The sequence below is a fragment of the Brachypodium distachyon genome, chromosome 3 (genome assembly GCF_000005505.3).
Source record: "Brachypodium distachyon strain Bd21 chromosome 3, Brachypodium_distachyon_v3.0, whole genome shotgun sequence".
NCBI lineage: Eukaryota > Viridiplantae > Streptophyta > Magnoliopsida > Poales > Poaceae > Brachypodium > Brachypodium distachyon.
The window spans coordinates 45,263,772-45,329,878 of NC_016133.3; the positions used below are offsets into that span (position 1 = coordinate 45,263,772).

Here is a 66,107-nt window from a genome sequence, read left to right on the forward strand (position 1 = left end):
CTTGTGTGTCGGTTAGGGTTTATTATAATGACTTTTATTAATAACAAAACTATTTTATTTCTAAAAAACGTGTGTGCTTGTAAGTAATTTATTTTATTTTTGGCAAAAAAAGCAAGTATTTTCTTTTACGGTTGCATTTTCTAGTAGTAAGAAAATATCAAAATATATGGACTGCACATGCAACATTAATTGCAATGAATATTTGTAAATGCAGTAAGATCATACTGAGGCAAGTGATTATGAAATACATAAAAAGAATTAATTTCATATTTATAGCATAGTATCTCGTAAGATCATATAAACATGAGGAAATTAAATGCTGCTACCATTTGGCAACCCGTACGTGCCGGTGCCGTTTCCTTCCTAAAAAGAAAATAAAAAATAAAATAAAAAATTCTATGCCAGGGTCACCCACACCGAGCATTGACCGCGAAAAGTCCACTCCTCAGTCCTTCCGCAGCAGCAGCAGAGGCAAACGCCGGAACGCGTCACTTGGCAAGAAACCAAAAGGGAACCGATGGAACGCTATGGCGATACGTCACCAATCCCCTTCACAAAAAACAATAAAAAAGGAAAGAAATCCCCAGCGATTAATAACAGGACGGGAGGAGAAGGAGCGAGAGATAAGAGTCGTCGCAGCAGCAAGAGGCAACAGGAACAAAGCAAAGGTGGTAGATGTGAGCCACCCTCTTTGTATCCCTCGCCAACTTCTCTTACCAACTTCTTTTTTCCTCCCCTCGTCTCTCGGCCCTCTGTCGTCCTCTCCGTCTTTCGGCTGCTTTCTCCTGCTGCCGCCGCCGCCGCCGGCCGACGACGCCGGTACGTACACGCGCCATCGTCCTTGCTCCCGTCTATCCAACGTCGTTCTGCATTCGTTCTGGCCGCCCACGGGCGCCCCCTTCGTGGTTCTTCTTTGAATTACAGGCCGTGTTTATGTGTAGTAGGATTGGACGGGGCTCTCTTGTTTCCGCCCGTTCGTGGGTACGGCGATGCCTGGCTTGTGCTCTAGTATAATTCTGTGTTCTGTGTTCTTGCCGGTTGAGTTCTTGTGACGGGTTTGGATTGGAAGGTGGCGGTGGTTGGGGACGTGTCTGGTGGGGGGCCGGAGACTTGTGGACAAAATTCTCGTGTTCTTCAGGGGTTCTTTGGTTTCGTCGATTCATTTCTGGGGTCGTTGGGCGAGGCCTCTGGCCACCCGCTCTGCTTCTATTTGCGATTGACTGGTCTGTTATGGTTTTCTCGTCGGGTTGATGGTGCTAGGCGTAATCAGGAACCGCGGCATGAGGATCAGGTAGAATTGCATTGATTGATGTAATGATAGTTGTGGCTAATTTTTTTTTGTTTTGAGAGTAAGTATTGGGTTTGCAGTTCTCGGTTTGATAATAGGTTCTGCAATTCTCTTTATCTGTACTTTCATTTCAAGTCGAAATTCAGGCTAAGGTAATATGCGATCAATTATGATTGTTTTTATTTGTACGTTTTCACTGTTAGGAAATTCTGTAATTCTTGGATGCCAGATGTTTAGCAGGATTCTGTAGGCCCTAGAGTCAAGTGTGCTTGGTCAGTTATGGTAACTGCTGCAGTGACATCGGTTTCTACTTTGAGTGGTTTCTGAGCTTTAAAGCTTGTGCCTCCACGTGAGGGGATCATAGGAGTGGAACTTCTGTCAGATAACACAGTCGATTGGAGGTCGTGTTGGAAAATTGGTCAATTGGCATCATTCTTATTGGAGTTTTCTCCTCACAAGTCTCCATTTCTGTGCGTTTCAGAATGCTCCAGTTGAAGTTGTGTGCTTTGTGAAAGTGGGTATTTGATTTGAGGACCGGTGTTTTCTGTGCTGAGGGATTGAAGATAACTCGTATGAGTTTCTTAATTATTGTTCTTACCATGACAATATTTTCAATAGTACGACGATTGGGCCCTATAGGTTCAGTTTTATTTATTAGTAGCTTATGATACTAGCTAAGAGATGAGTGTGGTCTTCTGCACCACATGTGTCTGAGGTGACTAAGCGATCTATTATTATGATGGTAGAGTGCTTACCAGATGCATGATGGAGTGAGCTACTCGATGGAACAGATTTGACACATGATTATTGTTTCAGCAACTTGGCTGATAAGATTTCGCTACTCCATTTCTGGGCACCGTGGCTGTTTTTCTGTCTGACTGGAGTCACCTGTTTTTCTTCTTTGAGATAAACCTTATTATTTCTTGAAGGATCTGAATTTCATTGCTCACTGTGTGTGTACTACATGTATTTTTACGTGACGTCTATGGAGGTATTGAACAAATAATCAATTATCAGCATGTTTCTTTTTTGAACATGTATGATATTATTATTTATGAGAAAGAAATAATTATGCCCATCAGTTAGTACAATAAATCAAATTTGTAAATATAGCATAGCGTGTCCTTACACCGCACATCTTGCTTTCTCAAAGTTTACATTTTTAACTTAATACTGTTTGCTTAACCAATTATGTACTAGCGACTTCAATTTGTCTAGCATATCCTCATATTTGTGACCCTATTGCAGGTGGCAGTTCAAGTATGGTTAGTTTGAGGAGACGTCGACTATTGGGGCTTTGTTCTGGTAAGATGAATTCATTGTAATACCTTGAAAATCTTGCTGATAGGTTGTAAAGAATTTTCTAATGATTTATTTTGTGAAAATGTGTAAATATTTTCAGTTTTATGTATATGCGCGAGCAAACTGTATCTTTTGGTCATACTGATCAGTTTCATTCCCGCCTGCTCTTGAAATTAAACCTTTTGGTATATCCTATGTGGCATAGTGTTCTAGATGCAAAAGAAAGCAAAACATGTAATAGTATGCATCCTGCAGATTATAAATATATTGTACATCGGGTAGCATGCTCTAATTTGTTTTTTAGTACATAAAGTACTCCTATGAAACATACTTAATTATCAAAGGGTATTGTAATTCCTCACATACATGTAGTAGGTTGCTCCAGGGCTGTTAGTAGGATAGTTTTTTTTTTTTGGCAGAAGTCCTGTTAGTAGGATTGAGTAGTTCTAGACACTGAAGACGGTGGTACGAGTAGTCAATGGGCGATCAAATGTTTGGGGAGCATGGAGTGGGGAGTTTAGTTGCGAATTAGTTTCTGCCGGTACAAAGTAGGGTTTTTACGGTATCCCGGTACTCTATAGGTAAAGGAGGGAGTACCGACCAAAGCTAACCATCCATTTAAAAGGTACTTTTGATTATTTTTGTCTTGTTAATGCAAGTTCACATTTGGATTAGATGTATTCCCCTCCTGAGTTTCCGATCAAGTACACACTGCCGTGTGCGTCCCTGATCATGCACAAACCGCGTCCTTTCTCCTCTCTCCATCACAATATCACATGTGCTGCCATATCTGCACCCACAGAAACTAGGCGCATTTGTTGCCGGCGAGGCCTCCCAGCTGGCCCTCGTGGTGCTCAAATCCTGAGCCAGACCGTGCTGCATGCCTGCGTGCTCGTCAGTTTGCCTGTGCACTTCCAGTTCTCTAGCATCTGGCAATTAGCAATTACGTGCTTGTTCATCACACCGGTGGAGCCCAACATGGTATTGGAGATTAATTAGGGTTTACCATGGAACGGATTATATTCTTTTTTTAATGTATTTCTGTGTTCACACTCAAACGAGCAAGATTTCGTGATTCTTTTCTTTTAACAATAATATTTCCTAGTCTATTCCAAAGTTGTTGTTTTTATGATCAAACACTAGATTATACTAGGATTACGGTTCCCTAACATCAAGTTGCTCGGTTTTTGGAAGTACTCCCTAAGACCTGTAGTAGAGTACCACGTAAGACTAACTGTTAGATTGGAGAAAATGAACGACCCATGTTTGTTCCGGGGCACCGTAAAAGAGCTCGTACAAAGAATGTCAGTTAGAAACAATTTTGGTGGGAACTGGTAATACTGACCTTTTGCTACCATAATTAGGAAGGGACATGTTTGGTTCCATGTTTACACGGTGGCAATGGAACTAGATTAAATGTTTCACTGTTAACAGGTATGCTTATCGTAATATTTCCAAAACTGAATGTGGAAATTGACAAGGAAAAGCTTAGCATTCTGTTTCGTAGTTCTCTGGTGATGTATGCAAGTGTTCCTTTTGGGTTAAAAAATATCAACTTTGTTTAAATAGTAAATTGAACTATGCACCTTGTTCGTGTAAAAGTGGCAGCTTGCACTTTTTGTACGCAAAAACTCCTCCGACCATATATTACAGAAATTGAACACGGTACTACAGGTTTAACTATGGATGTCCATTCTGTCAAATGGGGCTCACCCGAGTACCTTAGTGATCTAGCGAATGTTAGGGACCTTTTAGGATTGGGGCATATGCTAGCTCGCTTATTTGTTGAAAGTTGTGGCAAGTCTGATCTAGCTAATTTGTTCAATTTTTTTGCGTGTCCGAGCTAGCTTATTTGTCCATGGTGTTGCGAGCAGTTGACTTTTCACAAGGGTGTCTCTGACCTACCTTGCTACTGCATAAGGAAGCAGCCAATCCATCTGGCCTTCCATTTGACTGGCTGCTTATGCCCTCATAGGTCACGTTCTGCATGCCTTGGGACAATGTGGAATCATTTACAGTACATAACAAGCTATAGATCAATGAACTCAGCATGTCTGTTATATTTTCACCAGTTACATCAGTTGAGCTTTTGTTTCAGGCAAAGATTCAGTTGATCTTCCTAAGCCCGTTGAGAATGAAAAACATGTGGAAGCTGCACACTCAAATGTAAATCCGTTGAGTGTGCACCCACTGCCCTTGGTAAGTTTAACACCTGGGTGTTCGTTGTATTTTTTAAAGATGATGAGCTGCTATAGTGGCACATTAGTAGTCGCTTCCTGTGCTATCTCCTTACTTATGTTCTGTTCATATCTTGATTTATTTTTTAGTGGTTTCAATTCTATTAAATATTTTTGTTTGCAATCTTTTCTTAATAAAAAACTTTTTCGTCGTAGACCGAGGCTTCTGATGTACTCCCAGAATCTTCAAATGGTTCTGACTCTTTGAAGGAAGAGAAAAACCAATACTATCCAGGTTCGTATTATTATTGCATATTTTTCCTTTATGCGTATAAAGTTTGCAATATGAGTATTAAGCTGATGATGATGATGATGATGATATTGTTGCTTTCTCCTTGTCAAAAAAGACATTTTACAGTCTAACTAAATTTCTTAGCTTCAGGAGAAAGCATACTCATGTTTGACTTTCTTTGTCTAATATTGGTTGAATATTAGAAGTTATATCTGCTTAGTTACTTGACTGTGTGACTTGGGAAGCTTTACTCTAAATTATTCGCCCACCATGATTTATGTTTTAAGAAACCACATTCATCCTTGCTAATGAATCCACAGCGTTTTCATTGGACATCAGAGAATACAGTACAGCTGATCAGTACATTATTTACTCGTTTTATCTTGTGATTTTAGGCAAGGAGATTAAGCGCAGAAAACGACATAGAAGAAAGCAGTATGTGGACCAAGAGCCATGTATAAAGAGAGGGGTCTATTTCAAAAACATGAAATGGCAAGCTGCTATAAAAGTTGACAAGAAACAAATTCACTTGGGAACTGTTGGAACACAGGATGAAGCAGCCCGGCTATATGATAGGTATTAGCTGGATTATGTTTTACTGTACATATGCATGATTATGTTATTTGCATCAACATACTTATTTATGATTATGAGTTTATGACAGTTCCATCTTACTTCTGTAAAGAGTGTCTACTGGTACTATTGATTTTATTTCAACATGGATACCTTTTCCAATACAATCTAATATCATTAGCATGAATATGCATGTCATGGGTGGTAATCAGAGCAAGATATTTTAGGATTACCTTGTACAAACTACTCCCTCTGTTCCAAAATGTAGGGCGTATAACTTTTATTGATTTTCAAACTTTCTAAGTTTGACCAACCTTATAACAAAAGATATCAACATCCACACTGTCAAATGAAGATCATTAGACACATTGTGAAATATAATTTCATAGTATGTTGGTTTGGCACTGTATGCTGATATTTTTTGCTAGAAGTTTCGTCAAATTTTAGGAAGTTTAACAATCAACAAAAGTTATACGCCGTACATTTTGGAACGGAGGGAGTAATATACTTTCTATATAACATATGTTTAGTTGTATCGAATGGAATGTTTTATTAGTATAATGGTTAGACAGCATTAATATGGTAGATCGTAACTATCCAGTGCCCAAGGTGAACCCCACTTTATGTTTGTTTGGCATTCTGGCATGCAGGCACTATAAGTTTGTCTACAGAAAAGCAGGCTGACTTAGAAGAATGTATGCATAATGTTTTCAATGCTTGCCTGATGCTTTTGACAACAAGAAGCTTGATTATGAACGCTAGGAAAGCTCCCTAAATATTTTTGTCCTTGCGCTGGAGTTGCAAGTACTAGTCTCAATTATTACAATGCTTTGTAGGAAAACCCATTTTTTTATTTAGAAAATAGGTAGGAAACCTAATAGCAGCCATGTCTCCTCTGACTTCAGCACTCTTGATTCTTAATTTTGTTCTAGTGGTATGTTTAGACCAAATGAGCCTAAGACAAGATTTCTCTGTGCAGGGCTGCTTTTATGTGTGGAAGGGAGCCAAATTTTGAACTTTCTGAGGAAGAGAAGAGCGAACTGGAGAAGTACACATGGGATGACTTCTTGGCAATGACGCGCAACACCATAAACAGCAAAAGTAAGACGCAATATGAAGTGGTTTGGCAATCATTACTTGTTGGCGACATGACTTTAATTGCATATAGCATAATTCGTGTTTCTTTTTCTTTCTCTAGAACAAAGAAAGGTTGGGTCACTGAGGCGTAACAAGGGGGACCTGTTCATAGGAGATACTGAGATGGTCAATGGTGGTGGGTCTTCGCATTCTGATGATGGAGATGTTGAGACATCAGCATCCTAGATCGCCGCCAGGTCATGAACACCCAAAAAAAACAAATTTAAATTCATGTGCATAAGGCCCCCTGGTGGTCTGATAAAGGTTAGATAATCATGCCATCTCAAATAAAAATTGGAGATGGTCAATTATAGGAACAAATTCCGCTGAGCAGTCATGAACACCCATCGGAGAACTGTGTATATCTTTCGATAGGTTTACCTCAAATTTACTTCATATGATGTTGCCCATGATGTAACTGGTTCGCCGTATGTTCTATCCTACATAAATTCAGTACTGCAATTGCCTTGGTTCAGTTGAATATTACATTCCCTTTCCGATATCTTTTCTTTTATTGAGGAACTGACGCATATATTTGTATTGCGTGTCATTGGAATTTTTAGCATTGCAATGACGGCAATAACGCGCGCGACCCCGCGACCGCGAACTAGCACGCTAGCGCGACGGCTATAGCCTCCGTTCTGAATTGCATGCGTGCATTCAAATCATGAATGAGTCAGTGTCTCATAATTTTTTTTGGAAAACAATCCCAACTTCCAGCTCAACAGCGCTACAAATATTTTCATTTTTCTCTTTTGTACATAATTTGTATTACTCCCTTGGATCCATATTAGTTGTCTTTGACTTAGTACTAATTCAGCGACAATAATATGATTCGGAGGGAGTGATATATATGAAGTAGGATACTCTTACACCATTTTACGTAAAAAGTAAGAAATAAATTTGTCCATGGATTTTGTTGATTAGGTTTTGTAATGCAAGCAACTATTGTTGAGTTAATAATGCTAAGAAAGTACCCGAATGTTGCTACGGTATAAGCAAATTATGCATATGACAAATGTTCGATTGCCAATAGGCACTTGGATCTTCTCAAACCACGGCAGAAAAGGAACAATAACGACATCAGTTGGCTATTGGCTTCAATGGCTGGCTTTACCTGTGGCTCTGTCCTACTCTACAACGCTCTCCACTTTTTCTTGTTGCACTTGGCGCTTGGCCGACACGATAAATTGTTCGAGATCATAGAATAACAATGTCATTATATGCACTGTATCTATTATTTGTTGAGTTTGTTTGCATGCCTATTAACTCTAGATAAAATATACATCATATTTGTTTGTGTTTGCACATGAATGCAGTAAAACATACTAATTTGTTAGCTTACTCGTCACTGTCCATCAAATTTAACTTGAAATGACCTTCAAACTGACAAATAATCGTCCTTGGCTTGTCGTGTTCCTCTCATCCCCCCTTCTCCGATGACTTCCATGCACATACTATATCTCCGTCTTTCATGTTGCGAATCTCCTTCCACAACCCAACATATGCACCCCGCCCATACAAGAAGACAAGGTGTTGCTTATCCTCCCTTTATATATATATCTGCCAAGCTCTCGGTTCTTCCTCTTCATGTGAAAGGACCAAGCGAATCTACTAGAGGGGGGATGAATAGGCGATTATCAAATCTCTACCAAACTATAATTATTTTAAGGAATGAACCAGTGAATTAAGCAGGATGGAGCTAAACATTAATGAAGCAAGTTAAGCAAAATTAGTGAAGTAAAAGTGGAGCAAGTAAAGAAGTCAGCACGCAACGAATATTTGTTCCCAGAGTTTAAATCATTGTCACGACTCTACGCCTTCATCGGAGAAGTTTGGTTACAAAAGACCACAAACCATATCCACCTTGTTATCCTTGAGCCTAGGACACAAAGTCCATGGCTCAATCACTCCGGGTAGAGCTGCTCCTTCGAAGGTAATCTCCAACCTTCACAAACCTTTTGAGGCGACTCCACAATCTTAGGAGGCTACCAAGCGACTCCTAGCCGTCTAGGGATGCCAATCCCATCAAGAGTAAGAAGTCTCAAAAGCTTGGCTAGGAATGCGACTCTTGCTTCAATCTCAACTATGGTTCAATCTCTCTCTCTCTCTCTCTGAATTGAAGAAAGCAGTCTTTTGAGCAGCAAGGAGGGGTTAATTGACTACCGCGCTGACCAAAAATCATACTCCCTCCGTCCAACAAAAGATGTCTCAAGTTTTTCAAAATTTGGATGTATCTATATATGACTTAGTGCATAGATGCATTCAAATTTGGTCAAAGTTGAGACATGCATCTTTTGTTGGAAAGAGGGAGTATCATAGATTGGAACAGAAGGGTTAATGTACACAATTTCTTAGTACAATAAGGAGTAGTTGCAAGGTGAATAATTTTGTGATGGAATTATGATTTAGAATAGACCATTGTATGACTTCAGTTCGTGTAAATTTCTCCTTTTTTGTGTGTAAGATGGTAACAATTATGACACATAATTTCTAATATTTCTTGTGCAACCAATGTACCGGACTGTTCTTATTAATCGAGACGTGCATTGCAAGTGCAAAGTTATTACTATTATTAAAAGCATGAGTCATGCAACATCCAAAAGATCTCAGCAATCCTCCAATACTCCATGTCGTTTTAATGATATAGGAGTATGATATATAACATGTTTTAATTATCCACTACTGCCCAACGATCCTGACCCATTAATTATGGAAACCCAATTCATTTCATATTAATCCCATTAGTTTTACATCACGATTAGTTTGGAAATTTTTCAATCAATTATGTAGACCCTCGGTTAATTACAACTCAATCCCCCTAATTTAAAATTATTCTAGTTGTTTGGAAATTTTCTCACGGATAGTTTTTGATGTATTAGTTGACACATGCAACACAATTCTTAATTTTACAAAATCCAACATCACATACCGTTTCAATGATTATGATGTCGTACAACATGTTTAGTTACGTACTGATGACATTGATATACCTAGGCCTGGACATTTTACTCGTTACTCGGAGAGTAGCTTGACTCGTTTGATACTCGGCTCGTTAGGCGAGTAAAGTATCTCCTGAAACTCGCTAACCCTAACGAGCTTAACGAGTCGAACTAATGAGTCTCGCGAGCATGCTCGTTATCTGGCAAAGCGGCGAACTGCGATGTGATCGATCGAACAAACCCAACTGCTCGTTACTTCGTTATCATATACCCAACGGCCCTTACATCAATTATAAAAATCCAACTAATTACAAATTAATCCCATTAGTTTCACTCGCTGCTAATGTAAATGGTTTTCTATAAATTATAGAAACTCTCGTTTAATTAAAAATCAATCCATTAGTCTCATGTCACTGCTCACTACTAATCTAAAAGGTTTTCGATCAATTGTATAGTAACGCTCAATTATATATCGACACCACTAATTTAAAATTACACAAAACATATGGATGCTTTTCTGTGACAATATTTACTATCACTTACTGTAATTTACATTCGTGACCACCAAACAAAATCTAGTTTGTGGTTTTGAAAAATATGGCCTCCAAATGTAATATAATTAGCAAATTCCTCATGTACATACAATTAGCACAAGATTTTCCAAAAATCAGGGTCCAGTAAAGATGGATAAAATGTCCAGAAGGAGAATGGCATATTCCTTTAATGAAAACTTATGCTAGGTTAAAGAAAGTACATACGCAACAAGGACATTTTTTTTCATTTATTGGTTGACACATGCTTTAGATTTGCATTGTAATAGCGATTTAAAAATACTCTGTACTTTCTCCGTCCAATAAAGGATGTATCAACTTTAAGTAAATTTGAATGCATCTATACAGTAAGCCATGTCTATACATCCACATTTTGACAAATTTGAGACATTTTTTGTTGAAAGGAGGGAGTACTAAATCAGCTACTCCCTCCGTCCAACAAAGGATGTCTCAACTTTAACTAAATTTGAATGCATCTATATATACTAAATCACATCTGGATACATCCAAAATATTAACAAACTTGAGACATTTTTGTTGGACGCAGGAAATACACTTATTATAAATGGAGAGAGTATTACTTAATGAATTTTTAATTATACCTGACGTGCCCGGTTCAGGATATGCAGCCCATTTCTCACAGACAAAAGACCAAAATAACCATCGGGTTAAAAAGAAGTGAAAAAGAAAATGGTGTAAAAAAAAAGAAAAAGAAAAGCCACGCGGAAAACCACAGAAAGCAAAGAAACGAAAAGACGGTAGCTTCTGCAAGGAGGCCGAGATAGAAGGAGATCCTCCTCCCGCTCCCACCATCTTTCCTTTCCCATATTCCCATACCCAGCTAGCGAGCAGCCGAGCACCTATCCTCCTCCCAGCGACCACCGCGCGCTCTCTTCCGCCGCACCTTCAGGGCCTCAGGCTTCAAACCACACACATGCGGCCGCTGTGGGTCGCCGCCTGGGCGTGCGCGCTGGTGCTGGCGTGGTGCGCGCGGCCGGCGGGCGCGGCGTGGTGCATCGCGCGGAGCGGCGCGTCGGAGAAGACGCTGCAGCGGGCGCTGGACTACGCGTGCAGCCCCGCGGGCAGCGCCGACTGCGCCCCCATCATGCCCAGCGGGCTCTGCTACCTCCCAAACACCCTCGCCGCGCACGCCTCCTACGCCTTCAACTCCGTCTTCCAGCGCGCCCGCGAGGCCCCCGGCGCCTGCGACTTCGCCGGCACCGCCACCGTCACGCTCACCGACCCCAGTCAGTAACTACACTAGTTTTCTTCCTTCCTTCCTTCCTTCGCTATCACTGCTCCGTCGGTCGATTCTCGTTTCTTTTCGTCGTGATTATGTTTCCCGCTGTGTCTAGCACTGTGTGCCTGTGTCTGATGCTTCTTCTTTTCTTTTCTTGCGTGCTTTTGCTTTTTCCGCTTGGTCTCGGAGTCGGAGCGTCTCTTTTGCTTTGTGCATTCGGTTCTGGAGTACTACTATCGATGCCACTATTTACTAAATAGTTGCATGCTTTTCTTTTTTGAACCTTTGAGATTGCCCTTTGTTGCGGAATCCTAGTAAGGTAGCTTGAAAAACTATTGGTGGAAAGAATTATCCAAATAACTGGAGCAATTTTAAATTGAGGGTTTCTATAATTGACTGTGATTTGTAATAATCTAGGGCATCCATGATTGATTGACCAAATTAGTGGTGATTTGAAATTAAATGGATTGATTTGTAATCAATTGGATTTCCATAGATGGGAGGTTGGACATACCAATGTAATTAAAAACGTGATATACATCATACATCTTTGAAGCGGCGCGGGATGCTGAATTTAGCTGGTTGGATGGCTAGGATCTTTTGGATCAACTCATGTGTTTTCAATAGTAGTAGAGAAGGATAGTTCTGGTAGTGATGCAAAACGCTATGATAAGGTAACAGATGGCATATTTACTAAGATATGTATTATATAGGCACTAATTCTTCCATCTAAAATTATACTCCGTAACAGTCTTATAGCACCCTGCCAAAATAGCACATCAAATGCTTAATTGTATAACCATGCCAACTAAGTGGATTACATTGAATTTCGATGGGTGTATATGATTTTTATAGTCGGCGCTGTGTAGATAGTAGCTAGCTCGTACATCGGCATGCATAAACACTTGTACAAAAATTGTATTCCGTAAATATATTGTACCAAGACAGCATAAAGATTATCAAACATTGATCGAACTATATTTCATTTAACTCTTACTAATCAACGCAAAGAACTTATTGAGAAGGTCATATTGACGTCTTACCCTCTACAAGGTGTGGTAAATAAAAGGTAACAGATCGCCCTGGCCATTAGATCAACGTAATTGGATGGTCCAAGATCATTTGTGAGGTGTCATAAAATTTCTCTTTGATTTTTTTGTTTTGTTAATTTGTTTTGCCTGTTGATTGGCATTTCCCACAGAAATGTGCATGTGGGGACAAATCTTGTGGGTTTCTTTTGTCTTCTTTTTTTCTCTTGTGGGTTTCCTTTGTCCTTTCGGTCTGTTGTTATTGAGATCTGTTTAAGCAAGACAGCTAACCAAAATGAGTTCATAAGCTTAACTATAAGCGTGGGTTGCCGCATGCCTGATCCTGTTAGCTCGACGTCTGAATTTTTATTACTCCCTTATCAACAGGTCTTCAAAGTAGGTGTTTGGTGTATAAAATTACTGGATTTTGGTGCCTGATCATAAGCTGCCCTGTTTTGTCATAAGTAAGTGTTTGGTGTATAGGGCCAGGGGAGTTTGCACCCCCTTTGCAATTTGAGCATGCGAGTATTCTAAAAGTTCTAAAAAGATTCTAAGTGTCAACGATTTCGCAAATGTTTAATGATCTCTCTCTCTCTCTCAGTTCTTCATTGTGTACATGCATCCATCTAGTTGCCCAGTTTATCTTGTTTGTGAAGCTCAAAAAAAAGTTTATCTTGTTTGTGAACTAATTAAGCTGTCAGGGCTATCTTCTTCAGAATACTTGTAGCTGAAGGACTTACGCATTTACACTTATTCAATTTCTTCTTGCATTTTCAGGTTATGGATCATGCACCTACCCTGCATCTCCAAGGTACACGCATCATCTTGTAATTGTTTCAATTTGTAGAACTGCAGGAAGAATACATCCAGTAGCAAAGCGGAATTTTTAGCCTTTTTTTTTTGCCTTTGCAACAAAACCAATTTTTCAAACCGTATGATAGGATAGCTCTCATAGATCCAAAATTTTCTCTTCTATAACATGTACAATAATAAGAGATGTTCAGTTAGGCTTTTGTGTTTTCTCAAATGTATTTTACTCTCTCCGTCCAACAAAAGATGTCTCAACTTTGACTAAATTTGAATGTAAACTTAGTTTTTAACATGGGGGTGAAAATATGGCATATTTGATTTTAATGTTAATTAGGTCCATCATATAACTTATTTTACATAATATAATTATTCTGTGTCTACAAAAATCTTTTCGCCTTAAACTATATCAAATGCACTACTCCCTCCGTCCAACAAAAGATGCCTCAAGTTTGTTAAAATTTAGATGTATCTAGACATTACTTAGTGCATAGATAGATTTAAATTTAATCAAAATTGAGACATCCTTTGTTGAACGGAGAAAGTATCATTTTTACCCCATAAGGTTACAGAATACTGCAAGAACCTTTTTTGCGAAAATTATTAACCGAAAAGAATTTAGTAAGAGGCTGATGATCATGTTGACTTCGTATGCGCAGCACTGCCGGATTACCAGGCACATCCACGCCTAAATCCCGAGACAACAACCACCATCCTGACCTCGGCCCAGACGACTCCGGCGCCGGAGCTGACGCCACCGCCGCCGCCGCCGCGGCATCTTTCCTGTCTCTGGCTCTGTCCTGTTTCCTGCATTTGCACCTGCCGTTGTGGTGACACGATATAGATTGTGTAGTTAGGTTTCCGGTAGAACATTGCGCTGCTGCGTCAAAGATGTAAGAAACCGCCACAGTTTTGTACGTTTTTTCTGGTAGTAGCTTCTGTAACCTACCCGGTCAAAGCCAAAAGGGCTAGAGTGGTAGACTCATTTGGATTATGCTGATTCATTCAGTCGGTTCTTTCTTGTTTCGACAATTCGAGTTCTCGGTTTCATGTTTCCTAATTTATTTTGCAAGGATGCGCTGCAGAACCTGCCGTTTATAGATGTACTCATTGGCACTAAAGAGAGTATACATGCTATTTTAGTGCTAATTCACTTCGGCTAAAAAGTGCGCTAACGGACAATAGGGTGACTACATCATGATTTGTGTAATTAAAGTGAGTACATAATTTGAATAGTTAGTACTTCGTCAAAATACATCTTGATACATGTCAACGCATTATGGTACATGAGATGTAAATTGTGGTATATGAAAGGTACATCCTGATACATGACAAATATCTCGTTCGGTACACTAATGAACCAACATACCACACATCCATGAGAAGAGTACCCAAACTTTATGGTACCAGATCCGAGCTCGATATCAAATTTTATGATAGTGATCTCCTCTTTTTATGATAGTGAGCTCCATGGCGCCTATGGTGAAGACGCAAGAAAGAGTTTATGATCAGAGACGAGGAGATAAGAAAGTTGATGGGGAAAAGATGAAGGGAATGTGCAAACAGATATGGCCTACAAACAGAACATGGTTTAAGGTGTTTTCTCTATGCTAATCATGTGGCAATGATTAAACAAAATGCAAATTAAAAAAATAGACGGACGGCGAACTGGTATCATGGGTTTAAGGTTGGTCATAGTGGATGTACTATTTCTATGTTACTACCTTCATAATGCATGATATCATATCCATGGTATCATATGACCTTCATTTATTGATTTATAAGACACATGAGGCCTTAAAAAACGTTATGTTACCGGTATCATAATATTACAAATATATCTTTCTTCATTTAATGATTGCCACATCAACCAAATACTTATGTGACATTACATGATACAACCTATGTCACTAGCACTATAACCAGCCTAAATCACGCCCACGGTCCAATGGTGATGTTAACAGTATCATTGACTCATTGCTCAGAGTTTTTTGACTGACATAGTGAAGATACAAAAGAAGAGCCGAGAATAAACCTAATGGAGAATGACGGAATATACTCACTAAAAGTGATTAAAGAAGTTAAAATCCGGCAGAAATTTTATGGAACGTTTTTTTAGAATATTTATAAGGAACTGATGGGAAAACTTTTTTTTTTCTTCTGCAACGACAAGCGGAAAAAATAGCAGAGAGAAGCCAAGTGGGAAAATCCTTAAACGGCCCACGTACTGTGACTGAAGGCCTGATAATCTTGCGTCGAGCCCAACGAGGCCCAAAAGCCCATCTCGGTTCACTCTAGGGTTTTGGCTTTCCTCTCTCCTATATAAAATCCGCCTCCGCCACATCTTCGCCCCTTCCCTTGGCACCGCCTACCTGTAATCTTCGCTCCCCCGCCGCCGCCGCCGCTTCGTCGCCACCGTCGCAATGGGTAAGCAGCTGCCAGAATCCACTGTGAACGGACCGGTAAACAGCGGATCTAACCGTCTTGCTTTTCCGCGTCATTTGCAGCCCGGATCAAGGTGCACGAACTCCGTGGGAAGAACAAGGCGGAGCTCCAGGGCCAGCTCAAGGACCTCAAGGCCGAGCTCTCCCTCCTCCGCGTCGCCAAGGTCACCGGCGGGGCACCCAACAAGCTCTCCAAGATGTACTTTCCCCTCGCTCTCTGTTTCTCGATTTCTGCCCCTATCGCAAATCGAATCGAGGACTTAAAATCTGTGGTCTGCTTGGTTGCAGCAAGGTTGTGCGCACGTCGATAGCGCGCGTGCTGACGGTGATCTCGCAGAAGCAGAAGGCGGCTCTTCGTGAGGCGTACAAGAACAAGAAGCTACTCCCCCTCGACCTCCGCCCCAAGAAGACCCGCGCTATCCGCCGCCGCCTCACCAAACATCAGGTATGCCACACACCCCCAACAACCAAACCACAGTAACAAACATGTTCCTTGCATGCCATTAGGTTTTGTTCATTCCCATATGAAAGTTTGAATAGTAGCATCGGTGGCTTGCGAAAATGGCAAGGTCGCTTCTTACCCTTTAGTATTATCTGATGTTGGTAGGCGCTTAGATTGCCATGTATGAATTTGAACATTAAACTGTAGTGTGGTGGTCAATTGTATCAATTTGTTGAGAGCAGCTACTAGTAAGTGTACAATCTGTGATTTATCATCGTGCTGGTTCCCCAATGGAACTCTTGGAAGACATTAACTAGTTCTGCTTGTATGTATCACATGGAAATGCGGTCTTAAAGCATTTTGCAATTTTTTAATAGTTTTGTGATTGGTAGTATACTTGTCTCATGCAGACTGTTTGACAATCTTGCAATACTTGTGGCAAAGACTCTGGAAGCACCAAATTTTCGTATTGACTATATGGTTTTGCTATATCTAAGTCGCCTGAGTTTAGCTAGATCTAAGTCGCCTGAGTTTAGTTAGATATAAGTTGATTCCTCAGCCATTGGACATGGACATGGTTTGTGCTTTAAAATTCAGAACGAATGATGGAAAGAAACTGGAATGACGTTCAGATACTAATCCAGCGGCTCTCTTATGTCCACGAGATTTAAGCCATTTGCTTAAAAATTAGGCGCATGAGAAATAGCAACACCTTTCCCACTATATAAGAAATAGTCCCCCAAAACAGCTGAAATTGTTGTGTTCTGCTTGTTCCTTTTGTTCTTACAATTTTCGTTTGTTGTTTTACAGCTTTCTCTGAAGACAGAGAGGGAAAAGAAGCGTGAGAAGTATTTCCCCATGAGGAAATATGCCATCAAGGCGTAGGTCTGCAACATGAGAGTTACGTTTAGAGTTTCTTGAACTAGTATGTTATCATGTATGGACGCCTGTTGTGTTCTAAGTACAATGTGATGCTCCATTTTGTCGAATCTTTCGTTCAAGTACTTCCTTGTGCTGAGGTTGATATCTAATTTTGCATTATCATCTCATTTTGTGGGGATCGACATGTTTTTAATCCTCGTACGGTGAATAGCATTGCTTGTTAAGCAGTACTTTCTGCCTTTTTTTTTCCTGCTGAAGCTCCGGTTGGCTGATCAAAGTGTGGGTGTTATCCAGAGATCTTAACAATTTCGGCTGATCAAAGTGTGTTTGGGTGTTATCCAGAGATCTTAACAATTTTTTGTCGAAGACTAAATCTTTTGGGAAGCCAATGCCTCCTTCCAATCATGTGCATTGTTTGGAACGGAGGAAAGCGCACAACCTACTCTTACATGATACTTGCCCCCTTAATTAAGGGGTGATCTCTTGAAGTATGGAAGAGAAGTTTTAACAATATACTCCTTTTGTTTTTAAATTCTTGTCCGACCTGCTTGTTGGCTTTTTCTAGTTTCTTCTTATTTTTTTTCAATATGTAAATATGACCCCTGTAACCTGAGCCTCCTTTTTAATACGGCGCAGTAGGAGCCTTTCCTGCTTTTTTCACTTGTCAATTTTTTTTTATTGTTTGTTTCTAAATTTTTGTCCTGGTTTTGTTTCAAATTTAAACTAAAACAAGCCTTGCTCCTTGCGTCTGAATCCTTGTTCTCGTTTCGTGTGGTTGAAAACGACAAATGATAGTGGGTTCGTTGATAATGAGCAAACCAGCTCCCTCTTTTCCCCTAATGACTTAACGTACTGTCATTTCCATTGCTTAATGGAAAATGTGGTAGCCCAACCCGAAGAAGTTTGTGAATAAAAGCAGAGCTCGTACAACAAAGAAGAAATATGCGCGAAGAACATAACTAAGCGTTCAAAGGCCAGTGATTGTAGCAAACGGAAGATAAGTCTCATCTTTCAGAGGCAGAAGAGTAAAGCATTGGAGGTCCCAATTCTTTCGTAAACGTCCCCAGTTAGTCCTAATTATTTGAAACTGCATGTTTGAGTTCCAATTGTTTCATAAGTGGTTCATCACAGGTCCTAGTGTGGTTTGTGCGTGTGTTTGCTGCCGACGTGGCTATCTGGGCCCACATGTCAGGTGACACATTCTTTTGCTAAAAAACCCCTGCCTCTTTCTTCCTTCTCCCATTCGGCCCTGATAGGGGGGGGGGGTGGGGGGCTCGGCTCTGCTCGTGGGGTCTATTGGCAGAGGAAGGCACACGGCGGCAGGCCGCTACAGGGGACTATTCGCACAACAAAGAGAGGTTAAAGGAAGGTGGTCTCACCATGAACGTGAAGGGACGGTGGGGACCGGCGGAGGAGCATCGCAGGAGCTGCTCGATGGCGGCGCGCGGCGGTTGAGGCAGGGGAACGACATGGGTTCGACTTGGTCCACGGGAGCGTAGACGAGGAGCACCATAAGCTTCATGACGTCTTTGTGGAGCTTAGGACACTAGAGGTGGAGTCCCGGACTCACCGGAGTGGGAGATCGAGCGGCGCCGGCTCGCGGTCAGAATTGGAGAAGATGAGGTCGGTGGCGACGATTCACAGCGCTTGAGGACGATTCCTTTGGCAAAAAGGTTCAACGCAAGCGTGGTTGGGCACGAGGAGGAACGTGGTCGAGGGCGAGGAGGTCGACGCGGGAGGCGGGCGAGTGAACGGAGCAGAGAGAGACGGAGAGAATGAAGGGCTAAGAAGGAAGAAAGAGGCATGTTTTTTTTTAGCAAAAGAGCGTCCACCTTGTCGCGGTCGGAATTGGAGAAGATGAGGTCGGTGGCGACAATTAACAGCGCTTGAGGACGATTCCTTTGGCAAAAAGGTTCAACGCAAGCGTGGTTGGGCACGAGGAGGAACGTGGTCGAGGGCGAGGAGGTCGACGCAGGAGGCGGGCGAGTGAACGGAGCAGAGAGAGAGAGAGACAGAGAGAATGAAGGGCTAAGAAGGAAGAAAGAGGCATGTTTTTTTTTAGCAAAAGAGCGTCCACCTTGTCACCTGACATGTGACCCAGATAGCCACGTCAGCAGCACAGCAAAGCCTGTACATGTGCTGAACCACTTACGAAACAATTGGGACTCAAATATGCAATTTCAAAAAATTAGAACTAACTTGAAACCTTTACGAAAGATTTGAGACCTCTGATGCATTTTACTCGAGGCAGAAAAACATACAGATTCTGCCATACCCTTCAAACTTTGCCGATATTTTCATCTCTGTCACCGAACATGGTGATAAAAACAAATTTCCTCCTATCAGAACTACAACGACTGACCTACCTCCACTTTAGCCCCTTATTCTCATGTTTTAGAACTTACAGCTGCACGTGAAAAAAAGATGTCCCTTACCAGAAGTAAAAAAAAAAGAACCAACTACATAGTTTTACAGATAAAGTAGGCTTGGGGCTTTGAAAACAAAGCAGAAAAGATAGGACTGAACGCCTGGGGGCAAATTTGAGCCTGGAAAGTTTCCTCAAGCCTCACATGACCATCCCCCCGTCAATGGTAAGAACCTGGACATGACACCACGAGGCAAAAAAGCAGTTTGCTGAGAATTGTCCACGTAACCACGAAATGAAAACAAAATGCACATACAAACAGTAGACATCACACCTGTCCCGTGATGTAGCTTGCGGCAGGGTTTAGAGCCAAGAATTCCACCAATCCGGCAACTTCCTCTGGCTGACCATATCTCCCTGACGAATTGCATAGGGACGTTAGCACCAGAAGTGTGATCTACTGACAGTCATGTCTCAATAAAACTAAGATTCATAGTACTTGTATTTCCTGCTCAGGTTTGATGAAACATTACGAAACATATTTCACTAGTCTTCTGAAAACCAAATTTGATTAGAGTTGGTGGTGCCAAAGGACAAATAAATGTATACCCATGGGAATAGTTGACAATATTTTCTTCTCAAGCTCTTCTCCAAGTTCAGCAGTCATATCTGATGCAATAAACCCAGGAGCAATAGCATTCACCTGACCAGAAATATCCAGAAATGCTTCAGCCATACAACGACTAGCTAAAAAAGTTTCACCCCGGTAAAACAAGAAGTTTTCCATTAATAACTGAGACTGTATGCTCACATTAATATTTCTGCTCGCATATTCCCTGGCAACTGTTTTTGTGAACCCGATAACGCCAGCTTTGGCAGCACTGTAATTAGCTTGACCAAAATTACCAGTGAGACCAACAACTGACACTATGTTGATAACTCTTCCCTGCATGGTGGGCCCACATTAAAATGAGTACACGTTATGAAAAACAGCATAACAACAGGAAACTAATAATGAAATAACGTTCCTATGAAGAAAAATATTCCATACCTTTTTCTTCTTCATCATTACTTTCGTGGCAGCCTGCAAAGAACATGTTGCAGTGAGATGTATACCATAATCGAAATAGCAAAATGGGGGAAAAGGAGAAAAGAAGCACCTGTGTACAAAGGAACACGCCTGTAAGATTCAGATCAATTACATCTTGCCACTGTGATTTCTTCATTCTCATCAGTAACGTGTCACGCGTGATCCCTGATATCAGTTTGGTATTTGAAGTATTGAAAGCGAAACAAACTGGAGAAATGCAAAAAGGTGTGATTCCATCAGGCAGTACCTGCATTGTTTACGAGTACATCGATAGTTCCCCATTTATCAACAGCCTGGAACATTTATGCATTTGTTTTCCTAAGAATTATAGAGAAGAAAAGAAGGATATGAAGAAATCAGTTGCTCATATATAAAATCTGCTTACTGCTTTTATCATAGATTCCACATCGGCTTCTTTGGAAACATCTCCTCCAAAGGTAATGGCCTGTCCTCCAGATGCTTCAATCTGTAAGATATAGAAATATCAGTATTTGCTTGGATGCAACCTATCTACTTGGATGCCTCAATATGTAAGATAAATATCAGTTTTTGCTTGGATGCAACATATCTACTTGGATGAGTTTTATGGACAAGATAAGACAAGTTAAACATAAATCTCCAAATGTGTGCCTCTGTTTTTTTTGTTCATGTTTGATCTGTACATGTCTTCATAATCCTTTCAAACATGATTATTTGATAATCCATAGTTCATTAAAATTTACAAGCACCATTAATAAGTATTCGAGAATCAAGATATGTTTGGATATAACAGGTTCTGACATTTGATAAATGACCACTTTATTCCCATGTAGTCCCTGAATGTTAGCTATTTCTATCCTGATGACAAATCAGTAATTACCCTACCTCAGAGGTGTTAGTACTTCCTCTAAAGTGGATTGATCTATTCTACAGTGCACTATATATCAAGATAAAAGGATTGAACGATGCTAAAGTGATAAGAGATAGGACTACATTATCTTACACATGTACAAATCCAGAGATGACAAAGCAATTAAACATAACTTCTGTGGTGTGTCGAGACACCAGCACAGGCTAAATACACACTCAATAGTGCAATGCCATGTTTACGTTTACTGGGCAATTTCTTGTCATGTATACCCAGCACACTTCATAATAGAATGCACTGCTTACATTGGCATGGTGACTCCTTGTCAGTTGTTAAGTATACCTGGCTGCACATGTTTATACTTATCATCCAACATACATAGAGTAGAAGGCTACGATGGAGTGGTCATTAGTTAATCTACCTTATTAGGGTTGTTAGTATAATCACTAAGCCAATATATAGTTCCTGATGACAAGATACACTTTCTAATGATAACTCAAAGGTATTTAAAGAATATTTCAGGAAGAACCAGTAGAAAACAAAGATCTAACTCCATCAATATAGAATGGATTGGACAGAAAATCAGAAGGTGATGCACCCAAAATATGGTTACTCAGATGGCAGTCTGCAAAAATTTACACGCAGCAATAGCATAGCATCATGCGGTTGCTTTTTTTAGACTGTTTCCTTCCTGTTATTCTTGTATTACAATTACAAGTATAGTTAAGACTCCATGGTGTCTCCACAGGGAACCAGTGCCAGACAGTAAGTTTACCTCCTCGGAGACTTCTTCAGCCTCTTTTGAAGACCGGGCATAATTCACCAACACCTGAAAGTTGAATGACAGATTTTAGAAATCTTTGATGTGCATAGCATTTATATAGGTTTGAAGTCTAGTGTTTATACTATATTCATATTTAAAACTAAATAACCAGAAAAAAAATACTATTCGTGCTGTACAACTAAATAACCATAACCAGGAAAAAAACAGTATAACTATGTATAACTAAACACCAGAAAAAAATTACTATGCATAATTCATACTTTTATACGCTCAGTATAAAAACTAAGCAACTAGAATAAAATATACTTGATTGCAGTTGGCCATTTATATTCATCTTTGTGGAGCCTATTTAAAACTTATATAAATATAGTAAATTTCTTTCAGAATATAACATGTGGTTCAACCTTTTGCTACCGTATCTATTCAGTGGTGCACAAACTGTCAAAGAAGAATCATTTAGGGAGAAACATAATATGTTGGTTGGATTAGCAGTTGTTCATTGATGTTCTAGAGTAAAATACATTCAGGTCCCTACAATTGTCTAGCGCGATCAAGTAGGCCCCTAAATCTTACAATTTCCAGATTTAAGTCCCTATAATCGTCCTAGTGATTCATTCGAGGTTCCAAGAACACAAAGAGAGATCGTACAGCTGACGTAACGGGTTGATGTCCAAGGTGGCAATGTGGTTTTTTTGCAACAAAATTTTAGCATTGGTACTAGGTACAAAATGGATTTTTTTTATATATAAAGGCCTTTTCAAATGGTAGTAATGGTTGGTAGGACACTAAGTTAGGTCTGTGCAATATAGCACGTGTAAATTTTTATTTTGGTTGACTCATATTGTTCTTATAACTTCGTATTTTATTGCTTATGAATTCACCTGGCCTTAACATCCTCATACGAGTCGCATGATGGTTAACACATAACAGTCCATGTCTGACATCGACCGATAGACTTGGCTCGGAAGGTCTGCATGGTCTGCTTGAGATCTCGAGTGAGCATTTAAACAGGTATATGGGCTTATGTTTAGGGAATTATTTGGCCGCTTGGGACAAGTTTAGAGGCCAACAACGAGCCATTTAAATTGATGAACTCTCAGTTTGCTCTAGCAAGTAGCACAAACCAATGCTGATTGTGATATATAAGAAATCACTTGAAATGCTAACCTTGCAGCCTGCCTTTCCAAGAGCCAATGCAATGGCTTTTCCAATTCCCCTGGAAGCACCTGTAATAACTACAACTGGAGTTTCTAACTTTATTTCATCTTGTACTACCGCTTGCTCAACAGCCGCAACATGAGTTCTTACACCTGAAAATAAGATAACTTAGTACAAAAAATGAAACATGCCTCATCGGTTTGCGAAAAGTATCATGATCAGACTATAGCTCTTGAAATATGGTATTGTTTCGCTATTAGGCGAGAGAATAGCAATCCCCAAATAGTGGACAGATAGAAGCTAAGTGACCGAGCATCTTAAGAACAGAAAATAAACCCACAGGAGGTGCCCCCAACCTTTGAAAACCTTAATACCACATACTCCCTCCAATCCATAATAAGTGTCGGGGATTTAGTACAAAGTTAGTAGGGAGTTCTAGTTTTCCAGCATTCAAATTAACAAGATAGTAAGAGTAGTTCAAATAAGCATCCACCATAATTAGCTGATATACTTAAATCAACGGGTTAAAATAAGCATCCCCGTAAACCTTAACTAGCTAATTGACACCCAAGTTCCAGCGCACCACCTTAATTCAAGAGTGAACTTATCCGTTCGAATTTCGACAGAGTCAAGCAGTGAGCAACCTTACAATCGTAACCAACCAAAAGCAGAACCGCACTACTAGATTTTCCTGACAACAGAGCAGATCCACATTGCCGACTCAATCCATAACTCAACCAAGTGACCAACAGGAATCAACAAATCCAGACTGAGAACCACATAGCCAGGCTACCCAATCCCCAGATCGGCAGCGCAACGAGCATACTATCACAACACCACATTTGAATTGCAGCACCCCGTACCGGAGAGAGTGACGGCGCGGCGGCCGGATCGGAGTGCGGGGGCGAAGCTGACTAAGCCCCGTCGCGGTGCGGCGGCGGCGGGCGAACGGGACACGGCCGCCGGAGAGGCGAGCGCCGCAGCGGCGGTGGCAGCCATGAGGTGTCCGACCGTCGGACGGGGGAGGAGAGCGCAAGGGTAGAGTGGAGGCGGGGGAGCCAAGGAGAGCAGCGGGCGGCACGGCGAGGTGGCGGAGGCGTGTCTGTTTGTTTACTCCAGTAGGCAGGTGCCGTTGGGGCTTCGGCGAGGCTTGGTGGGAAAAAGGTGCGGGTCTTGTTGCCTTGGAAGCTCCGGAGGCTCGGGGCGGAGGCAACGAGGACGGGAGCGTTCGTACGTGCACTATTGAAAGTTTGAAACACACATAGGAAAATACAGGAAAACAACGAATCAGCCATCATCTCTAGAGCATTTTTCTTTCCCATTAAGTTTACAAAGATCGTCACCACCCTGAGCTATTCATATAGCCACGTACGAGAGAGAGGAGTGGGAAAGGAGAGAGAGGAGAGTGAGAAAGACCGTTTTGGTTAACCCATAAGTTGAAGGGCAAGAGCATCTCAGGTAGTCTCGCATTTCATCCTCATAATCAAATTTAAGGGTTTTTTTTGAAAAAATAGGTCAAGTAGAGCCTCTAAATCTCTCCTGAGGTCTGAGAGCCTCCACGGTGTATACCAAATCCAAAAATTGGCATTTGGCACCGGCATACCACACTGCCGACTCGTTGCCAAATTTTAAGAAATGGGAACCGAAGCAAGTAGATGCTTCGATGCCAAATTGAGAAAAGTAATAAAAAATTCACTCAATCTGCCGGCACGTCACCTCAGATTCTTCTCCCACGATGGAACAGAAAGGGCAATAACAAGTTGATAGATAAATAAATCCAAGATGAAGGAAGAAAAACTAGCGTGCTATAAATCAAAAATTCCAAATCCAGACTCGTGTGCTATAAAATCCAAAAAATCAAATCGGGAGGAAGAGATACTAATTAAGAAGTTGTAGATACAAAGAGATCCAATCCGGAGAAGCCGTCACGAGGACTCCTCATATGAAGATTTGGGACTCAAATTCAAGGACTCTGCTTAAGATGCTCTAACGATAGGTTGAAATCAAAAACAAAGATTTGTTTGCATCTTTAAAAAAAACGATACCGCGATCGGATTCCACTATCATTCTTCACCCTCCACATAGGTTCCGCGACCAGAAGGATAACAAGAACGCACCCAAGGTGTAAAACTGCTTGCATCAATTCATAAAAATTGACACAAACTGCATGTTCTCAGATCTAAGCTACTCTTGTACTGGCCCTAGCTCGACAGATTGTCGGCCATGATATTGGAGATCCACTGCGGAGGATGTGCCTTGTGACGGTCAAGATGGCGAAGAAATTGCTGTGGATTCTCATGCTCATGGGTTTGGACGGAGTGTTCCTTTCCTGGAGTAGATCTTGTGCTCCAGGCAGTTGAATGCGTCGACGGGATATGTGTTACTATTGTGTGCTCTGGTGGGGAAACCCTTGATGGCGATGTTGGGGATGAAACCTTCGCGTACTAGACAACACTGGATTGTTGTTATGATCCTTTCGGTTTCGGAGCATTTGTCAATGGGGTGCTATGCATGCTCGTCGCAAACTGTGTTTGTTGCGGTTGAAGCTAGGCAACATGGGGATCCTTTTGAGGATGTTTTTTCTCCTCCACTCGGATTGGTTCGTCATCGATAATTCAAATCTGGTTTGTTAAACTTTCTCCAATCTACAACTCAACAGTTATCAATCCACTCGACTGCTGGGCTCTTTGACTAGCTAACAAGTTCGACGACCTTAAGGTTCTTAATTTTATTTTATTTTTACTTTTTTGAAATAGAGGGGCTTGCCTCCTCCGGCTTCCATCAACAGAAATCCAGATGTTTCAGAGTTCACAAAGAAAAAAGGGGAAGAACAATAGCATAAGCCAGATTACAGTAACTTCTGGCTGATGCAGCAACAGGCTCAGGAAGGCGAAACTACTAGCCTAAACCTTAACTGCAGAAGGAAAAACAAACGACTGGAAGTAGCACAGCCTGCAGTCAGCACTCCCAACTGCTAACAAACAAGACCAGACAGCCTTCTAGGTCAAACAGAGCGACAAAACAAACATGACAACACTGCATCAAAAGTAGAGACACATGCTACAGAAACCAAGCCGCCACCATCATCTTGCAAAGAGGAATCAGATCTGAACTGCAATCCGCCGCCGAAGAGGATGCCAACCATGTGCCGCCTCGAAGACCTCCTTAGCAACATGCTCATCCAACCTTGCTCCCCGTTGGAGCAGATATCTGCTTTCCTCTCTTACCTGCGGAATAGACCAAAGATTCAGCGAATGGGCAAAACAACTTAACTATTTTTCCGTCCAAAAAAAGATGTCTCAAGTTTGTCAAAATTTGAATGTATCTAGACATTACTTAGTATATAGATGCATTCAAATTTACTCAAAGTTGAGACTTTTTTTGTTGAACGGATAAAGTATTAAAAAAACGTCAGGCAAACATTTCTAAAAACAAGCAGTCATTTATAGTTTTCCAGATCGTCCAAAGTAATAGCAAGTTCGACATCAAGTTTCAGCTCTAGTTGTCATTTTCGGAGTGTAACCTTATCTTTTTCCGTTTCTGTTTTCAAACTTTGCAGCGTGGTACAACTTGTACATGCTCTCATCATTGTTCCCCTACGCTGGTCTGTCGAGTCATCCCTCCAGAGAGCAAAATCCTTCCCGAAAGATCCCAAGACGTACTGCATACGTGGCGCCACCGACACCCACGCGGCTCCCCGCACGGCGCATACACGCGTCCAGTACGGATTCATTTTTATGTTGAGCTTAACCACTCGCATCGGCTGCCTTCCAACTCACCATACGCTAACACGTGCCCCAATACTGTGGCGGGCCTCCTGATCGTTACAATCGTCTCTAGCTAGCTGCAGTATAAATATGCATGCATCCAGCGTTACCCTTCACTTCATCACGATCGAGTTCTCCGTTCACCTAAAGCTAGCGCATACATAGTTCAGAGGAGAGATTGAACAAGAAGAAGGTTTTAAGAGGCAAGATGGATCGCTACCAGGGTCAGCAGGGCTACGGCGCCAACCAGGTCGACGAGTACGGTAACCCGGTTGCCCGGCATGGCGCCACCGGCGGCATGGGAGGAACATACGAGGCTCCCGGCGCGTTCACGGGCACTGGCGGCGGCCAGGGCCAGGGGCAGCAGTTCCAGCCCACCAACGGCGAGCACAAGACCGGCGGGATTCTGCACCGCTCTGGCAGCTCCAGCTCCAGCTCGGTACGAATTTCTCAATTTAAATTAGTCTCTTACCATGTACTCGTAGTAGTATACGGTTTAATTAATCGTCGTTAATCAATGTCCAGTCTGAGGACGACGGCGTGGGCGGGAGGAGGAAGAAGGGCATGAAGGAGAAGATCAAGGAGAAGTTTCCCGGCGGCCACAAGGAAAACCAGCAGCACATGGCGGCTGGAACTGGAGGAGCCTACGGGCAGCAGCAAGGGTACGGAGGAATGACCGGCACTGGCGCCGGGGCGCACGGCGTGGACACCGGCGAGAAGAAGGGACTCATGGACAAGATCAAGGAGAAGCTGCCTGGCCAGCACTGAGCCGGTAGCTAGCAAGCTCCGGCCGGCCGGCCGGCCTTCGGCTGCTGTTTGAATAATGAGATGAACAAATAAGATGTCTGCCGGTGACATCCATGTATTTTATGCAGTGTCGTGTTTGTTACTGTGTGGTTGTGTACGCTTTGATTTCACGGAAGCGCATGTATCGCACGTGTATTTGCTTCATGTTCTGAATGCACATATACATGCCAAGTTGCGTTGAGCCGCTTCGGAGCACCATATCTAGCTGTATCGTTTGCCTTTCGACATTACTCAATTTCTCTGATGATAACGAACCCACCAAGCCTGCACGAGTTGGTTTTGAAAAGCAACGAGTCGTCAGCCAACAAGTTAAATACATAGCGGCCGAAAAAATATTATTAATATGGCGACCGAGAGTTAACTTACTTTGCTAACAATTGTTTGATGAGATAAACAATTGTTTGATGAGATAGATAGTCGGACGGCTATCATTATTGACCGAAAAATAACTATTTTTAAGTAAATTGAGAAATATACGACTTTCCTAAACCATTGCTTCAATGCGCTCTTAATCCCTGAACCACTGCTTCAATGTAGAAAAATGAACCGCAAATTCTATAAACAGACCAACACCGAAGATCAGAAATAAAAAAAAAGTTAATTCGATATATGTCACTGCAATTTTTATGAATTCGAAAAACACCATTTCAATTTTGTATCTTTTAGAAAATGCCACTGCAATTATGTAGATTTTTCTAAAAATGTCCGTAAGTGGGTTGAAAGATGTCACCTAAATGACGTTTTGTAAAGGATTGGAATTGTAATGACATTTTCCAAATTCGCCAAAATATCCATAAATTCTATGGAACAGCAACAGACTACCGAGAGATCCACAAATTCTATGAAGATCAAAAGTAGAAAAAAAAAACATAAATCGTATGGAGTACACTACTAGCACGGAACCAGCAAGAGACAATCAAACCAAAAGTAGAAAAAACGAATCAAAAGATCTGCAAAACCCATCGAACAGACACAGCTACCCGAGAGACCCTTTCCGTGCATCACTAAGGGTACTCACACCAAAGGTATCAGAATTACAAGCCAAACGTTGATCATGGCTTCACCTTTCTTTAAGGAAAAACGACAGGTCAAATGACCTACGGCAAATTTTACATATACTAGCCGAAATGCCCGTGCGTTGCAACGGAGCAACAAAATAAACTGATACATTCGAAGACATGTATCAAAACCTTTTCTCTTTGGAGTTCTTTGACGAGCAGCAAACATTCCTTTAAAAAATATTTCTTCCGGAGATTTTGTGCCTATATTCTAGTCTCTCAGAAAACAACAATACCTTCTAAAAATTATATAGCATCCATCTCCTGGTGAAAAAAGTATCCGGACGAAAAGACTAATATTTCGACAACAATTTAAGATCGGAGGAAGTGCATCTTCTTTGTTTTTTATTCATGTAGTTAAAATTTAAACATACAACCTCTTAAAAGAATTAAATATCTTTAACTGACATTATCAGATTATTATCACACAATTCATATCCTTCTGCATCAAACTTGTTGACAAGCATGGGCACCATACATTTCTCGACACATAAAACAATGACACTACACAAAATAAACAAAGTACGCTCGCCGGACAAACTACCTATGCACGTGCGATGACTTGCCATTCAGAACTTAGCAACGCACGTGTCTACTTTCTAGTGATCTGATTAAAATATATATTCTTTCCCGCAAAGAAATAATCCTATTTAGAATTTTGGACTTCATTTCATTGAGATATGTCATAGGAAAGAAGAACCATTAGAAACTATGGTGAAGAGAGAAAGCATGCTGCCGGTTCTTCCTAGCTGCAAGGAGTTTTTTTGGGTACAATATAGCAAATATTTCTATTTTAACTTCAGAGTGTTGTCTTTTTCAAAGCAGATGGAACTCTAAAGTTAGGGCAGCTTTATACACCTTGGAGCCAATAAAGAAGACATACTCAAATAATACGAGGCTGTCATTTAAGAGTAATAGACAAAAATTCCAAAAAACGCGCACACACAAGCTCTCTTTGTCGAACAATGTGTTTAGACACCAAAATGGTTATGTCCTCCAGAAGCCTTTGTTCCTCAGATTTCAATTACTCCTCTAGCTATTTTTCATTGTAGATGTTCTATTCTCAGAACACAAGCTTGATGTGCTAAGCATTTTCTAATGCAAAGGATGCACTAAAGTACAATTAGAACTATCAAAAGGAGTTTTTGCATGAATGAAAATGGGATACCGAACACTGTTTTGCTCTTCTTCTTTTCGTTAATCTGTTTGTCACATTTGGGAAGCATTTGCAATTATATCAGCCAGAACAATTCACACACGAACCATCAGAGAGAGTAAGCAGTCATCAAGTATGTAAAAATAGATCTCTCATCCAAACAAACGAATGGTTGGTGCACGATAATTTGTTAGTCAGTAAGCCACAATCTTTCAAACATTAGAACCTCTTGTCCTTGTGGTATATAATGAAAAAGACCAAGCATGTGGCCGGCTAAAGAACTCCTTTTAACTACCATTGCCACCTATACAACATTTGTTCGAAACAAAAATCTTTAGGTCCAGAGGAAAACAACTGTTCAGAATAATGCCTAAGTGTAAGTGATAGATGAGAAGGCAACTTTTAAAGCAAAGAAGTGAATCCTCTGTTAACCTTGCAAAGTTGCAATTGAGCAGGAGGGAAGAAGAGAGACGAGACCTAACCTCAATGGAGCTCCTCCGGGAAACGTCAGCACGCCGCCCTACGAGTCGCCCGAACCGCCGCTGCTAGGCCGCCCGCCGTGCAGGAGAGGAGGCGCCGGTTGCGCCGCTAGGCTGCCACCGTGATGGAGGAGAGAGGCGCCCGTCGGATGGGGGATTAGGCGGCGCTGGAGGGGCCGCAGGTCAACCAGCAGGCGGCCGGTGGCGGCGCGTGAGGAAAGAGATAGGGAGATGAGGCGGGGGAGCTCGAATGAGAGCGGCGGCCATGGCCGGCGGCTGCGTGTGGCAAGAGGCTCAAGTCCAAGCAAACAGATCTCACTACGGTGGCAGCGGCCCCCTGCCATCAGCCCGCACCGTCTTGGCGAGTCGTTTAACTCGTCGGCAGAGCGTCGCGGCAGAGAAGGGGGGTCAGCGTTGCCTCGCGGGGACGGTTTTCCGCTGCGATCGAGATGGGTGCGAGGGTAGTTTTTTCTTCCCCCGCGGGATGGGTGGGATGGGGGTTTGATCTAAGCCGCTCGTGCATATAAGATCCAACGGCTTACAGTGAGTGGACGGTGAACAATGGTAAACTGTGTGTTTATAGTAATAAAGATGTAGAAAAGATTATGTATGTACCCGCCAGAAAAAAAAGATTATGTATAGAGCACTTGCAAAAGAGCAAGTATTATCTAAAGGATCCTATCCAATCGCCAAAATTTACATATTTCTTTCTCCTGGCATTGTGAAAAATCAAATTCAGTATCATGGCTTCACCTATCTTCATATGTATCCTGATGTCGAATCAGCTGTCACACGCGAGGGGAATCAACAAATTAAGATTGAAATAATAGAGTCTAGATTATATTTTTGTCGACATCAAATTTAGTAAACTGTAGAATACCACTAATTCATGCATTTTAATAGTGTTATATGAAAAGTGGCAAGTTTATATTTTGGCTTTAGTTATATAAACACTAAGTCAAAATAGAAGAGAATTTTTTTCCCTTTAGAGCATTTTTCTAAAATATATGAATATTGTTCTTTAGAAATTAAAATATTTTTGTATTTTATTTATATCCATAGTAAAGAAGTTACACAAGTTTCATGAATGTTTAATTTTGGGAGCGACTAGAATCACACACTGGAGCCAGAATAATGCACCGCGGAAGAAGGTCGAGAGAAGGGAAACAGAAGTACAAAGGATCTTACAGTTGTAACTCGCCTAAAGATTCCGCCAGGCCAGTTCACAAGAAACAACAACTAATATATACATCAGGGCTGCAAACCAAAGTGCACTTTGAAGGAGGACATTAGCATCGTCAAGCAACTGTGCTGCACACTATGTAATATACTTGTCAGCATAGCCGACCTTAGGGTGCCAGCTTGTAGTTCAAAGCGCTGTCCCAGATCATCCGCACCGCGGACTCCAGCATCTGCTTTACAGCGTCGGCCTCCTGATCACCATCCTGGAAAAGGAAGGAAATGACAGTCAGCCACTGTCCTGTTAAATGCCCCGTCGAAATAAATATAACAGTGATAATCCAATTCTAAGTATCCATATGTTGGAACAAAAAACAGGATATTAATTAGGTATGGATATGAAATACGCGTACAAAGAAGAGGGAGACTTGAGACTGAACTCTTTTTAAAGTTAGTCAGGACTTGTTTTCTCTTTCTGAGGGAATCAGTTTGGGTTTTGGACATTAGGTACAAGTGAAATGGATAACACAAATCAAAGCAAGCATACAGTCCAGAGACATGTAGCCGAAGATTTATTAACTTGCCCAAGAATGTCACAGATGCGCAATGCTACTGCCTTGGGAGTCAATTTATCGTTAACTAACCTGCAGTCTCCTAGATATGCCAATCAGTTTGAATGTAACTTCATTTGAAACTTCTCCAGTCAAGCTTCGGTGGTCAAACCGGTCAGCATGCCTTAACTTAAACCTTATAGTCTTATTCCTGAAAGCTCTGTAGTTTGTATGCCACACTCCAACTATGCTGAACCTCTCACCAGTTGACTCTTTCCCAAGTGACCATCTAAGTCCTCCTTTGACATCAGGATCAACAATAGCTGAAGAAACTAAGGTCTCTATAGCACTTTGCACTTCAGTCTGCAAGTGGTAAAAAATGAGTCTGCAAAAGCATGTAAAAGAAAGGCTCAAGATATTTGGAGTAAGAACTCACGTCTAAGTTTTTCAGTATCCTTTTTGTACTCAACATGAGCCTTAAATCAAGATCTTTGGACATACATGTTATGTCTTCCACCAACTGTCGTATCTGGTTCAATTCAACCTGCACAAAGAGTAACAGTCGAGAAAAATGAGAAGCGCAACCATTGTTAGTTAGTGTCTTGAATTGAGTAGTACATCTGAATGCCACGGTATGTGATCGGATATCAGAATCTAACCAACTGCCTGAATGCAGTATATAAATGAAATTGTACCGATTCCCTCAAACTACAGAGCAAAATTAGACCACAAAATATACCCAGTAGAAAGGTGAGAACTTCTGATGGTATCTTCTGAGGCAAAAATGAATTACAAACCATCAAGTTGTAGAGACATCCGCCAGTGATTAGAACAGTCTTGCTTCAATTACTTTCTAGAAAACTGACAGTAAGAAATATATAGTTTTTTTTTAAACCGGTAAGAAATATAGAGTAACTTCTTAAAACAAAGCTATCAGGCTGAGTTTGACTTTTCATGCAGTGTGTTAAGTTAGAGATCCTAAAGAGTTTAGAACTAACCATCCAATGAGGCAAGGACTACAGTTACACACCAATAAAGGACGAGGCAATTGCTTCAGAGAAACAAGGAAACACCGCTCTACATCTGGAGCAATCAGCAAGATTCAATGAGAGTAATGGTACACACAAGACGAACATTTTTATTTGTATCTGGTTCTAGGTTCAAATGTTTTTATGTGTTCCTACATCTCAGTTGCCCAAAACATTCCATGTCTTTTCAATCAAGACAAGTCTGATATAATTCAACATCATACATAATCTCAATACATGCTAACTTATAGGAGTACTCCGCTTCCCAATTTTGGAGTTCTTAATTGTCAAGCATAAAACTATGTACGATCCCCATACCACGTGCTGTGTACTCCCTCCGTTCCTAAATACTTGTCATGGTTTTAGTGCAAATTTACACTAAAACCACGACAAGTTACACTAAAACCACGACAAGTATTTAGGAACGGAGGGAGTATTTTTTTATTTTTTTGCGGGGGGACATACTGTGTATTTAGCAAGCACACCCATATAAAATATGTGTGCATAAAGTTTGTGAATAAAAGTCTGTGATGCAGAATCTCCTTCCAAGTTCTAAAAAACAAAATATGTAATCAGTAGGTAAAGGACAGAATATGTAAGCACACCTTATGGATCGCAAGCTTCCCATCTTCTTGCAAAGTGCATTTGCACGATATTGTAGAATCACTTCGATGCTTGTCAAACACCTACCATGCATTACAGGCCCAGAAATCATTCACTCGTCTAAACAAAAACTAGTGCTAATTAACACGTTGCTAGACGAACATACCTTGACATGGTAGTGCTCTTTCGATGAATCGAACTCCAGTCCCATCATCTCCACGGCGGATCGCTCCATATCATCCAAACGTTCACAGGGCATATTTGTATAGAACGATTTACGGACCTGGCTCCTCGACCCTTCTTCACCTGCTTTTGCGGCTTCGCGGAGGGCATCCAAGGAAACGGGTGATCCACCACTACAAACAACATCACTCAGAGCAATTATTTACGCAGTCATCAAAGGGCAACTCGAAGCCCAGGTCAGAGAAATGGGGGAGTGCGATTGACAACAGAAGACTCACGGCTGGAAGAAGACCTTCCCCACCCTGGCTACGAGGCTGAGCTTCACATCCTCCTTCTCCCTGTCCACATCGTGCGTCATCGCCCTCTTCGCAGAGGCGAGGAGGTCCGGCAGGAATCTCTCGGCGATGGCGGCGGCGGCGGCCTCCGCGGAGCCGGAGTAGCCTTCTAGGGAAGAAGAGAGGACAAGGACGAGGGGCTTGGCCCCGGTCTTGCGCTCGATGGAGTCGCACGGGAAGGGCTCGAGGCGGAGAGACTCGGCATCATCGGAGCAGGGGGAGAAAGGCGGGAGCGGGGACCAGCGGGAGACGCAACCGGCGGCGTGGATGATCTTGTTGTTGGCGGGGCGGGGCCGGTGGCGGCCGCGGGGGGAAGAGGAGATGGAGAGGGAACGGAGGGAGGCGGTGGGTGGGGAAGGGGAAGGGGCTTCGGAGCTGCCGGAGTGGCGCTTGTGGGGCGGGAGGTAGGCCATGGCTGGTCGGCGGCGGCGGTGGACTCTCTCGCCCCCAACTTAAAATTCGTGGTTATAGTAAAAAAAATCGTGGTAATAACAAAACCGCTGAGATTGCCACGGCCCACTGTTCAAACTTCTTCCGACAGAAGAGAAATCGCCGCCCTCTCATCCAACGCAGATCGGGAGGATTCAATATTTTCACACGTACGAAGTAACGAAGAGTTGAAGATTACTTTCACCGATCCTAAGTTGTTATCGAAATATTACATGTATCTAGACGTTTTAAAAAAATAAATATATTCATATTTGACAAATTTGAGTTAAGAATTTAGAATCAAAAGAGTGTTAAAATGCCAGAAGCAGTGGAGCACTGGTTTCGAAACGGCGGCTTGAAATTTCCGGTGGACTACTCATATGACCACAAGTTCCCAGCAGGAGGCAGAAACGGTAAGTCCAACCGCCGATTGTCCCTCTCTACGCCAAGGAAGAATATCATGCAGGTCGCGGGTTACGTCTCGCGCTGGTCTCCGTTCCCTCCCTTGTCCCAGCTGGGGTCCCACGAGTCGTCTCTCCACCCTGAACCGTTCACCCGCGACACCATCGAGCGCATGGGCAGCGCCGGTCAGCCCGTCGTCCTTGTCCTCTCTTCCCTGAAGGCTCCTCGGAATCCGCAGCAGTCGCCATCGCCGAGAGGTTCTTTCGCCGCCGCAAACAGAGCGAGGGCGACGACGCACGACGTGGACAGGCAAAAGAACCTCGGCAAAAGAACGAGGTGAAGCTCAGCCTAGTGGCCAGGGACGGAAAGGTCCTCTTCCTCCAGCAGTGAGTATTGCATCACAATATTCCATATATTGGGGCATTTATATGCGCTTAGCCATTGCATAAAAGAGATGAATGAATGTTGTTGATACGTTGTAGCGGCGGATCACCGGTCTCCTTGGACGCCGTCCGCAGAGCCGCCAAAGCAGGGGAGCAAGGGTACAGCCAGAGCCAGATCCGTAAATCGTTTTGTGCGGACGTGCCGGGAGAATGTTTGGATCGTATGGAGCAATCCGTCGTGAAGATGATGGAGCTGGAGTCCGATCCGCCCAAAGAGCACTACCTTATCAAGGTTTGCACGTCTAACTATGTGATGATTACCTTTGGTTAACTATGGTTAACTATGGTTCAGCCTTCACACTTGTCAGTGATTTCGGGTTATGTAAATGCATGATAGATATTTTTTCCGTCTCATATTAAGTGGCTTTCTATTAATGTATCTAGACACTTTTTAGATATAGATACATCCATAATCGAATAAATTCCATAATCGAATAAATTTGAATAAATTTGAGTCAGTTAGTATGGAACAGTATTAGACAGCCAAGTGACTGCGATATCTGCAAATGCACTGTGCATGAAGATGGGAAGCTTGCAATCCATGAGGTACGCTTTCGTCCTGTCCTTCCTCACTTGTCAATTGTTTATCAGAATTTTTTTTGCGGATTGTTTATCAGAATTCATGGGTGGTTATAGTTTACTTATAGCTCTTCAATTCTATGTGCAGTTATTTTATACCAATGTGATTGCTAAGACTAAACATACATCACTACTGGGATTTTACAGAGTTTTTTCTTTTATGCTTGTCAAATTAGAATCCCAATATTATCATAGACAAGTAGTTCAACGGTCAACCGTAAGTTAGCTTGCATTGTGACGATGTATGATGTTGTAGCCATCAGTAATCATGCTCGTCTCGATGCAAATGAATTGTTTGGGCAATTAAGACAGGAACCAAACAATAAAGGAAAAATTGGCACTAAAACACCGTTATTTTTCGGCCTTTCGAACTTACGTGCGCCTGTACCATTAAAATTTTAAAATTTTGTGATCATTTAGGCACACCGGTTGACACGAAAATTAAGGTCATGCAACCTTATTCCAGGTAATCCAGCAGCCGATGTTCACCAACTCAAAACTGCATTTAGAACATAAGCAAAATACATGTACGATTTTAAACACATACACACCGCGTCTATGCGCTTTCATCAAAACGAGCGTACACAGACCGTACGTACACATACAAACGGCAGACATACAAACACGACACTCTCCAGTACACGTGGCGTCACCTGGGACATCTTATTTTGTTCATCTTATTATGGAGTATTCAACAGCAGCTGAAGGCCGGCCGGCCGGAGCTTGCTAGCTAGCTACCAGCTCAGTGCTGGCCAGGCAGCTTCTCCTTGATCTTGTCCATGAGTCCCTTCTTCTCGCCGGTGTCCACGCCGTGCCCGCCGTGCGCCCCAGTGCCGGTCATTCCTCCGTATCCTTGCTGCTGCCCGTAGGCTCCGCCGGTCCCGGCGGCCGTGTGCTGCCCCTGCCCGTAGGGGCCTCCGGTCCCCGCCGTGGTGTGCTGCCCATAGGCTCCTCCGGTCCCCGCAGCCATGTGCTGCTGGTTATCCTTGTGGCCACCGGGGAGCTTCTCCTTGATCTTCTCCTTCATGCCCTTCTTCCTCCTCCCGCCCATGCCGTCATCCTCGGACTGCACACCGACGTACGGAAAATTGATTAAAAATAATTATTCTATAGAATGGGAATTGGGAAGTGATTAATTCTAAATTGAGAAATACGTACCGAGCTGGAGCTGGAGCTGCCAGAGCGGTGCAGAATCCCGCCAGTCTTGTGCTCGCCCCTGGTGGGCTGGAACTGCTGCCCCTGGCCCTGGCCGCCGGTGCCCGTGAACGCACCGGCAGCGTCGTATGCCCCTCCCATGCCGCCGGTGGCGCCAGGCCGGGCCACGGGGTTGCCGTACTCGTCCACCTGGTTGGCGCCGTAGCCGTGCTGCCCCTGGTGGTGATTCATCTTGTCTTCTTCGCCTCTTCAACTACCCAAAAATATCTCTCCGAGAGTGTTGCAGCTAGCTTGCTTAAGATCTTTGAACGAATACAGAGCTCGTGATCGATGCAGGTAAGGGTAATGCTGGATGGGTATTTATAGCGGCGCGCGCGGGAGATGGTCGAGAGGGAGAGTGTTGCAACGGGATTTGATTTGATCGGGAGGCCAAGCCACGGCAGGAGGGTACGTGTGCGCGTGTGGTGAGTCGGGAGGCGGGTGGTTATCCACAGCGTAAAAGACGGACCACGTACGGCCTCGGGACGCGTGCATGCGTGCGCCGCGCGGCGGAGAGATCGCGTGCTCTGGTCGGTGGCGCCACGTACCGGAGGCTCGGGACGGTTCTGGATGGGTGACTTGACAGATTAGCTGGTTGTCCCATATCGATCGATCTACACTGTTTTTCTCTAGTTTTGCTATTTCAGAATAAAATACGGCTTTGCCGGGGTGCTCTTCCCCTGCACGAACCCTCTGGAGGCGGAGCTGGCCGCTTGCGCTGGGGGCCTCGCTTGCTATAGCCCTGGACAGGACGGACAAGCAAATCATCCTTGGGTAGTTGAGTCTTGCTGTAACGGAATCGGTCGATCCTCCGGCTGTCTACACAACCCTTCTTGGCCCACGTGTTTTTACCTAGACCCATCAAGTTTGACATATACTGCAAAGAGATTAACAGAGAATGTCAGTCACTTATTTTTTTCGACTACTTTTTACTTTTCTCTGATTCTCTCATTTTCTCTCTCCGTGTCCCACTTTCAAGTACATTGTGGTACATGCCATGTTTTTAAGTACATATTTAGTATATTATGATAATTGGACTATTCATTTATCAGTTTTCAAATAACTCGTGCACATAAACTTATGAGACTAGTACATCGTAGGTACATCACATGTACCTTATCAATTTTTAAGTACCTCGTGTACATGAACTTATAAGACAAATACATCGTATGGTACATCATATTTACCTAGAAAAAATTACAGTATATGACAAATACATGACAAGTACATCAAAATACATCAAATTACATGACAAATACATTAAGGTACATCACAAATACCTAAGTATTTCATCAGTCCTCAATCATTACAATCAGCAATGGATACCTCAAAGAGATAGAAAGAAGGAATCAAAGAGGAAAACTCGAATTCAACTTTAAATTCAACAAAACCAAGTACCTAAGTACTCGAATTCAACAAGGTATCGTCACAGGTTTGTGCTATCCCCTTCCTTCCTAAGTACCTACTCAGTCACGGTGCCTCCAATCGAAGTACCTCATTGATCTATATTTGTACTCTTAGTTCAAAGAGAAACCACGAGATCCCAAATCAAAATACCTCAGGTACCTTTATCCATGTCCCGCGATTAAGGATACATAAATCAAATCAATACCAAGATCCGCACGATGCACTACTACAAAACGGTCTATATGTAACGGCACATCAGTAACGGGTCCGGCGCGACCGTTACCGATGAACAGAGCGGGGTCTGCCCATCCCCGCCCAGCCATACATCAGTGGCGGTCGCGCGAGGCGACCGCCACTGATGAACCATCATACCTCGCGAGAGACATCAGTGGCGGTCGCGCGAGGCGACAGCCACTGATGAACCACGCATCAGTAACGGTCGCCCTACCGCGACCGTTACTGATGTACCCCCTATTATCGGTAACGGTCACCCAAGTCCCGACGGTCACTGATGATCATTGCGGGTTAAATACGCTGGGCAGAGTCGCAGTTGGTCGTGCTGCGCGTCATAACGGACCAGCTGCGGCCCCTTCTTCTCTGGCGACGGCGAACCGCTGCCCGAAGCCGCCATGGCCGCCGGCGAGCCCAGCAGGTAGCGCCTCCTCCCTCTCCCTTCCTCCTCTCTTCCCCCCGCGCCGGCGGCCGCCATCTCCATGGCCGGCCGGCGGCCATGGCCGGCGAGCTCCGATCTTCGAGCCCGAAGCTTCCCTCTCCCTTGCGAGCTCTCTCTCCCTCCCGATCTGTCTCGCCGGCCTCCAGTTTCTCTCCGAAGTTCCCCAATTTTAAATTTTGAGCTCCGGTCGCCAGCCAAAATGCGGCCTCCTCGACGTCTCCCGGAGCTTCCCTCTCCCTTGCGAGCTCTCTCTCCCTCTCGATCTTTCTCACCGCCCTCCAATTTCTCTCCGGATGTGCAATTTCAAAATTTTAGTTAGCCCCGGTTAATTAACACCTTAATCCCCTTGTCAATGATTAGGCTAACTATTTTGCTTTGTGTTTTCTTGTGTATTGTGTTGTAGATCGAACGACCGTTCTTGGATGTACGCCAAGGGAAGAATCAATACTCGATGGATAACCGAATGGACGGTCTTTTTTGGAGTGACGAAAGGTGATATGGAATGAAAAGGACCTGTGATGATGCGTTGTCCATGTCGCAAATGTGGAAACACATGCATGATGAAGCCTGAAGATGTTCAGATGCATGTGCTGGCATCGGGTTTTGTGGAAGGTTATTCTCGCTGGACTTGTCACGGGGAGAATGCGGTTGATGTCGGTAGCGGTAGCGAAGATGATGATGTCCTGCGGTATGATCTAGCGAATGATTCCGAGGAAGAAACAAGGGTCGATAAGGAGGCTAATGTGGAAGGTGAAGGAGCTCCACGTGGCAGGATTGACGGAATGCTAGATGACCCGTACCTACGGGACTAGCTGGAGGACCCCGAAGATGAGGCAGAGTCTGCTCAGTTCAAAAAATTGTTGGAGGACGCAAACACACCCTTGTATGATGGAGCTGGCGAAGAAAATAACGTGCTCGAAATGACGCTCGAACTTTTGAGGCTAAAGGCAGCATCATGCTGGTCAGATAAGGGTTTCACAGACTTGTTGAGTTACCTTGCTTCGGTTTTTCCACAGCCAAACAAATTGCCCAAGAGCACATACGAGGCGAAGAAGATTACATGCCCGATTGGATTAGATTGTGTGAAACATCATTCATGTCCAAACGACTGCATGGTATACATTGGAGAGTACGAGAACCATGAGAGCTGCCACATATGCGGTGCATTGAGATACAAGAAGAAAAACGCCAGAACTAGCGAAGACGATGGGGAAGAAGTGATGAAGGGCAGACCGGCAAAGACTGTCTGGTATCTTACGGTAGGTGGCCGAGTTGAGCGTTGGATGCAGAACGTTAAGGACGCGAGGTATCTCGTCTATCACGATCCGACGCAGGCTACATTCGATCCTGACGGGCTCTACCGTGTGGAGGAAGCTGGGGTCCTAAGACACTCTGCCGATGGGATTCAGTGGAGGAACTTCGACACGACATTTCCAGATTTCGGGGCAGAGCCCAGAAACCTGAGGCTCGGTCTCAGCACTGACGGGATAAATCCTATCGGAAACATGAACAACAAGCACAGCACATGGCCAGTGATCTTGTTTGTCTACAACCTTCCTCCATGGTTAATTATGAAGAGAAAGTACATCCACATGCGCATGCTCATACAGGGTCCAAAGCAGCCAGGAGGTGACGTAAATGTGTATCTACAGCTTAGTGAAGGATGAGCTGAATCAGCTTTGGAACCCTGGCAGAGTGGTTTGGGACGCAAACAGGAGGGAGTACTTCACGATGAGAGCAGCGCTTTTGACCTGCGTGCATGACTACCCCGCGAATGGGAATACTTCATGCCAGATGACACATGGCTACAAGGCCTGTACAAAGTGCGGGGGAAACACGACATCGGAGAAGTTGCCCGCTTCATCCAAAATTGTTTACATGGGCCACCGAAAGTGGTTGGATGCTAAAGACCCTTGGAGGGATGACAAGGAAAGGTTCAATGGGAAGACGGAGCACGGGATAGCACCGAAGGAGAAGTCTGGTATGCAAATCTTCGAAATTGTGAACGATCTTGAAGTTGTCCCCGGAAAGATTGCTGCGAAGAAATATAAGGAACCTGAAGGCATCGTGTGGAAAATGAGGTCCGTATTCTGGGACCTGGAGTACTGGGCACATTTAGAATACCATCACAGCATAGATGTCATGCACGTGGAGAAAAATGCATGCGACAGCGTGCTGGGGTTGCTGATGAACATTCCAGAAAAGACGAAAGATGGACCTAATGCACGGAAAGACCTGGAACTCATGTCTATCAGAAAAGAGTTGTGGGGCAAAAATCAAGTGTCGGCAGCCGACAAGAATGGTTTCGTGACGGTGACCAGGCGGTGTCGTCTTACATGTTACAACATGTACAAACACGAGTTGCATAGGATGTGCCAGTGCCTGCAGGGCATTAAAGTCCCATCGAACTACTAGTCGAGCATCAAGCATCTAGTTGACATGAAGAGTCACAAGCTATCTGGCATGAAGTCTCACGACAACCATGCCATACTCACTCAGTTACTTCCAGTCACAATCATAGGTATCATGGAGCCACACGTAAGGGAGACAATCATGAAGCTTTCTGACTTCTTTGACAGCATCTCGCAGAAGTCAATCACCGTTAGACGATGCCAGATACTGAAGGATATTATGATACAGATTCTGTGCGAGCTCGAGATGTTCTTCCCTCCATCATTCTTCAATATCATGGTCCATCTAATGATCCACATATGCGATGAGATCTTGTCCCTAGGGCCCTCGTTCCTGCATAACATGTATGGCCCTGAACGATACAACGGGGTTCTGAAGCGGTACGTTCGTAACAGATCGCGTTCGGAAGGTAGCATCGTGGAAGGCTTTAGGGCAGAAGAGTGCATCAAGTTTTGCACGGATTGGTTGGCCGATCAGCAATCAATAGGTGTTCCCGAATCACGGCACAAGGGCAAGCTCGATGGCGAAGGTGGCCTTGGACATACATACCTTAATGTCTATGGAAGAGAAAGGAAAGCTGACTTTAAAAGAGCACATTTGGTTGTGTTGCAAACTGTCGATTGCTGTCGGCCTTATCAGGAAATGGACATGGACTAACTGCGAAATGAAAACCCTAAAAGAGGAGAAGTCTGGATCCACTGGGAGCACAATAAAACATTCGCAACGTGGCTGAAGAATTATTGGTACGGCAGGGAGACGACCAATGTATCAGAAGAGACGGCTACATGTTTGTCACTGGAACCGGCTTACCACGTTTCTACTTGGCAATCATATGCGATCAAAGGCTATAACTTCTACACTGCGTCTCAGGACCGTAAAAGCACGTATCAAAATAGTGGTGTAATCATGACTTCTGAGACCGCGACCGACGACAACAGCAAACCAAAGCGTTCTTCGGCGTTATCGAGGAGATCTAGGAATTGGAGTACTCAATCACAAAGATCCCAATGTTCCGTGTAAGATGGACCAAAAGTGACAAAGAAGAAAGTCACAGGTTCACGACGATGGTGCTACCTCCTGAGATCCCTTGTGAACAAGTTGGCGTGAGAAAAATCCCGGCAAGAGAGGAACCATGGGTCTTTGCTAAACAATGCAAGCAGGTATTCTACATAGACAACCCGGCAAATAAAGGCCGCGTCGTAGTAAGAAGAGGGAAAAGAAGCATTGTTGGAGTGGACGGAGTTACTTCACAAGAAGACTACGAAGGTTTCCATGATCCGACGACCGCCGCAGATGTCGAAGAAGCGGAACGCACGATATTAACGAGGAAAAGGAGAGGGAAAAGAAGAAGTGATGAGAGCGAGAGCGAGAAAATACCAAAAAAACCCTACCTCAGAAGCACTACTGCGAGGAGTCAAGTTATGACTTACCGAAGGAAGGAGAAACACTAGTAGTCACATTGTAATGTACTTGTACTGAATTTGAATGCAAACTTTGTACTAAGTGAAATTATGTGTGATCGATGTACTTGTGTTTATGCATGTGATGAATTTTTGACTATAATTTAGCACAAATACTAGACAAATGCATGAATTTATTCATCAAACTTTAACTTTTTTGTTTCATCCATTTGAATGTGACAAGTCCATGTCCTAAAACACTCAAAAGGATGGGTTTAAAAAAATTTAAATGTTCCTGTAATTTAAACTGGTACAAAGCTCAACAAGTATTGGAACACATCAGTAACGGTCCCCTTGTTACACGCCCGTTACTGATGAGTATAGGCAGACATCAGTAACGGTCGGGTAACAAAGCGACCGTTACTGATGTGTTGTTCGGCATTGCTCATAGGAGCACATCAGTGGCGGTCGCGTTGTATCCCGACCGTTACTGATGATTGAGGGAACATCAGTAACGGTCGCCCTGTTAAGCGCCCGTTACTGATGTGTATAGCGTATATAAGAATGACTTGAGAAAATTACCGGTTCATTCTCGCCCACGCGTCCTCAAACAGAGCGACCAGCAGGGGGCATCGGAACCCTAGCGCGGGCGAAGCCCTACCGGATCTCCGGGCCGCCGCCGCCGCCGTCGACCCCCTACGCGCCGTCTTCCTCCACGCCGCTCGAGCCCGACGTCGCCGCCCGACCCTGAGCCCGTCTTCCTCCGCTCCGTGTTCGTACGCACCGTCTTCCTCCGCGCCGTCCGAGCCCGACGCCGCCCGACCCCGAGCCCGCTGCCGCCCGACCCGGCGCCGTCTTCCTCCGCGACGACCCGACCCCAGGTGCGCGCGCTCCCCTCTGCCTCCGTTGTTAGGGTTAGGGTTAGGGTTAGAGGAAGGTTTCTTGTTGTTAATTTGTTGCTATCAAATTAGTTGATTCCCCATCAAATTAGGGTTGGGATTTGAGTGTGTCAAATTAGTTGTTGTCATGTGATGCTTATTATGCGTTTGTCTCTGTTTTGGCAAAAACTCAAAATCTGGAAACAACAACTCAAACAGAGACATATACATGCTCATTATGCTTATTATGCGTTTGATGCTATATGTTTGGTGGTGTTTACATGAGTTGTTGTGATATTTATGTAATGTGAAGTGTTGATTATTAGATGTTGTGGACTAGGAGTTGGAATTTAGAATGTCATACTGTTATTTTTTTAGCAATGTGAAGTGTTCATTATTAGATTATTAGATGCTGTCATATATACATGTTGTTTTATATGCTATTTTGGAGAATTGAGTAATGAATTGTGGGCCCGACCTTTGTGTCGGGTCATTGGAGAAGGGGGCGGCCATCGTGCTGATGGGGTACATATGCAGGTGGGTTTTTTATGCAGGTTTCGAGCTCCTAGTAGACAAAATTTGCTAGTTTTTTAGCATAGGTCATGTCGAAATTTTCGGCCGATATATATTTGATGGTTTTGATGGCATAGATACGAAATGGGCAAGAGTAGCCAGAAATCAGAGTTTGATCGGGAGGAGGTAGATCGTGTCGATGAAGAGTATTCATCAGGAGAGCAAATTGCCAGCTCTGGTGGCGAACCCAGCTCTGGCGAAGGTAGCTCTCGTTCCGAAGAGCGCGACAACGAGCGACGGGTGGAAGAGAGTAACCCGCAGCCTGCTGCTTGTATGGCTAAGAAGCCAAGGAAGAAGACGCCGAGGGGGAGCCACAACTTCAAGGAGTTTTGTTACGTGGTCACCCGACACTCCGACAGAGGCCGCCCGGAGTCGCCTGAGAGGGCACAGAAGGCCTTCGCAACCACCTGTGGAGCCGTTGCACGTAAATATTGCAAAATCACCGACGAGTGGAGTGACATCTCCGAAGTCGTTAGAAACACGTGCATCGCGGACGTTGCAAGGAGGTTCCAAGTCACTGACGAGTGGCGTGAGCGATTCCTAGCGTCCGTCAACATAGCAGTGTGGAATGGTCTTGCTAATTGGAAAACCACCGCTAGAAAGTGGATGGACAAACCCTATGAGATCATCAAGAAGAAATGGCCGTCGATAACTGGTGAGGCCAAATGGGAAAAATTCAAGAAGGAATCGTCTGACCCTGCCTTCATTGTGAAGAGTGAATGTATGAAGGTGTTGCACGCGAGGAAGCCCTTGAACCACAGGCTAGGGAGTGCAAGGAAAGAGGGGAAGAAGATGGTCTGACGCAAGCAGGATCGAATTCTCGAGGCGGCAGGCAGGGTGCCTCCAGTGCATAACATGCTAGAGGACCAACGTGCTAGAGAATATGCACGTCAGCACATGACACAAGAGGAGTGGGCGGGCATTGAGCCAATGCAGCCGCCTGTTAAAAAAGTTACGGTAAGGGTTCACGTGCATTAATTTGTTTTCGGCATTAACTATGACACTCATGATCCATATAGACTCACGTCCTGTCTTATATGATAACAAGAAAATGCCCACAAATGGGAGGAGAGCAAGAGGTCAGAAACATCCACCGACTCCGTGCAGAGCAAGAGGTGGGAGTCGGCAGTGACCACCGGCTTGCAAAAGGCGGAGCACACGGGCCATGTTCTAGGGGAAGGCGAAGGGGCCTGCTAGGATGATTATTTCCCGCCTGCTCCGAAGCGAACCAGGGTCCAGAAAAAGCTCCCCGCTTCTGCTGAAATAATAGAACAAGCTAAGGCGGAGGCGCGAGAGCAGGCATCTATGGTGTGTCAAGAGGTGTCAAGAGAATATGCAGTGCAAGTTGTCCATCATTTGGTGTCGGCATTGACCAAAGACCACCCTGCCCTTGACGCCATACTCGGGGGAGGAGTAGAAGGTTTGAGGAACCTTCTTCCTCCTCTTCCCCCGCGAAAGAGCACCCCACTGAAGAGCAGCGCCGCCTCCGACACACGTATGGAAGACGATGACACATACACCCCAGGTTACAGCTCGGCTCCTAGCATGGACAACCCCCCCGCTAGCCAACCGGACCCAAGCGAGGGCATCCGGGATAACGATCCGGGTCCGAGCGGTAACATCCTTGTAAGCATACTTTTCAAACTCTTTTTCACTCATTACCTTCATGAATAAAGATCTTACACACATATGCCTTCTTCTTTGTTACGCGCAGGCACTGATGAAGTGTCGTATCCACGTAGACAAGCCTGGAAAGCCTGTAGGCACCATTGGCCGCCTGATGTCCAGACAATCACCGCCACTGGTGCACGGCATTCTTATGAATGACACACAAGTGAGTGTCATGGTGGACTCCGTCGTCAACGACCATCGTGCTTATGCTATCCCGCTACCTCCGGAGGAAGGCGTGGATATCCTAGGCGGTTGTCCAAACTACCGCATTGTGTGGCCTAGGAGCTTGGTATCTTTCTACAACCAGCGCCGGCCCTCTATGACTCCATCTCCCTCCGCCCACAAAGGTACTTCTCAATCACCGCTCGGCCTTTCCCCTAGGATACTTCCTCCTGTCGATGCCGGCAGAGATGAAGAGCGGACAATGTCAATGCCTCCACAGCTCAAAGATAGCCAGACCACAGGGTCGGCACAGGCAGGAAGCGTCCCTCCTACCTTCTCTCTCTTGGGTGCCGCTGAGTACATGGGTGGCCGCAAGATCGATGACAAGTATAAGGTAGAGGAGCAAAAGGCACGGGACAATAAGAGGAGGCATAAAAAGAGGGGGCGCTGCGGCAAGACCATCAAGGACTTCTCCAATGTCAATCAAGATGAGATGCACTATGTGCCTCACATAACTGGAGTCTGGGAAGACAATAGGCCTGATATTCTCATGAAGAACCCCCGTCAAGGCCAGAGATTTGAAGACGGATCCTATTTCGTAGCTAGGGAGTTTGACCGGGTGCTCATTTACTATCCTGAAAGACCGATGGTCACCGAAGATTCCCTGCGTGCCGTGTCCAGAGAGATGCAAGAGCTTCATCAGTTCTACATGCAAGCATCGGCTGGTTCTCAACAGCATGCCCAACAAATCAATATTTGAATCCCACGAGACTATGGCTTCTTTGACCAAGAAACTGGGAACATTTAGGAAGGTCCTATCACGTTTGGTGTGGAGTTCAACGAACTGTTCCACCTCTTCAACCGCCAAAAGCTTGATATCAACCTCTTAAGTCTGTGATCTGCCTACCAAATAAGGGAAATGCGGCGAATGGAGGTCAAAAAAGTAGCCATTCTAGACCCCACGGTGTTCAACTACGGTGACATCGGTCTTGAGCCAGAAAAGGATCACTCAAGAACCCTGACATCTAAATACTTGGTGGCATGTCTGGAGAAATACGCGGACCGCGACTTTATCCTCTTCTTCCTTAATTTGGAGTAAGTTGAATTTTATATATGGAACCGTTTATTTTTTCTAATTCTGTCTTTCTTATACAATCTTAGATACTAAAGTTTGTTTCTTTTGAAAACAGAGACCATTGGGTGACACTACTCATTTGTTTGCCTTGGTCAGTGGTATACTACTTCGATTCACTACTTCCGAAGAAGGGTGTTCGAGGTCGGTACTGGAAACCCATCAAATCACTCATTAACACTGCCTGGAAAGGGGTGACCATGGGAAAACTAGCTGGTAAAGGCTATAAAGACGAGCCTCACCACAACCACAGGTTCCCTTGCCAGCAATAGTCGGCCGTCAGTGTGTACTGTGGCTACTACTGCTGTCACATCCTTATGGAGAATGCCAGCATGTTCAAGCCTGAGTGGAAGGGGTCACTCGCGGTTGTGGAAGAGTACTGGCGGCCCCGAATGACAATGACACACCGACCTAAATGGGTCATGTATAACATTCAAAGAGAGTTCACCCATCTCATCAACAATAAGGTCATCAAGCCTAGTGGGGACTTCTACGAACGTGTGGAACAAGTGGTGACTCGGGTTTACCCACAACAATAGCTTCAAACTTGAAATAAGATACATTTGTATTCTTTATATGCTTCTATGAAATTTTGACACTTTGTAATCAATGTCGTGAAGTGAGATACACTTGTATTCTTTATATTGCTTTAAATGATGTGGCTTTATATACATTTGTATGCTTTAAATGATGTGGCTGTATATTTTTCTGTGCTGTGCTGTGATGTATTCAAATATATATTTTTCTGTGTATTTTTTGTGGTTTTAATTTTTTTTTAATTACTGAAAATGTATCAGTGTCGGTCGCTCGCCCGACACTGATGTGGCAAAGCGACCGTGACTGATGTACCACCATCATCAGTGACGGTCACGTTTCCGCACCCGCCACTGATGATGATAGGTACATCAGTGAAACGTGACCGCCACTGATGATGATAGGTACATTAGTAACGGTGTCAGTAACACGAAGTTAGTAACGGCGGCCCGACCGTTACTGATGTTGTTTTTCGACCGTTACTGATAAGCCTTTCTGTAGTAGCGATGGGGGCAGCCGGGACGACGGCGGCGACGGTGGAGCCCGGGACGTCATCGGAGTGGAGGCCGCAAATGGAGACAGCAGGGCCAGGGGAGCAAGGGGACGGCTCCGTTCCTCCAGCCGGGGGAAGGGGCGGCGTCCAAGGGAGAGATGGGGTGGCAGCCATGGCGCTTGACCAGGAGCACTCGTGTTGGAGGAAGAAAGAAGAAGGGAGGAAAGAGACGAGGAGATGGGAGAGAAGAAACAGACGTGGATGACAGAGGAGTCAGAGGGATTAGCATTATAGATAGAAAAATAAATAAAGTAAGGGACAGTTGGGTGGTGGAGACGAGGGGTGTAGGTCGTGAGGGTGTATCAGGACGTTTGACAGTCTTGCTGCTGTGCCTGTGTGGTTTGTGCAATTACGTGCAACTCTTTATTGTTCCCGCTACTCCAGGACGGGGTTCATCGAGGCCTTGCTTGCTTCTAACCGGGTGATGGTGAAGCACATTCGTCCGTACAGAACGGAATAGCGTCAGCCATATCATTTCGAGCATGGCTCGTTGGAGTTCCAGAATGGCGTGCTGGCTTTAATTACCATGGCTGGCCCACCCGAGATTGATAAATTCTTACTCGTGGATTGAAACTTGATCAATGCTTAATAAAATCCTTTTTCCGCAAAAATAAATAAAATAAAATAAATCCAAACCATCTAAAATTAAAATATAAAGTGTGAGAAGACGGAGAAAGAATTCGACGTCTGTATTTTTGGCTCTCCAGGCCCCGAGCCAAACCGCTTGCTTGAGCGCTCCACTTGCCACATCCGAGAATTTGCATCAGCCGATGGGTTGGAAGCAGAGCCTGTACAACATCTTGACGGAGAGCCAAGCAGAGCCTGGACCGGGAAGAGGCGAGGCTGCTTCTTTCAGGTCGTGACCCTCGGCAAGTGGTTCCGGTGAGGTCCGCGGCTTCCGCACCAGAAGTTCTTCCACGATGCACGGAGTAGGTTTTTCTAGAAGCAGGTGGTTGGAGAGGAAGTTATAAAAAGAGACCACAGATCGAGTAAATGCCCAAAAGTATCAGGTGTCCATAATCCACAGAGTCGGCAAACTGACGTAAACTAGCCACATTTTGCAAAATCCACACCTACTTGGCTCCTATACGACTACGATCTTTCGCACGGACAGATTTGGATTTGGATGATTAAACAACAAAAAAGCGTGCAGGACTAATCCGATCCTAATTATCCTCTGTGGCGTCGCCGTCGCCGAGCGTGGCGAGGTACGCCGCCCGGTCCATCTCGTACCCATGCAAGTTCTCCCACGGATCACTCTTCACGGCGCCGCGTCCACTGCCGGTGCCGCCCTCGGGCTCGGGTTCGTGGCTCGCCACCTTCTAGACCTCCTGCTTGTCTAGGCTGAGCGCGTAAACCTCGCTCCTCCCGTCACCGAACCCGGCCGTGAACAAGACGACGCCGCTCTTCTCGCAGAACCACCGCAGCTTGACCCTGCTCACGTCCGGGGGCAAGAATTGCTCCACCTGGACCAGCTCCTTCTCCTCCCAATCGCCGCGCCCGGGCTTCACGGTGACCCGGAACGCGACGGTCCTGGGCCGACTCGCCGTGGCGACCAGCCGCAGCTCCTCGATCTGGACCGCGCACAGCCTCCCATCCGGCGACACGCCCAGCAAGGTGTTGGCCACGTCGAAGGCGCGGCTGAAGCTCGACCTCGCCCAGGGCAGGCCCAGCACCGTCGCGTGCAGCGTGTCGAGGCAGAGCCCGAAGGCCACGTTCTTGGCCAGCCAGTACACGCCCCTGCCGCCGCCGACCACCACGCCGGTGTGGGTCACCCCCATCTGCTTCTTCCCCAGCCTCGCGTCCGAGACCTTGGCCTCGGGGCTCCAGGCGCCGCCGTCCTCCGGCGTGTAGCTGCGGAACGCGGTGAAGCCGCGCCGGCTGTAGACGAGGACCAGGCGGAAGCGGCGGTGCGCGGACGGCGGGTCGCCGGTGTCGTTCTGGTCGTCGGGGGTGAGCACCGTGCAGGCGTAGTGGCTGAGGCCGTCCTTACCGCTCAGGGGAGGGAGGACGTCCACCTGGCCCGTCATGGGGTTGCAGACGCAGAGCTTGAGGGCCCGGTCGTGCTTCCCGCGCCGGAGGTCGACCACGACCAGGCCGTTGCGGGAGGCCACGAGGCGGGAGCCGTCCAAGGATAGCCCGGCGTCGTCTTCCACAAGCGCGTTCAGCGAGGGACGCTGCGTCGCGGCCCCGAGCCCAAGGAGGCGAGTGGCGGAAGCCGTGGGGGCTAGGCGCGGGGCGCCGTGTCCGTGGGGGATGGAGAAGAAGCCGAGGGCGAGGGGGCGGATGAATTCCGGGATGCTGCTGGCGCGGCGTGCGGCAGATGAAGGCGGCCTCGCAGGACACGAGGCGGCGCCATCGCCTGCATGTGGCGGCGGAGCGGACGAGGTCGGACATCTCTGGGAAGCCGGCGAAGATGCCCACGAGGATCTCGTCGCTGAGCGGCGTGCCGTCCTCGGCCGCTTGGAGTTGTTGTTGAAGGGGTTCCGCCGCACGGACAGCCAGCCTCTGCCGCACACGGCGGCCACGGACGAGGGACGGGCTCGCCGCGCCGGTGCCATTGCGTCCGTGCGTGAGAGATAATAGGGACTTCTCGAAGGGGCGAGCGGACTTTCGGCTTTCGCTAGCGTGTTGGTCCTTTTAGTTTTAGAACAAGGAGAGCTGGATAGACGTGCAAATTTTAATCCTTTTTCGGAAATATAGACGGACGTGCATATTTATGTACGACCTGAAACAGATCTGTTGGCCACGATCAGACTATCAATCCGTAGCTTCCGATCGGATTACTCCAAGTATGATGTTGGATTAGTTTTTTTTTCCCTGGAGTTTGCGATAGCTCATCAATACGTTGGGCCCGTGTCATTAACTTGCATACATCCATACGGGGATTTATTTACAAGACTAATTACGATTTGTTGTAAGTGCTCTATCAAATCACGTGAGATTAGGAGTACATCTCGGGTGCGGCTATCAGCCGGAGCGGAGAGAACCAGGCTTTTGGGCTGCATGTCGTTTTGGTTACTAGTACATTGTCCGTGCGTTGTCACGGTCTCTTAAACATGTGTACACGAAAATGATCTCGGGGCCGATGCTAGCAGCCGCGGCCACGGACATGGCACCCATCCACGCCGTCCGCCGGCCGTGGCTGGCGTCAAAGCACGTGGTGGTGCAGTGCACGAGGAACCGTGCGGCGGTGGATAGCGCCGATCGGCCCTGGATCCCTTTGCTCGTTTCTTGCACGATAATCTAATCCGGCGCCGACGCGTATCGAGAGCGGTCACCGCAGGGAGGTGCTGCGCGGCCAGTTGAGTCGGCGGCGACGGCCTGGGAAGGCAGCGTTGTGGGAATAGAAAAAAGAAGATTCGATGGAGTGTAAGGAGACACGGAAAATCAGAACATGCACGGAAATTGATGCACGGCGGACGACGACGAAGGAACCTTCCTACTTTTATTATTAGGGATACAATCGGATAGGATATTGCCTGGATAACCGGCCGATTGGAAGGCTTTAGTAGATGGTATTTGGTGGGGATATCGTATGGTTGCCGGATACAATCACGTATAGTGATAGTACATTATTTCGTATACCGATACGAATATGCTTTGGGATGGAATAGGGAGCGAACGTTCGCTTCCTGGTCTTTTGACACTACGGATAAAGTTGCCATTTGCACAGAACTAAAGTTGCCAATTCCATAGACTAAAGTTGCCAACCCCACTGAACTAAAGTTGCCACCCTCACGGAATGAAACGTTCGCTCCCTAGTTTTCTGGCGCGACGGAGTAAAGTTGCCATCCGCACAGAATTAAAGTTGCCACCCTCACAGACCAAAGTTGCCACCCTGCAGAACTAAAGTTGTCACCCCCACAAGACACGTGGCGCGATCTCAGGCACAGTCTTCTCAATCGGATGGCCAGCAGATCGTTCGCTCCGAGAGACTAAAGATCGAACGTTCGCTCAATATAAATTCCAATATGGTTTTTGCATCATACTATCATGTCCGAGATTATCTGGAAATTGATTGAATAGTATCCAGATAGTACATGGATAATTCTATATAGCTGTAGTAGGGGTGAAACCGGATCATATTCGGTCGGATAGTACTCGCCTATTCCTATTTTTTCTATCGGATTCAGAAACGAATCGATGCGGGTTCTGATGCGGAAATAGATGGTAGGCAGCAGAGCGGTGCCGGATTAGAGACGGGAAATGATTAATAAATAATTTGCACGTGGAAGTAATAACTAATGATGGAGATTAGAGAGACACAGACTCAAGTACTCAACAATGGTTACCCACGCCGAAGATTCAATGGCGCAAGGGAGTCGGGCGAGTGCGGGAGGGCGTGTTCACGGCGGCACCGCCGGGAGCGGTGCGTATTGCGGAGAGACCGAGAGAGACTTCAAGAATACAGATAATATCCGAATTATTAGTGTCGGATTATCCGACCGCAATACCAACAATCCGGTATCTGCCAGAAAACGCTCGTACCATATCATATATCGTATCCAGAAGGATAATTCTCATATCTATACTTTCGGATTTGGAAATGGATTTGGAAATGGACTCGGTCGGTAATTATCCTGACCACTTTCACCCTTAGTTGTCACGTGGTCATCGGATATTATATGTTGACCTTATTCCACAATTAGTCAACAGCCTTAGCCAAGGGTGAAGCTTAAATGTGGCACGTTAAAAAGATTTTGATGGTGGTTTAAATCTATTTTGCTAATAAGAGGAAAAGGGGTATCATGAGACTGAGTGATATTCTAAGTGCCAAAATATCTAAAGCTCATCTCGAAAGAACTTGAAAATTTAAAAGCTTGGCTTTGAAAATTCGAAGGTCATTGTCTGACGGAAGACAATACCTCCCCGGCATCTTGGAGATGCAATTTTGTTCCAGGCAATGAAGCAATCCAGTGCATAGATCCCCTACTTCATGCATAATGCATTCTCTCATGTAAATTGCCTCATTCATTACATAATGCATTGTCTCATGTAAATGTCACTCCAGGCTACGACTATTGCTTGTACTTGCCATCACATGTTGCCTTCCTGTTGTTTTTGTGGGAAAGCCATCATGGCAACTTTATTGATTGGCAAACAAATTTACATCATCGGCAAGCAAACCAGAAATAAAACGTGGTGGATCCTCTTGCCAAACAATGCGTTGGGACCCAATCGCATGTCTAGCTAAAGTATGAGCTACCACATTACTCTCACGAGGACAATGTTCAAAGACGACATGAGTAAAACCCCTAGCTAAAAAAGCACACTCTTCATATAGATAGCTGCCGCCGCTCCAATCGAATTACCAGCTCTTGTATAACCTGCACCACTTCAAGGCAGTTGATGCCGACAATCAATCTCGAGCAGCCAATCTAATTGGCAAGTAAGAGACCTTCTTTAACAGTTAGAGCTTCTGCGGTAGGGGCATCGGCAATGTTGGTAATACCGAGGAAACCTCCCGCTAAAAATACACCATAATGACCCCATAAAATAGCTCATGTAGCTCCGACACCATCATCAGCAACAAAACTAGCATCAACATTAATTTTAACATAGTTTTGCTTTGACTTTTCCCATACGCCTGATCCCTACCTTCTTCTGCTTGGATCTGGAGTAGTTCAAAGTCATGGCCGTTGTCTCATGTGCAGACCGAGCAAGCGTAGAGATAGTTTTGATGTGCGACGCCGGCCTACGTTCCCACCATGTGTACCAACAACCAGTTACAAGAAGCTCTTTCAGGCCAACATCCAACTGAGAGGAGCCTTTGCATCTTTCTGTAGTAAGAAGGCTTCCAATACTTCAGAGCCTGTTTTGTCTACAGTTGCCACTAAAGAAATGGATTCCGATAGCCCCAAGTTTTTCCAGATCTCAGTAACTCGGGAACATTTAAAGAACAAGTGATCCTCACTAGAAATCTTGCACATAGGACAAGTGCTAGTAGGAATAATGTGATGATTAACAAGGACACAATTGCAGGCGATTGTATCGTGAAGCAATCGCCAGGCAAACATCTTTACCTTAGAAGACACCTTTAAATCCCACACCTTCAACCAAACAGGGCTCACTTCTGAAGAGCTCTGTCCATTAGTGCGGACAAGCTTTCTACCATGTTGATGATTCTACTCCGTGTGATAAGCAAACCTCACAGAGAACACACCGGTTTTAGTATTGTTCCATGAGACAAAATCTTCCATCATGTTAACCGCCAACGGGATCTGTAATATGCGATTAACATCAACAGGAAGGAAAAGAGTCCGTAGCAGCTCTTCATCCCATGTTCCAGAATTGGGATCAATAAGCTCTGAAACATGGGTAAAGACAACATTACCACAAGAAGTGATAACCTTAATTCCTAGACGGACTGTTAGGAATCCAAGGATCGTTCCAAATATCGATGCTCGATCCATCCCCAACTCTCCAAATACATCCCTTCTTGAACGACTGTATTCCGGCCCAAATACTTTGCCACGTATAAGAAGAGCCTTTCTTCAATTCTGCATTAACTTAATGACCCGAGGGGTGTCATGCATCATTCTTTGATTGCGCATATTAATTACCATGTGTATCTTGTATGCTTATACTTTCCTTTTATGTGGTGTATTTGCTTCTTCCTCGCTAGTCTTCGGTTCATACGACGACGACTACACTTGTGTTCTTCTTCCAGGATCCTTGCTCAATTCCGGGCAATTGAGTACTCCAGGCAAACAGCCCTTCCTTGACCTTGTTGATTCTACCTATTGCTTCTTCCTGAATCTTGCATTAAGTTACGATCTCACTCTTGTCACGATGCCTCTAGGTTGCATAGCTTATTAGTCAGCTCTACTTATTGCCCTATGTCTTGTTACTTGTCCTAATACTATGTCACATGTTTGCTTGTTGCCTTAGTTGGTCATTAGATGTCATGCTTAGTTGCGAGTCTAGTGTCCTTATATCTGGGGTTCCACAATTGCTACATCCACATGCTACTTTCTATATTTAAATTGCAATTATTAAACTGTGATATGATATTAAACTGTAACAAGGCAACGATGGGAGGCCGTGCTAACGCATTGATGTTTTGTTCCATTGGCGCCGACCTAAAGATGGAGTTCTCGTTTTCGCCAACCCAAGAAACTTCGTGCTAACCGCTCGTGGGAGAATATATGGGTTCCCCCTCGGCTTAGTACTCGTTTCATAGCTCTTCTAGGGGCCATATAGTTCCGGCATTCCATTTGGCATATCAAATATACACTGGTGTTGTGTTTGGAGATTTGTTGGTACTTTGCATACATATAGGATTGTGGCACTAGTCTGGAGTGGTCATTCTGCGGACACTGAACCACTACCAGCTGTCCACGCAACTCTTGAGTCCGTACGACGCTTCGGTCGGGCTCTCGTTTCGGATTAGACTCAGTTGGGTGATTCCCTGGATTAGTTGTGGGGCTTGAAAACGTCGTGTCGCTCAATCCTGCGGACACACCTTTTTGTGTGTTCCTACTCGAGTGGCAATAAGGGTTGGATGAACGTGTACGGGTAAATTGGCACACCCTGCAGGGATAAATCTTTCGGAAAGCCGTGGCCGCGGTTATGGACGACTTGGTTGGTCATTACTTGATCATAGAGAACTTAACCAACTTAATCTCAACAACTTGAGTAGTAATTAGCCTTTAATCATGGATATGCTTAAACTGCTAAAGTGTGAGTGTCCTTTGGATTGCTTCCTCACAGGGTGTTGAGGGGGTGATATGAGGATTGTGTTGTTTGGTGTTTAGTAAATACGTTAATCACCTCACTTGGTAGACGCTTCTTATCCTCTACTTAGACGATGTCATTAGTGTGTCTCTCCAGATATATCTGCTACTGCATAACCCCACTTTACCCTCCTTTGAGACATGTTGCATACTAGCATAGATCTCCCCGTAAGTCTTGCGAGTACTTTGTACTCAGTTGCTTTGCAACGTTGTTTTTTCTTCAGAGGTTCCAGCGGAGCAGGTAAGCCGCTAGCTTCTTCGTGGAGAACGACGTTGGATTCTATGTTTAGCCAGGAGATCCGGATCAGGGTTCTAAGACTCGTGGCGGGTTTTCCTTCCAGCTTCCAACCTCTTCAGGCCATGCTGTATCCTTGTCCGTACTCGGACATAACTCGACTTCCGCTGATGTAATGATGTAATGTTGGAACATGTGTCCTCTCTTTGTAATATTTGTTATTCTGCTCCTTGTATGAGCTTTGTAATTACTCTCTTCTGTAGAGTTTTGGTAATGATATTCATGTTGAAAAGTCATGCGGTGAGCACCTTAATGCATGTATGTATTGAAGTGTTTATCGTAGGTTAAGAACCTGAGGCTTGAATTATGCAAGGGTTAGAAATTTGGGGCTAAATTGCATAATTCCGGTCCCGGGGTCTTACACGTCTCCATAGTAAGAGGAGACCACCACTTTTGCCATCACTTTACTCCATGATTGCATGGTCGAAACCTAAATTTCTTCTCATGTTTTCCGCCCTAGCTTTGGTCAGATGTGTCTCGGACAGGAAGACCACATCTGCTTTCACACGCCCCTGGAGCTCCAGGAGCGCCTTTCCAGCCGAAGATTTCCCCAATCCTTGGCAATTCTAACCGAGGATCTTCATCACAACCAGAATAAACTCCCCAAAGAACAGGATCTTACGAAAATTGGAGACGATCTGGATCGAAGGGAAGAAGCTCGCCAGCAGAGAGCGCCCCAAGGAAAAACCCTAGATCGGTTTCACGAACAAGCGTGCCCGAAGAAGGAACAGAAAGGACTCATTGCCGGTGATCGATGTGAGTAGGTATACTCACCGCCGGGGGCGGCGGGAGGAGGTGGAGTCACCGCAGGGGTTCTGCGGGAGTAGATGGCCGCTGGCCCTAACTCATCGCGAGAGCCTTGGGTGTTTGCAAGTGGACACACTCGGTATTGCTTCGTACGCGTGTTTGATGTCTTGCCTTCTTGCTACTGGCACTGTGTGAGTGTGATTTCGTTGCCTTTTTTCTGGATTTGCGTAGTCTTTGGTGTTTTAAGAATAGGCAATGTGATATCTACCAACCTTGGAAACAGTTTGGTCAAAATTTAAGAAAAATACTCATTTTCGGTGGGAAATGGAAAATCATCCACTTTTGTCGAATGGTTTTCTTGGCTTAGTTTGACAAACTTGGATCCAAAATGGGCCAATCCTCTAACAAAGCACCACGTAACCCAACTTATAGCGGTTCAAAGTTCAAATCACTTAAAATGCATGTCAAGTTATCTATTCAAAGACACCATTGACAAGTCGAGAAGGATGCAATTAACCTTGCCAATCAGGGTTGTTATAGTACTTTGAAGAACTTGCTCTGTTGCTTCTGAATTTCTGATCATTTCAGATACGATGCACATAAACACGTCGAGTAGAATTTTATTCTACTCCCTCTGTTCTTAAATTCTTGACTCAAATTTGCCCAATATGAATGTATCTATTCTTAAAATGTGTCTAGATACATAGATATACATGTAATATTTCGACAACAATTAAGGAGCAGAGGTAGTATTTTTTAGGCTAATTTTCCCACAGAATTTCAGAGTTGTGATTCTGACGAAGCTGTCGATGGATCGGACGTGGCATCAACTCCTTGTCCTTGGGACGGTGCGAGCACGGAGGGGATGCTTCATGAGGGTGGTGAAATCCAGCATCTCCGTCATGTCCACCGCCTCCCCCTCCGCCGCCGGCAGCCACTCGAGCTCCCTCACGAGGCTCCCCACGAAGAACTCCAGGTGCAGCAAGGCGAGCGTGTACCCAGGGCACATCCTGCGGCCCGCGCCGAAAGGCATCATCCTGATCTCCCTGCTCCCCGTGATGTCCACGCCGCACCCATCGCCGCCGTCCAGGAACCGCTCCGGCCGGAACTCCCGCGCGGCGGCCCACACCGCCTCGTCGCGCCCGAACTCGGCCACCAGGAAGTTGACCTCCGCGCCGTTGGGTATCCTGTAGCCGCCGATCTCCGCGCCGCGGTCGCTCTGGACGCCGTGCGGGAGGAGGAAGTGCGCCGGCGGGTGCAGCCGCAGCCCCTCCAGCACCACGGCCTTCAGGTATGGCATCACTTGAAGGTCGCTTTCGTTGAGCTCCGGCTTGGCTTTGACTTCTTCGTACACCTTGGCTTGCATCTCCGGATGGGTCACCAGCTCCGCCATAATCCACTCTAGCAAGGTCATCGTGCTGTCTGTTCCACCGCTTAGGAACTCGGAGCAGAGGCTTACCAGCTCGGAGTCCGTGAGCCCGCGGTCGCCTTCCTCGGCCACGCGCAGCGTCAGGAGGAAGTCGGCGTAGCACGGCGGCTCGTCGTTGGCGGCGGCGCCGACGCGGGCACGCCTTGCTTCGATGAACGGGAGGAAGATCTCGTCCTGCCTCCGGCGCACGGCGAGGTGCGCGGCCCAGCGCTTCCGGAAGAGCCTCTTGGTGAGCGCCGGGAAGAAGGAGAAGAAGGGGAAGCCGGTGATGGTGCGGACGACCCACAGCTGCAGCTCCTGGATTTCGTCGAGCACCTCCGGGGCGAGCCCGCTGGCGCCGAGGCTCATGTACACGAGCAGCTCGAACATGGCGTTCCGGAACGGCGTCCTCACCGTGACGGCCCGCGATCCGTCGCCGCCGCCGCGCGCAAGGAGGTCGCGGACGAGCGCGTCGCGCATCCGGCGCCTGGCCGGCGCGAACAGGCTGACGCGGGCCGGGTGCAGCGCCTCGGAGGCGAGGTTGCGGCGGACGAGGCGCCAGTAGGCCCCGTAGGGCGCCGCGTTGATGTTGCGGGAGCCGGAGGTGAAGAGGAGGCCCGGGTCGAAGAGCCGCGGGCGGTCAGCGAAGGTGGAGCCGCTCTGGACGAGGACGCGGTGGGCGAGGCAGCGGTCGGAGACGAACACGAGCGTGCGGAAGAGGCGGACGGAGATGACGGGGCCGTAGCGCGCGTGCAGCTCCAGGAGGAGCGGGCCGAGGTCGAAGATCGATCGCCGGAGCGCCAGAAACTTGGCCAGGAAGAGCAGCGCCGGCGGGCCGGGCGGGAGCTGCTCCTGCTTGTTCTTGCCGTTGAGCAGGAAGAGGAGCGCGGCCGTAAGAGAGAAGGAGAGGGTGATGAGCAAGAGGAGCGTTGGCCAGATCGTGAGCTCCATTAGTTGTTGCAACTCTCAGTTCATCTGATCGAGTTTATCCATCCTCAACCTCAAGTATGCACTGCTCGTCAGAGTTAAATTAGTTTTTTTAGTGGTGCTTGGTTTCCTGGCGCGTATTCAGTTCTTGTCGTTACTGAAAGAAACAAGGGAGTACTAGTCAACTATGATTAGTCGATTATAAATATCATCGCAAACTGAGGAATAGACTCGTGAGTCGTGAAACAACCACCAGAAGGGTTGCGTACGTGCTCGGACGCGAAAGAAATTCGGATTATCAGAAGTTCAAAAGAACGAGAATGAAGAGGACGCAGGACGCGCTGATTTTTTTTAAATAATACGATTTTTTTAATCATTTTGAAAAATAATATGCGTTTTCCAAAACTCTCAAAAATAGGCATGGGCAAGGCCGAGTGGGCCCAGTCGGCCTGGCTCAAGCCGAGTAGGCCCAGTCGGCCTCGGGCAGGCCGACTGCAGCCCGCATGCTCAGCCCGCAGGGCCCTCACGAGGCAGTCGGCCTGGTCCAGACCGACTGAAGCCCAGTCAGCTTCGCCTAGGCCGATTGGCCCAGTTTGTTTCAGTCAGCTTGGGCCAGACCGATTCAAAATAATTCCATTTTTTTCGGACCCTTGCGGTCTTTTAAACTAAAATAGATTCGAAGTAATTCCATTTTTTGTTTCGGATCCTTACGGTCTTTTGAACTAAAATACTCGACAATTTGGATAAAAGTAACACGCCGAATTCGTTGCATGATCAACGCATACACGGCCAAGGCTCATTTTTTGTCTCGAATCCTTGCGGTTTTTGAACTAAAAGACTTGACAACTCGAATAAAGAGTAACATACATCGATAATTTGCTGGACAATTTTTGTGTCGATTCTTTGCGGTTTGTTTGAACTGAAAGACTTGACATTTGGATAAATTTGGATAAATAAACATACATCGATAATATGCTGGTTACGGAACCAAGGCACGACTAAATTAACATACATTGGTAATACCGCAATTGGACATAATTAAAGATAGCAAATACATTTAAAACACAAGCACTACTGAGACCACTTAGGCCATTTTCCGCTCGTATCGCCACGTTCTTCTGCAGCCTTTGCCACGGCGGCCCTTTCTCTTTGCCTCTCTCTTTCTGCCTCACGAGCATTCTTGCGCCTTCGTTCCTCCTCTTGCATCTCAACCGCTTTCTCCCTATTTTTCCTTTGTGCTTCATCAATCCAACGACGTTGTTCCTCCCTATGCTCTTTCATCTCTCTCTCTCTTGCTCCTCTTTCTCCTGGGTTGCAGCTTTTTCCGCACGCTCCTCCGCGTGGAAACGCTGCCATGCATTTTGAGACCTTGTTTTGATCTCTTCCACCGCCCAATTTGGCATCTCCGTGTCAATCCAACGATACCACATGCATAGTGGCGGAGGAGACTACAAAAAAGCCTACTGTTACAAATCTGATATGACACAGAAAACATGTTTTAGAACACCTAAATGTGCTTACCGGAGGCTTGTCGTACAGCGAAACCGGGACAGGTGGTTCATACTCATAGTTCGCACGCATGAAAAACCTCATGCCCAGCTTATCTGAAAAAATCTGTCACCTCCTTCACCTTGCATAGATTGCCGCACCAACACCTGAGATGTTCCACCCCCCGAGGCAGCATGGCATCTTTCATCCTCCTCGGCCTCTCGCCCTGGTCGGAGCAAGGCAAACTCATTGGGGGACACTGGATATTGGAAAAAACTGTAGTGGGAAGGATGCTTGGATGACTACCGGAGATGAGGTATTTATAGGCTCTCAAACTCATTCTCCCGCCACCGTTTCCCGCCTGGTTTTCCCGCCACCGTTTCCCGCCTCCTTTTCCGGCCACCGTTTCCCGCCTGGTTTTCCCGCCAGCGTTTCCCGCCTCGTTTTCCCGCCACCGTTTCCCGCCTTTTTTCCCGCCACCGTTCCCCGTCTATTTGTATCTTCTGTAACTATAAAAGACCGTCCATGATATTGAAGTGTAGTCTCACCATTTCGTCTGGGAAGATGTCGTCCGGCTTCCCAGATGATCGTAGATTTTGGCCAGGTATGTCCCGTGAGCTAGCTTAGCTGTGCCACCAATTATATAGGTGCAATTTCCCATTGAGGACTTCTGCAGAGATACGACAATAACTGCTAAGGTTGAACGAACGGTGGAAGAAGCACAGTGAAGGTAAGAGTGAGTCATAACTACAATGGGCTAGAAAACATCCCTTGTTATGGGTTGAAGAGGAGAAATCCGATGAAGATATCTTCATGCCAAGCAAAACGGGTAAGAGTTCTTCATCATCCAAGGGGAAGAATACTGCACCATCGAAGCGAAAGAGCACATCATCGTTCAAGGGGAAGAGTACATCATCGTCCAATGAAGATATCTTCATGCCAAGCAAAACGGGTAAGAGTTCTTCATTGTCCAAGGGGAAGAGGACTGCATCGTCGAAGGGCAAGAGCACATCATCGTCTAAGGGCAAGAGCACTTCATCTTCGTAGGGCCAGAGTTAGGTTATCTTATTTTAAGTTGTCGGTTTTAATTTCAGTCTTTCTATTGCATATGTATTTCAGTCCTGCCGTTTTTTATTTGCAAATGTAACTTGAGTAAGAATGCGAAAAATAGTAACATGTCTCTCTCATACATAGATAGAAATATGTCTCGTACATAGGTAGAAATATGTCTCGGTCCTACATGCAAATATCAGGCATGGCGTCTGGGACGGCGTTCCGTGGGTGCCTGTGGCGTGGTCCAGCCATACCTATGAGGTGGCACAACGTTGCGCGGAGGAATCACGGACCCATCCTCACGATACTGTGTATCCTCCTGTGTGGGGTCTGGTGGCAGAGTATTGAACATCCAGCTGTGTTGGACAGAATAGTCCTCTCCTTGAGCGTGATCCTGCTCACTACCCCACGAGGGTTCGGACAACGACGACTAATGCCCGTAGGCTCCTGCATGTGGGAAAGTACTTAGCATTAGAATTGTGTAGCAGTCATGGTAATGAACACAATAGATAGAAATATACATACCCTGTGGCTGGGTCTGTGGACGAAACTCGAAGTTCATCCTGGGACTCTGCTTGTGCTGCCACGCCGAACCTCCAGCCTGAAAAGAGGGGGGCTGCTGCTGCCACGCCAAACCTCCAGCCTCAAAAGAGGGCTGCTGCTGGTGCCAATAGTCAAAAGAAGACTGCGGTTGGTGCCACGACGAACCTCCGGCCTGCTCAGGAGGTGGTGGCCTGGGCGTCAACTGCTCTGGTAGACGTGGACGCGGGTGGTGTCGGGGGTGCGGTGCTTCCTGCTGACGTGGCCGTTGCTGGTGCGTGGAGCTACGAGGTGGCCGTACGGACGCCTGGTGGTGAACGACGTCCGAAGTGCGGGTGCACGTGATAGCCGCGTAAACAGAGCGTAGCTTCTCCTCCATTCGTCTAAGCCAGGACTGGTGCGGCTCCCGTGGTAGTAGAAGTGGACCGGTCGAAAGCGAACGTCCATACGCAGCGAACTCGGCCTGTAAATCCTGTGTCAACTGAGCCTGCAATTGGCACGAAGAGTATTACATATATATGGCAAAGTACGTAACAAACACATGCATTATGTTAAGAGAAGATCTTTACTGCGTGCTGAATGATGCTTAATCGGGTACCTCTGCAAATATCCGTTGAATAGATCGAGATCAAAGGCCGCCAATGGCCAAACCTGTGTCGTCGCAGTCTCCCACTCTGTGACGTACGACTGAACCCTCTGCAGCCACTGAGTCTGGGTCCTGGTACTTCCCTTCCTGGTAAACCTGAGATCGCAACAGAAAGTTGAACAATTAAATTATGGACAATTCTGGACGACAATCATAAATTGGAGAACTGCACATACCTGTGGACGATCTGTGGAAGTGGATCCTCCGTCGGTGGAGGAACGACCAACTGGCGTGCCCCAAACTACCTCCTGACCCTCTGCTGGGCCATCTCCTCCACGCAGACGTCGAAGATGATCTTTCATTTTGTCATCCAGTAAGCGTAATCTCTCGTGCAGACCGTGGACATCCCGCCAGGGTATCTATCCTCAATGGCGTCCTGTGTGTACGGCTCCCAGACAACCGCCTCAAAGTGCAACACGTCGAACTGCTCGTTGAATGATGGGTAGCAATTCCTGACCTGATCGTGGTGCAAAGCGTCTCTGTAAAAAAAAGAAGTTAGCTTCATTCATGGTTTATGTAAACTAACGTATGAATTTCACATTCGACATACCTTGCTACGTGTCCACATTGTCGCGAAAGTAGGCAGGTCGATGTGTTCTAGGTCAAACAACTCCTGCTCAGGGTTAGGGTGATCACCCGCAACGTCTGGTCGGCCGATAGAAAACCTCTCCCACGACCAGAGCTGCAACAATAAAGGACATCCAAGCAGGGCTGACTTGGGCGACGCAAGCTGGCAAGCGTTGCACATACCTCGGTACGTAGCCGCTAAGACGGCCGAACCCCAACTCCTATGTGTGATGTCGTCACCACAAGTTGCATTCGCGATCTCCACTACAATAGGGATGTAGCGTGCGCTAATGGTGGTGACGTGGTTCTCGGTGAACATCACCTTCCCGAGAAGCCACATTATATATGCCTCAAGGCTCCGAGTGATCTAAGGCTCAGTCATTTGGGTCTCTGGATACCCAAACTTCTGAATCTGCATGCAACAAAAACCAAGTGTTAGTAAACCCATGCAAGTATATGAGGTATGCTCTTAGATATATTAACTTAAAACACATCGATCTAACCTGGTAATTGAGCAACCAATCTAGCTTAGGTCCGTGAGCCTCCGAGGTGAGTGGCCCAGCTCCGGCTAGAATACCTTGAAAACGTAGGGCACAAATTAATACATAGTTCCACATAGAGTACAAATTAAAACACAAGGCACAAATTAACACATACCTTGAAAGCGTAGTGCTATACCCTCCTGCCAATCAGCTGGTGCCTGCAACGGTCCTATGGGATCACCCACCAATGGTAGTCCCAGCAGCATCCACACATCCTGGAGAGTAGGAGCCATCTCTCCCCTGTGAAAGTGAAACGTGTGTGTCTCGGGCCTCCATCTGTCCACTAAGCAGCTCAGCAGCGAGTGGTCGATTTGTAGCCGTGTAGAGTTGAAGCCTCGTCGCTCGCCCTCTACCATTTCCGCACGAGTTGCCTCAACAAGTCGTGCGAAAGGTAAAAGGCCAGCCCACTTCAAACTGCACAAATAAAATGCAAGGGATGATTGAATAAAATGTACATGCAAGGGATGAATAAATAAAATGGACATGCAAGGGATGATTGAATAAATACCGTTGAATCCAGGCAGGGTGTATCATCCAATTTTCCTTAGGAGTGCGCGTGACAAGGGGCTTGACACTCTCAGGATGCGCCACCAATCGAGCAGCCCGATGCTTACTCTCAATATCTGAAGATAGCAATGATACTCTCTCCATTTTGTACCTGCAACATTTACAAACATAGTTAGACATACAAATTAAAGTTAAGCATAGTTAAACCAAGAGTACATATTAAAACATAGTTGAACAAAGCGTAAAAATTAACACAGAGTTCCACACAGAGTACAAATTAAAACATAGGGCACAAATTAACACTTAGTTTCACAGAGTATAAAATAAAACTTAGTTCCACATACAGTACAAATTAAAACTTAGTTTCATAGAGTACAAATTAACACATAGGGTACAAATTAACACATAGGGTACAAATTAACACATAGTTTCACATATGCATGATAAGCCTAGTTTCTTCCTCTCCCTCGTCATCCACGTCTCCCTCTTCCATGGGCAGTAGCTCCACCAGTACTGAAAGTTGGACAATAAGTGTCCGTGTGGCCAAAATGGTTGCATAGAAAACATTGTCGTGACGGTCCTTCGGCTTCAGATTCATCCATATTATTTCGGATGCGCCTGGACGGGCATCTGCCTGTGCCTGTCCGCAGTAGCCCGGGGTCAGCGATGTACCGCCTTTCACCAGGGGTTACCTTGTTGAAATTGCCCATT

The 66,107-nt window shown here is 45.3% G+C and overlaps 8 protein-coding genes and 1 long non-coding RNA gene across 11 annotated transcripts; 4 read left to right on the forward strand and 5 right to left on the reverse strand.

Moving 5' to 3' along the window:
* The first annotated feature begins 512 nt into the window (after positions 1–512).
* On the forward strand, positions 513–7,250 carry LOC100846738 (ethylene-responsive transcription factor-like protein At4g13040). Of its 2 annotated transcripts, XM_024462042.1 has the most exons (8): positions 1,095–1,689; positions 1,770–1,858; positions 2,537–2,593; positions 4,689–4,789; positions 4,984–5,062; positions 5,455–5,635; positions 6,612–6,733; positions 6,831–7,250. In XM_024462042.1, exons 3-8 carry the CDS (start codon positions 2,551–2,553, stop codon positions 6,953–6,955), a joined length of 651 nt encoding a protein of 216 aa, XP_024317810.1. In that variant the 5' UTR covers positions 1,095–1,689; positions 1,770–1,858; positions 2,537–2,550; the 3' UTR covers positions 6,956–7,250. The 2 variants fall into 2 exon arrangements, with proteins under 2 accessions (XP_003574993.2, XP_024317810.1); XM_003574945.4 differs by lacking the exons at positions 1,095–1,689; positions 1,770–1,858 and adding an exon at positions 513–819.
* A 3,824-nt stretch (positions 7,251–11,074) lies between these two features.
* On the forward strand, positions 11,075–14,424 carry LOC100825112 (PLASMODESMATA CALLOSE-BINDING PROTEIN 3). The gene is made up of 3 exons (XM_003572498.4): positions 11,075–11,509; positions 13,308–13,341; positions 13,997–14,424. The coding sequence occupies exons 1-3, from the start codon at positions 11,197–11,199 to the stop codon at positions 14,169–14,171; spliced, it is 522 nt and encodes a 173-aa protein (XP_003572546.1). The 5' UTR covers positions 11,075–11,196; the 3' UTR covers positions 14,172–14,424.
* Positions 14,425–15,621: 1,197 nt separating this feature from the next.
* On the forward strand, positions 15,622–17,298 carry LOC100820930 (60S ribosomal protein L35-2). Its single transcript, XM_003574946.4, has 4 exons — positions 15,622–15,764; positions 15,845–15,980; positions 16,070–16,226; positions 17,034–17,298. The coding sequence occupies exons 1-4, from the start codon at positions 15,761–15,763 to the stop codon at positions 17,106–17,108; spliced, it is 372 nt and encodes a 123-aa protein (XP_003574994.1). The 5' UTR covers positions 15,622–15,760; the 3' UTR covers positions 17,109–17,298.
* A 2,014-nt stretch (positions 17,299–19,312) lies between these two features.
* Positions 19,313–24,545, reverse strand: LOC100825420 (3-oxoacyl-[acyl-carrier-protein] reductase 4). Of its 2 annotated transcripts, XM_003572499.4 has the most exons (11): positions 24,213–24,540; positions 23,359–23,501; positions 22,183–22,236; positions 20,946–21,026; positions 20,808–20,853; positions 20,631–20,725; positions 20,522–20,554; positions 20,282–20,416; positions 20,080–20,173; positions 19,805–19,887; positions 19,479–19,704 (listed from the first exon to the last, which is right to left on the reverse strand). In XM_003572499.4, exons 1-11 carry the CDS (start codon positions 24,346–24,348, stop codon positions 19,672–19,674), a joined length of 933 nt encoding a protein of 310 aa, XP_003572547.1. In that variant the 5' UTR covers positions 24,349–24,540; the 3' UTR covers positions 19,479–19,671. The 2 variants fall into 2 exon arrangements, with proteins under 2 accessions (XP_024317539.1, XP_003572547.1); XM_024461771.1 differs by lacking the exon at positions 20,808–20,853 and having other exon boundaries at positions 19,313–19,704; positions 20,631–20,807; positions 24,213–24,545.
* A 2,673-nt stretch (positions 24,546–27,218) lies between these two features.
* Positions 27,219–28,121, forward strand: LOC100825728 (dehydrin Rab16B). Its single transcript, XM_010237152.3, has 2 exons — positions 27,219–27,555; positions 27,642–28,121. The coding sequence occupies exons 1-2, from the start codon at positions 27,325–27,327 to the stop codon at positions 27,882–27,884; spliced, it is 474 nt and encodes a 157-aa protein (XP_010235454.1). The 5' UTR covers positions 27,219–27,324; the 3' UTR covers positions 27,885–28,121.
* LOC112271759 lies at positions 27,946–31,073 on the reverse strand. The gene is made up of 2 exons (XR_002965101.1): positions 30,620–31,073; positions 27,946–28,187 (listed from the first exon to the last, which is right to left on the reverse strand). It is a non-coding gene; the product is annotated as an uncharacterized LOC112271759 (long non-coding RNA).
* Positions 31,074–31,644: 571 nt separating this feature from the next.
* LOC100821526 lies at positions 31,645–34,964 on the reverse strand. The gene is made up of 6 exons (XM_003574948.4): positions 34,439–34,964; positions 34,144–34,333; positions 33,980–34,060; positions 32,783–32,890; positions 32,440–32,709; positions 31,645–32,061 (listed from the first exon to the last, which is right to left on the reverse strand). Exons 1-6 carry the CDS (start codon positions 34,906–34,908, stop codon positions 31,966–31,968), a joined length of 1,215 nt encoding a protein of 404 aa, XP_003574996.1. The 5' UTR covers positions 34,909–34,964; the 3' UTR covers positions 31,645–31,965.
* A 1,868-nt stretch (positions 34,965–36,832) lies between these two features.
* Positions 36,833–37,850, reverse strand: LOC100821835 (dehydrin DHN3). The gene is made up of 2 exons (XM_003574949.4): positions 37,507–37,850; positions 36,833–37,414 (listed from the first exon to the last, which is right to left on the reverse strand). Exons 1-2 carry the CDS (start codon positions 37,732–37,734, stop codon positions 37,091–37,093), a joined length of 552 nt encoding a protein of 183 aa, XP_003574997.1. The 5' UTR covers positions 37,735–37,850; the 3' UTR covers positions 36,833–37,090.
* Positions 37,851–58,286: 20,436 nt separating this feature from the next.
* On the reverse strand, positions 58,287–60,230 carry LOC100822142 (cytochrome P450 89A2). Its single transcript, XM_003574950.4, has one exon. It carries the CDS (start codon positions 60,075–60,077, stop codon positions 58,545–58,547), a length of 1,533 nt encoding a protein of 510 aa, XP_003574998.1. The 5' UTR covers positions 60,078–60,230; the 3' UTR covers positions 58,287–58,544.
* Positions 60,231–66,107: the final 5,877 nt, after the last annotated feature.

Coding starts and splice junctions, on each gene's coding strand:
- LOC100821835 (XM_003574949.4), bottom strand. CDS start 37,734: ATGAATCACCACCAGGGGCAGCACGGCTACGGCGCCAACCAGGTGGAC. Junction 37,415..37,506: donor GCAGCTCCAGCTCCAGCTCG/GTACGTATTTCT, acceptor GTCGGTGTGCAG/TCCGAGGATGACGGCATGGG.
- LOC100821526 (XM_003574948.4), bottom strand. CDS start 34,908: ATGGCCTACCTCCCGCCCCACAAGCGCCACTCCGGCAGCTCCGAAGCC. Junction 34,334..34,438: donor GGGAAGGTCTTCTTCCAGCC/GTGAGTCTTCTG, acceptor TGTTGTTTGTAG/TGGTGGATCACCCGTTTCCT. Junction 32,891..33,979: donor GGAAGCTTGCGATCCATAAG/GTGTGCTTACAT, acceptor CTCTTTGTGCAG/GTTGAATTGAACCAGATACG.
- LOC100820930 (XM_003574946.4), top strand. Junction 15,981..16,069: donor CCCAACAAGCTCTCCAAGAT/GTACTTTCCCCT, acceptor GCTTGGTTGCAG/CAAGGTTGTGCGCACGTCGA. Junction 16,227..17,033: donor GCCGCCTCACCAAACATCAG/GTATGCCACACA, acceptor GTTGTTTTACAG/CTTTCTCTGAAGACAGAGAG.
- LOC100825112 (XM_003572498.4), top strand. CDS start 11,197: ATGCGGCCGCTGTGGGTCGCCGCCTGGGCGTGCGCGCTGGTGCTGGCG. Junction 11,510..13,307: donor CGTCACGCTCACCGACCCCA/GTCAGTAACTAC, acceptor TTGCATTTTCAG/GTTATGGATCATGCACCTAC. Junction 13,342..13,996: donor ACCTACCCTGCATCTCCAAG/GTACACGCATCA, acceptor TCGTATGCGCAG/CACTGCCGGATTACCAGGCA.
- LOC100822142 (XM_003574950.4), bottom strand. CDS start 60,077: ATGGAGCTCACGATCTGGCCAACGCTCCTCTTGCTCATCACCCTCTCC.
- LOC100846738 (XM_003574945.4), top strand. CDS start 528: ATGGCGATACGTCACCAATCCCCTTCACAAAAAACAATAAAAAAGGAA. Junction 4,790..4,983: donor GTGTGCACCCACTGCCCTTG/GTAAGTTTAACA, acceptor TTTTCGTCGTAG/ACCGAGGCTTCTGATGTACT. Junction 5,636..6,611: donor GCAGCCCGGCTATATGATAG/GTATTAGCTGGA, acceptor TTCTCTGTGCAG/GGCTGCTTTTATGTGTGGAA.
- LOC100825728 (XM_010237152.3), top strand. CDS start 27,325: ATGGATCGCTACCAGGGTCAGCAGGGCTACGGCGCCAACCAGGTCGAC. Junction 27,556..27,641: donor GCAGCTCCAGCTCCAGCTCG/GTACGAATTTCT, acceptor ATCAATGTCCAG/TCTGAGGACGACGGCGTGGG.
- LOC100825420 (XM_024461771.1), bottom strand. CDS start 24,348: ATGGCTGCCACCGCCGCTGCGGCGCTCGCCTCTCCGGCGGCCGTGTCC. Junction 20,555..20,630: donor GCGTGTTCCTTTGTACACAG/GTGCTTCTTTTC, acceptor TGTTCTTTGCAG/GCTGCCACGAAAGTAATGAT. Junction 19,888..20,079: donor ATTGTCAACTATTCCCATGG/GTATACATTTAT, acceptor GCAATTCGTCAG/GGAGATATGGTCAGCCAGAG.